This window comes from Girardinichthys multiradiatus, chromosome 8 (assembly GCF_021462225.1).
Source record: "Girardinichthys multiradiatus isolate DD_20200921_A chromosome 8, DD_fGirMul_XY1, whole genome shotgun sequence".
In the NCBI taxonomy this organism is placed as follows: domain Eukaryota; kingdom Metazoa; phylum Chordata; class Actinopteri; order Cyprinodontiformes; family Goodeidae; genus Girardinichthys; species Girardinichthys multiradiatus.
Window position 1 is genome coordinate 1,160,961 of NC_061801.1, and position 71,537 is coordinate 1,232,497.

At 40.9% G+C, this 71,537-nt stretch overlaps 1 protein-coding gene, 1 long non-coding RNA gene and 15 other non-coding genes across 17 annotated transcripts; all 17 read left to right on the forward strand.

Moving 5' to 3' along the window:
• Positions 1–13,988: 13,988 nt before the first annotated feature.
• Positions 13,989–14,070, forward strand: trnas-aga. Its single transcript has one exon. It is a non-coding gene; the product is annotated as a tRNA-Ser (tRNA).
• A 2,328-nt stretch (positions 14,071–16,398) lies between these two features.
• Positions 16,399–16,480, forward strand: trnas-aga. Its single transcript has one exon. It is a non-coding gene; the product is annotated as a tRNA-Ser (tRNA).
• A 970-nt stretch (positions 16,481–17,450) lies between these two features.
• trnas-uga lies at positions 17,451–17,532 on the forward strand. Its single transcript has one exon. It is a non-coding gene; the product is annotated as a tRNA-Ser (tRNA).
• Positions 17,533–19,860: 2,328 nt separating this feature from the next.
• On the forward strand, positions 19,861–19,942 carry trnas-aga. Its single transcript has one exon. It is a non-coding gene; the product is annotated as a tRNA-Ser (tRNA).
• An 812-nt stretch (positions 19,943–20,754) lies between these two features.
• Positions 20,755–20,836, forward strand: trnas-aga. The gene has a single exon. It is a non-coding gene; the product is annotated as a tRNA-Ser (tRNA).
• Positions 20,837–21,648: 812 nt separating this feature from the next.
• Positions 21,649–21,730, forward strand: trnas-aga. The gene has a single exon. It is a non-coding gene; the product is annotated as a tRNA-Ser (tRNA).
• A 2,328-nt stretch (positions 21,731–24,058) lies between these two features.
• trnas-aga lies at positions 24,059–24,140 on the forward strand. The gene has a single exon. It is a non-coding gene; the product is annotated as a tRNA-Ser (tRNA).
• Positions 24,141–24,952: 812 nt separating this feature from the next.
• Positions 24,953–25,034, forward strand: trnas-aga. Its single transcript has one exon. It is a non-coding gene; the product is annotated as a tRNA-Ser (tRNA).
• Positions 25,035–25,846: 812 nt separating this feature from the next.
• On the forward strand, positions 25,847–25,928 carry trnas-aga. The gene has a single exon. It is a non-coding gene; the product is annotated as a tRNA-Ser (tRNA).
• Positions 25,929–26,898: 970 nt separating this feature from the next.
• Positions 26,899–26,980, forward strand: trnas-uga. Its single transcript has one exon. It is a non-coding gene; the product is annotated as a tRNA-Ser (tRNA).
• Positions 26,981–27,950: 970 nt separating this feature from the next.
• On the forward strand, positions 27,951–28,032 carry trnas-uga. The gene has a single exon. It is a non-coding gene; the product is annotated as a tRNA-Ser (tRNA).
• A 970-nt stretch (positions 28,033–29,002) lies between these two features.
• trnas-uga lies at positions 29,003–29,084 on the forward strand. The gene has a single exon. It is a non-coding gene; the product is annotated as a tRNA-Ser (tRNA).
• An 812-nt stretch (positions 29,085–29,896) lies between these two features.
• On the forward strand, positions 29,897–29,978 carry trnas-aga. The gene has a single exon. It is a non-coding gene; the product is annotated as a tRNA-Ser (tRNA).
• Positions 29,979–30,948: 970 nt separating this feature from the next.
• On the forward strand, positions 30,949–31,030 carry trnas-uga. Its single transcript has one exon. It is a non-coding gene; the product is annotated as a tRNA-Ser (tRNA).
• An 812-nt stretch (positions 31,031–31,842) lies between these two features.
• trnas-aga lies at positions 31,843–31,924 on the forward strand. Its single transcript has one exon. It is a non-coding gene; the product is annotated as a tRNA-Ser (tRNA).
• A 254-nt stretch (positions 31,925–32,178) lies between these two features.
• Positions 32,179–34,384, forward strand: LOC124872785. Its single transcript, XR_007039356.1, has 5 exons — positions 32,179–32,313; positions 32,452–32,682; positions 32,943–33,686; positions 33,773–33,986; positions 34,239–34,384. It is a non-coding gene; the product is annotated as an uncharacterized LOC124872785 (long non-coding RNA).
• A 17-nt stretch (positions 34,385–34,401) lies between these two features.
• LOC124872982 lies at positions 34,402–38,722 on the forward strand. The gene is made up of 8 exons (XM_047373437.1): positions 34,402–34,808; positions 35,050–35,262; positions 35,361–35,626; positions 35,995–36,105; positions 36,476–36,538; positions 36,618–36,883; positions 37,108–37,365; positions 37,455–38,722. The coding sequence occupies exons 1-8, from the start codon at positions 34,574–34,576 to the stop codon at positions 38,245–38,247; spliced, it is 2,205 nt and encodes a 734-aa protein (XP_047229393.1). The 5' UTR covers positions 34,402–34,573; the 3' UTR covers positions 38,248–38,722.
• Positions 38,723–71,537: the final 32,815 nt, after the last annotated feature.

Genomic DNA, 71,537 nt, shown 5'->3' on the forward strand with positions numbered 1-71,537 from the left:
AGGAGTGAAAGGAGATGGACAGAGTTTAATGAGGCGTAGGATGGATGGAATAGCCTGCAAAAATATAGTGTGATGAATGTGCCTGCTAAGGCATGAGAATTATGAATTGATCCTGCCAAGGCATAATAAGGTTGAATTGTACCTGCTAAGGAATTGAAAATAAGTGCCTGCCAAGGCATTGAGGGAGATAAATTATGCCGCAAAGGCATGGAGAGGGATGAGTTGTGCCTGCCAAGGCACAGAGAGGGATGGAGAGGGTCGATACCTACTAAGATGAAGAGAGAGATGGCCTGAACCTGCTGAGGCTTAGGAAGACTTGAATATGCCTGCTACGGTGAGGTGAGGGATGAACGGTGCCTGCCAAGACTGCTAAGGAGTCTAGAAAAAGGAATTATGCCTGTTAAAGCGTAGAGAAGGATGGATTGAGCCTGCTGAGGTGTGTAAAGAGGGATGAACTGAGCCTGCCAAGGCGTTGAGAGGGGTCAGTACCTGCTAAGATGAAGAGAGAGAGGAATTTAGCCTTTTAAGGCATAGGAAGACTTGAATGTGCCTGCTACGGTGAGGAGAGGGATGAACGGTGCCTGCCAAGGCTGCTAAGGAGTCTAGAAAAATGAATTATGCCTGTTAAAGCATAGAAAAGGATGGATTGAGCTTGCTGAGGGGTGGAAAGAGGGATGATCTGTGCCTGACAAGGCGTAGAGAGAATGTGGCGTGTGCCTGACAAGGCATAGAGAGGAATGGTGTGTTGGAATAATTGTATATAGATTTATCTTAAATATTTCCTCTTTATTAACTTTACTATTTGAACTTTATAACCTTTCATGTTGTATGTGTAAGTAAACATGTGATGAGTTGTTTGGAGGCAAGGAGGAAAGGTGGAATCGGGATGATGCAGTCACAGTGGGGACTCTTCACAAAGACAACAGCTGATTGTGCTGAACAAAGATCGCACATACCTTAAGATTATGGAGACAATGCAAGCGTGTTTGTACAAGATAAACTGAAACACCTGTAATTTTACTGTGGGAGGTTTCATGTCTAAATTGGACCAGCCTGATAGCCAGTCTTCATTGATTGCACATGGCACCAGTAAGAGCAGAGTGTGAAGGTTCAATTAGCAGGGTAAGAGCACAGTTTGGCTCAAAATATTGAAATGCACACAACATTATGGGTGACATACCAGAGTTCAAAAGAGGACAAATTGTTGGTGCACGTCTTGCTGGCGCATTTGTGACCAAGACAGCAAGTCTTTGTGATGTATCAAGAGCCACGATATCCAGGGTAATGTCAGCATACCACCAAGAAGGACGAACCACATCCAACAGGATTAACTGTGGACGCAAGAGGAAGCTGTCTGAAAGGGATGTTCGGGTGCTAACCCGGATTGTATCCAGAAAACATAAAACCACGGCTGCCCAAATCACGGCAGAATTAAATGTGCACCTCAACTCTCCTGTTTCAACCAGAACTGTCTGTCGGAAGCTCCACAGGGTCAATATACACGGCCGGGCTGCTATAGCCAAACCTTTCGTTTGGCATTGGTCACTCATGCCAATGCCAGACGTCGGCTTCAATGGTGCAAGGAGCGCAAATCTTGGGCTGTGGACAATGTGAAACATGTATTGTTCTCTGATGAGTCCACCTTTACTGTTTTCCCCACATCCGGGAGAGTTACGGCATGGAGAAGCCCCAAAGAAGCGTACCACCCAGACTGTTGCATGCCCAGTGTGAAGCATGGGGGTGGATCAGTGATGGTTTGGGCTGCCATATCATGGCATTCCTTTGGCCCAATACTTGTGCTAGATGGGCGCATCACTGCCAAGGACTACCGAACCATTCTTGAGGACCATGTGCATCCCATGGTTCAAACATTGTATCCTGAAGGCGGTGCCGTGTATCAGGGTGACAATGCACCAATACACACAGCAAGACTGGTGAAAGATTGGTTTGATGAACATGAAAGTGAAGTTGAACATCTCCCATGGCCTGAACAGTCACCAGATCTGAGTATTATTGAGCCACTTTGGGGTGATTTGGAGGAACGAGTCAGGAAACGTTTTCCTCCACCAGTATCACGTAGTGACCTGGCCACTATCCTGCAAGAAGAATGGCTTAAAATCCCTCTGACCACTGTGCAGGACTTGTATATGTCATTCCCAAGACGAATTGACGCTGTATTGGCCGCAAAAGGAGGCCCTACGCCATACTAATAAATTATTGTGGTCTAAAACCAGGTGTTTCAGTTTCATTGTCCAACCCCTGTGTATATATATATATATATATGGTTTGCCAGAATTGCTTCAAGACCAACCGGTAGTCCTTCTCCATGGCCTCACCGAACTCCTCCCAGGCCCCAAGTCTTTGCCTCTGCCACAGCCCGGGCCGCGGCACACTTGGCCTCACGGTAGCTGCCTCAGGAGTCTAAAAAGCCAACCACAGCTGATAGGACTCCTTCTTCAGCTTGACAGCATCCCTTACTGCTGGTGGACAAACCGTGACCAGCACAGAAGTCCAATAAAGAAACACCACTCGAAATTAGATTGGGGAGGACGTTCCACCCAATTACGCCTCTCCAAGTCAACTCAAGTTTATTTATATAGCACTTTTCAGCAACAAGGCAATCAAGGCACAGTACATAAGGAAAAACATTACAATGATACAGAAAATCAAGCAACAGAGGTAATTAAAAAAAGAAAGAGAATAGAATGATGGATAAGAAAATGAAAGGAAAATTGGAATGAAAACTTAACTAATAATGTTTAGAGAACACATTCAAAGGCCGCTCTAAAGAAATACGTTTTTAATCTTGATTTAAAGCAATTTAGGATTTCAGCGCTTTTACGGTTTTCTGGGAGTTTATTCCAGATTAGTGCAGCATAGAACTATAGGCTGCTTCTCCATGTTTGGTTCTGGTTCTGGGTATGCAGAGTAGATTTGAGCCAGAAGACCTGAAAGGTCTGGGTGGTTGATACACAACAACAAGTCTGTAATGTATTTTGGTGCTAAGCCATTTAGTGATTTATAGACTAACATAAGTAGTTTAAAGTCTATTCTCTGAGCTACAGAGAGCGAGTGTAGGGACTTTAGAACCGGGGTGATGTGCTCCACTTTCTTAGTTTTAGTGAAGACGCAGGCAGCTGCGTTCTGGATCAACTGCAGCTGTCTAATCGACTTTTTAGGCAGACCTGTGAAGACACCATTGCAGTAATCAATTCTACTAAAGATGAACGCATGAATTAGTTTTTCAAGGTCCTGCTGAGACATTAGTCCTTTAACCCTGGAGATGTTCTTTAGGTGATAGAAGGCCGACCTTGTTACTGTCTTTATGTGCCTCTGAAGGTTCAGGTGTGAGTCCATCACTACACCCAGATTTCGAGCCTGATTGGTGGTTTGTACATGTATTAACTAAAGCTGTGTGCTAACTTTTAAACGCTCTTCCTTTGGTCCAAAAAAAATTATTACTTCAGTTTGTTTTGATTCAGCTGAAGAAAATTTTGGCACATCCATGCATTGATTTCTTTAAAGCATTTACCAGCGCTTGAATGGGTTCATAGTCACCTGGTGACATTGTAACGTATAGCTGTGTGTCGTCTGCATAGTTATGATAACTTATGTTGTTGTTTATTATAATCTCAGTTAGGGGGAGCATGTACATATTGAATAGGAGGGGCACTAAGATGGACCCTTGGGGAACGCCACATAGGATTTTTGTGGTCTCTGATGTAAAGTTACCTTCTGACACAAAAAAGTCCCTGTCCTTCAAGTAGGATTTAAACCAATTGAGTGCTGTACCAGAAAGGCCGACCCAGTTTTCCAGGTGCTCTAATAAAATGGAGTGATCAACAGTGTCGAATGCTGCACTAAGGTCCAATAATACCAGCACTGTGGTTCTTCCACAGTCTGCATTTATACGGATGTCATTGAACACCTTGACAAAGAGCAGTCTCTGTACTGTGGTGAGCAGGAAGCCTGACTGGAAGACATCGAAGCTGCTGGTCATTGTTAAGAAGTTGTTTAACTGTTGAAACGCAGCTTTTTCAATAATCTTACTGATGAAGGGGAGGTTTGATATAGGCCTGTAGTTCTGTAGTAGCAGCTTGTCCAAGTTGCTCTTTTTCAATAGAGGTTTGATAATTGCTGTTTTTAGGGCCTGGGGGAAAATACCTGACAAAAGGGACATGTTTATTATTTGTGTTAAATCAGATGTTATTACAGGCAAAGCTTTCTTAAGAAAAGCTTTGGGTAAAAGATCGAGACAGCAGGAAGAAGAGCTTAGTTGCTGTACGATTTCTTTTTTGTAGTTTATTTGGGAAATTTTGTCAAAATCAGTTCTAGTTGGAGACAACATTGGTACTGGAGTTGATGTGGATGTGCTGACTGCCCCTCTGATCTTTTGGGTTTTTTCAGTAAAGAATTTAGCAAATTCATTGCAGGCCCTGGTAGAGTGGAGTTCAGATGCTACAGTTACAGGAGGGTTTGTTAACCTGTCGACTGTGTCAAATAATGCACGAGCAATGTTAATGTTTTTACTGATGTCAGAAAAGAAAGATTCCCTTGCATTTTTCAGTTGTAGGTTATATCTGTATAGTCTCTCTTTATTGATAATATAGTGAACCTGGAGTCCAGTCTTTCTCCACCTGCGTTCAGCTTTTCGACACTTCTTTTTTTCACTTCTGACTGGTGGAGCACTTCTCCATGGAGACATTTTCTTCCCAGAAACGACTTTCACTTTAATTGGAGCAATTGAATCAATGATGTCCGAGATTTTAGAATGAAAGTTTTCTACCAGCTCATCTACAGTGTTACAGGGCAAAGTGGAGGTAGAAGAGTAAATCTGGTTAAAGGTTTCAGCAGCACCGTCCTTAAAGATGCGTTTTCTTATAATGTCTCTTTGGCTAACTGAGCCATTAGAGATGATGCTTTCAAAAATAACAGAAAAGTGATCAGATAGAGCAACATCAGTTACAGACACCTTGGAAATGTTTAGACCCTTAGTGATGATCAAGTCCAAAATATGTCCCTGTTTGTGCGTTTGCTGTTTAACATGTTGAGTCAAACCAACATTTCTAAGAGTGTCACATAGATCTATTGGACTTCTGTCTTCAGGATTGTCCATGTGAATATTAAAGTCTCTACACAATACTTAAACAGTCATAAGCCGGAGAAGGGGGAGAGGGAAGTCTGGATGTCTCAACTGAGTCTGCTGCCCCCGTGGCCCAGTTCCAAATAAAGCGGAAGGTGACAAGTACGAGCTTTGCAGCTTGTTATTAGAACAAATAGCTAATTTCTGACCAAAAATATCTTCATGCGAAATGGCTAGATATACTTTCTTAACATAAGATAATTTTATCGTGTGAAAATTGCTAGACAATATATTTTTAGATATTTATAAAACTGTTACTTGAAATGGGACTTTTTTACTTTCTCGATATGTAGTCTTTGCAGTGTATTAATACTATGCATGTTAGAACTAATTTAACTTTAGATTTTTGTTATGTAGTCATACTGTACATATACAATTTTCTTTTAATTTTGTTTTTATTGTGCGTGCCGGGTTGTTTGTTCTGTTTGTCTGTGATGAACTGACAACACATGTATCTGACTCTCGCAGAGTGACTGCTGGAGCACAGCCCCTCAGTGAAACTTCTCCAAATCTTCTTCCAAATTTCCTGACTTATTTATACTTTATCTTGTTCTTCATGATCCTGTTTGTTCACTAATATTCTCTAACAATCCTCTGAGTCCTTCACAAATCAGCAAGATTTATGCTGAGATTAAATTCCAAAAGGTGAATAGTTACACAAATTAGTTGACACCTGAAGGTTGTTGGCTGGCCTAGATTTTATTTCAGTGTATCAGAATAAATGGGGCTGAAAACAAATGCACAACACACAGACCATGACTGCTTTTCCTTCCACTTCACAATTGTACACTTCTTGGTGCTGGTTTGTCACATACAACCTCAACAAAAAATGTGTATTTGTTATGAAACAAAAATACATACAAAGTCCACTGCATATTAGCAGATGTTTCTATGAGAACCAAATGTGTGGTTCTATGAGGTTGTTAGTTATTATTTTCAGCTAGTCATTGATCAGAGCTGCAAGTGTTCACATGCAAAAGGAAAGGCATGCTTCACTGACTGCAATCATTATCCAAGGAAACAAGAATGTATGTGGTTCTCAGGTGCACAGAAGGCACCTATTGCTATTTCAATCCTGTAGAGACTCACAATAAGAAACACAAAAATGCGATTAGAGAAGTTACACAATGGATGTTTATTTCTTTGGTGCTCAGATGCCAGAGGAAGACATGAATGCTGAGAATGACATAAACTTAAATGAACGTCTTAGAATTAGAATTAGAGTTGTCTTCCCCCAGGATCTGATACTGGTGATGGAGAGGAAGCCTGACGATAAGGGAACTGGAGGAACTGAGAATCCAAATGGAGGCAATGGGGTGGAGGAGGGTCAAAGTTCAGCTGACAGCTGGGAGATCCATGGATGGGGGACTTTAAATGCAGAGCCTTGAAGCATTATTGGCTGAGGATTACTGCGGACTTGATGCTGATTGGTTGGAGCGGAGACGCATGGAGGGGCCATTGGATTAAGCCGGAGGTGCGAGTGAGTCTCTCAGATTGAATTTTCGTCATAACTCCATTAATTGCATGGATAAATATGTGGAGCAGCAACACACCTCTTTCACTTTTTCTTCCTTTGGTCTTTTTTTTCTTCATGGTTGCCTGCCCCATTTTTTCTCTTTTTTGTCTTTACACTTCAAGGCCAGGTTTAACACAATGCTGCCTTTGCTTAAGGACAGGCTTGTGTTGTTTAAAGGTGACATTTACTACAAAGGAAGAGAAAGGGGAAAAGGAAACATGTAAAATGTGTCATCTGTATAGAAGATTATTTTATGTTTGTTTGTGAAGGAATAATCAGTGGCTGCATGAGTCTTTTTTGTGTATTCAAAGCACAGGTTGTTGCGCTAAGACAGCTGTTATCTGTGGGAGAAGTTGCTGGGCTTAAAGGTGGCAATATCAGTTGAATCAGTTGTTCTGGAAGCAAGAATATGAGCGTCTTTCACACAAAGCACAGCTGGATAAGATCAGAACAAGGTGACGAAGAAGACAGGAGAGTGCAGTTATCTCATGAAACAGATGTTCCTGTCATCTCTTTTTGTAAGATCTGCTTCGTTTTCTTTTGAGCTTAGCTTAGCTGGGTTTCCAAACCTTTAACAGCACTATCCAATTCACTAGGCCCTGAGTTCTAACAATAATTTATATCTGTTTTATTATGTATGGCCTTTTGGACATTACACAATTTTTAAATAAAATCATAATAGAATGCAATCGGTAGACTATATGCTTTAAACAATCAACAGTGGCCCTTAAACATTTTGTTTTTTAAAGCTCAAACTGAACCTGAATAAATCAGTGCAGACGTCTTCCACATTTGATATCATAACTCAATTGTATAAATAAGTTTTTTAATCTGTTTGGGTAAAATGTAAAAAAAAAAAATGCCCTGGGTTCAAATCCTGTTCTTCAGTCAATCTGCATGGAGCTTGCATGACCTTCCCGTGCATGTGTGGGCTTCCTCCAGGTATGCCAGCTTCCTCTGAGTCAAAAAACATGCATGTTTTAGTTACTAAGGGCCTGATGTACTAAAGAGTGCTCAGCATTTCATACTAAATGTTGGTGGTAGGGTGAGATTCCAAAAGTTACAGTGCACAAAAAAATTCAAATGTACAAAATTGTGCATAGACATGTCACCGCAGACATAGCCTTCATACATCCATATTTGAGGTGGATTTGGCGTAGCTGCATGTGGCGCTTGGACCACCCGGTCCCTGCCCCTAAATTGACATGCAGAGTAGTATAAATAGCTGGTAGGCACCCACCACATGTCCAAATAACCATGGCAACATTGCTGTGGCCGTCACAGAGAGACTTTGTCTACACACCATGAGGGATATTTATAGTGGGCTACAGCAAACAAACTACTTCTTGAATAACATCAGAGACTCAAACCTGACTAAAACTAAAACGTCTGTCGGTTCAAACCCGTTTTGTTCTAGAATGTCTGCATCAAATCCAAATGGCGCCATCAAACTGCTGCATTGAGGTTAATTATAGCTCAGTACTGATCATTCTAATAATGTGAGTATGCCTCCTGTATTTTAATTAGGTAGACTCACCACACACACTATGTAAAGTACTTTAAATCTTTAAAACAACTCAGGACATCACATCAAAATTACCTTGGTTATAATTATTTTTATGGTATGACAGAATCGTGATTTAAGGAGGCCGATGTGCCATTGCATTAGTGAGACACATTTGTGCATCACAGAAAGGTTGCACATATATTGAATGAAAATGCTTTCTATTCACAAATTCATATTCTTACATATGAGGCCCTTATATCAATATGAGTGCAGTCGATAACTCGGATTGCGTTCAGAAATCAGCTTCTTCCTGCAAATGAGAGCCACAGTTTAGGGGAACATTTGATATCTGAGCAACATGGCACAGCTCAGGGATGACTGTTAAATACCGACCTGTCAGTCAGCTCCCTCTAAAAAGCTCCAGTTGAAATCACCAAAGCGTAGTGAGAACTGAAACTGGCACCGGCAATGCACGGTGCTTCCTGGCTTCCCTCTCTAACACTGAGGCCAGATTCGTGCAGAGCTCCAGAATAATTGCCCTGGGCAATCTAAACCGACTAAAAAGCTTTGCATCATGTGCCAGCACGTCATCATGATCTCTGAAAAATGCTCCCTCCGACTTTTTCCATCAGGGATGTCCTGCAGCTGTACAAGAGCTGTCATCGTTCCACAATTACATACAACTTTATGCAGCTATTTATGGACATGTGTGATTGTCTCCAGCTTGTCCAGTTTAGGAATCATTAAATCTGACTTGTTTGGGATTAATCTGCTGATCCAACACCATTTTCGTTTTAAGTGAAAATGAAAGTGCCCCTTAGATGATTCACATGTATTTTATGCTCCTCAGCGCACAGACCAATGAGGATTTCCATCTACATGTGTTGGGGTCATCCATTTTGGGGGAGTAGACCGACTGGGCTGCACAGTTTGACATGTGCAGCTCAACAGCCGTTGCACCTCCAGGATTATAAAACACCCGGGAAAATAAACGTTCACTGCCATTTCCAGCATGTCTCACGGGATGTGGCAACAGAGCGCATATCTGGAGAGACAAAAGCTTGCAGGCAAACTTTTCCTCCACATGGCCATTCCTGGAAGAGCTTGAAAGCTGGAATTCTGTCTGATACAAGAAGGTCAGAAGATTCATATACCGATCGATGAACCAGCAGACACTCCGGCACAGGTGGAAACCCACATAGGTTTTATTTCCAAGGAGACCCCTTGTTGGTGCAGTTGACTGTAACGGTTCTTCATATTTTACCCATTTTGGACAGTTGATAAGTTTACTGCTATTTTTATGATTTGATCTCGTGATTTTCCCCCCCTCGTTCTTCTTCCGACCATACCCATCCTCCTCAACCGGTGGAGAGAAGAAGAAATCAATGTCAAAGTAATTTTGTTCTTTTTTTACATTAAATTGGGTAGGTGCATTTAGAAGTCTGGGCAGGATGAGGCATAGTTAAGGTGATTTAGAATCACCAGTAGTGAACCCAAGGAATCAACTTGTTGCATGCAATACTGACTGAAGTTTTTTATGCTGAGCTGCTTTGATTTGCTGTGCAAGTGTGCTGAATCGTGCAGCGCGGATGCAATCAGCAAGGTACGATCCCAAATCAGTTACGAGTTACAAGTTGGACTTTAAAAGTTTTTCCACTCAAAGCAGCTGCGGTCTAGGCCTCGTGGCCTAACCACTCCTTTGTCCCAGTTTTATTACTGGAGTTTTTCCACTGAGTTCCCGCTTCAGAGTTTTATGACCCTTTGTTCGAGATTTGGGGCAATCAGCTGTTAGTGTCAGAGAGCACAGCCCACTAATTTTTGGCTAAGAAATTTAGGAGGAGTTAGGATTGTTTTATTATAATTTTATGATAAATATTCATTAATCAATAATCATAATCCTCACAAGGCTCAGTGTGAGGCGCCATCTGCCACGGCCGACGGGGTTGAGAGAACAGAGGAGAGACATAAAAAGAATACAGAAGCACTAATCCAGTAGTACTTTCTATAGGAAAGAAAAGTGAAACATTAATGGTTATAGCTCCTTTAGTGGCTTCATCTCGGAGGGAAAGACAGCTAAGCAGATGAACTCTGAGTTAGTTTCCAAGTCTAGAGTATGAAAGAGAGTACATACTGGTCCTTCTCAAAATATTAGCATATTGTGATAAAGTTAATTATTTTCCATAATGTCATGATGAAAATTTAACATTCATATATTTTAGATACATTGCACACTAACTGAAATATTTCAGGTCTTTTATTGTCTTAATACGGATGATTTTGGCATACAGCTCATGAAAACCCAAAATTCCTATCTCACAAAATTAGCATATCATTAAAAGGGTCTCTAAACGAGCTATGAACCTAATAATCTGAATCAACGAGTTAACTCTAAACACCTGCAAAAGATTCCTGGGGCCTTTAAAACTCCCATCCTGGTTCATCACTCAAAACCCCAATCATGGGTAAGACTGCCGACCTGACTGCTGTCCAGAAGGCCACTATTGACACCCTCAAGCAAGAGGGTAAGACACAGAAAGAAATTTCTGTACGAATAGGCTGTTCCCAGAGTGCTGTATCAAGGCACCTCAGTGGGAAGTCTGTGGGAAGGAAAAAGTGTGGCAGAAAACACTGCACAACGAGAAGAGGTGACCGAACCCTGAGGAAGATTGTGGAGAAGGGCCGATTCCAGACCTTGGGGGACCTGCGGAAGCAGTGGACTGAGTGTGGAGTAGAAACATCCAGAGCCACCGTGCACAGGCGTGCAGGAAATGGGCTACAGGTGCCGCATTCCCCAGACCTGGGCTACAGAGAAGCAGCACTGGACTGTTGCTCAGTGGTCCAAAGTACTTTTTTCGGATGAAAGCAAATTCTGCATGTCATTCAGAAATCAAGGTGCCAGAGTCTGGAGGAAGACTGGGGAGAAGGAAATGCCAAAATGCCAGAAGTCCAGTGTCAAGTACCCACAGTCAGTGATGGTCTGGGGTGCCGTGTCAGCTGCTGGTGTTGGTCCACTGTGTTTTATCAAGGGCAGGGTCAATGCAGCTAGCTATCAGGAGATTTTGGAGCACTTCATGCTTCCATCTGCTGAAAAGCTTTATGGAGATGAAGATTTCATTTTTCAGCACGACCTGGCACCTGCTCACAGTGCCAAAACCACTGGTAAATGGTTTACTGACCATGGTATCACTGTGCTCAATTGGCCTGCCAACTCTCCTGACCTGAACCCCATAGAGAATCTGTGGGATATTGTGAAGAGAACGTTGAGAGACTCAAGACCCAACACTCTGGATGAGCTAAAGGCCGCTATCGAAGCATCCTGGGCCTCCATAAGACCTCAGCAGTGCCACAGGCTGATTGCCTCCATGCCACGCCGCATTGAAGCAGTCATTTCTGCCAAAGGATTCCCGACCAAGTATTGAGTGCATAACTGTACATGATTATTTGAAGGTTGACGTTTTTTGTATTAAAAACACTTTTCTTTTATTGGTCGGATGAAATATGCTAATTTTGTGAGATAGGAATTTTGGGTTTTCCTGAGCTGTATGCCAAAATCATCCGTATTAAGACAATAAAAGACCTGAAATATTTCAGTTAGTGTGCAATGAATCTAAAATATATGAATGTTAAATTTTCATCATGACATTATGGAAAATAATTAACTTTATCACAATATGCTAATATTTTGAGAAGGACCTGTACATATAGTTAATCACAGTAGAAGCTCAGCTAGTAGCTATGTCTTGGAGAGACAGAGTTAAACACTGATAGACAGGGCCAGGGGTATCATCTGTATAAGGTGAGCATTAAGTTGTTGGCAGCAGCAGCGTAGCCGATGTCCCCCTCCAAGATGGTGTAACAGAGCCAGGTCAGATGTAGTTTCTAGAGTTAAAAGCTGAAATAACAGCAAATAATGCAACATTGGAGAGTAGTATGAGAATGTAGCAGAGAGAGTGAAAGTGGTCATTATGTGCTCCAGCAGTCTAAGCCTATAGCAGCATATCTACAGAGATAGCTCAGGATAACCTAAGGCACTCTAACTATAAGCTTCATCAGTGTCTGCCTCATGGACTAAAACTGGGAGCTGACTCTACAGGTGAGGTAGATCTAGCTCCACCCATCCTTACAGGGCTGTGATTGAGACAATCCTCAACTATTCGGAGGAAACTTTAAAAACACAATTGAGCCTGGTCTTTTTTATAAAGACACCTAATGCTCGATCAACTCTGTAGTGACTGTAAACTGATCAAATAGGAGGCTGAATCTGAGAGCTGCCTTCACCAGACAATCCAGGGAACTACATCTCTTTGGACTTCTTCACAGCGATATTTTTTCCAGTGAGAGACTTCTTTTGAACTCTGTGGATTTGAAAATTAAATTAACCAGAGTCAGCGATGACTTCTATCTTATGGAAGCACCTGAGTACACTTTTTGACCGAATATTGTAGGGCTTCTCTTTTTAAAAAATGTTTAAGTTTCCCTGGCCATATGAGTCATGCATCAGCTTTAATTCAATTCAATTCAATTCAAAGATACTTTATTGATCCCCGAGGGGAAATTTGAATTCCAGTACAACCCATCCAAACATACATCATGACACAAGACAAGGGGGGACGGGTCACCAAGGCTTTGCTGCCCACTCACAGGTGCTGCCCTTGTTAGATGAGAAAAGAGGCCACATTAGGTAAGTAGAGGGAAAAAAATAAAATAAAAATGAGAGGAAATGGTCTGTATCCCCTGTGACATGTAAATGCAAAACATACTCTATCCCAAAGAATTCCAGGATATGTACTCAGGAGACTTGTTTTCTAGGAGCCATTAAACATACTTTGTTCTAGGCATGGTGCATCACGAACCTGTCACGGGGGCAAGGAACCTTTTACTGTTCACTTCGAGGGGAGCCAGTTGAAGTGGCTCAGGCATCTATACCGGATGCCACCTGGACGCCTCTCTCGAGAGGTATTCCAGGCACACTCTACGGGGAGGAGGCCCAGGACACGGTGGAGGGACTATGTCTCTCGGCTGGCCTGAATGCCTTGGGCTCCTTCCGGAGGAGCTGAAGGAGGTGACCGAGGAGAGGGAAGTCTGGTTGTCTCTTCTGAGTTTGCTGCCCCTGCGACCTGGTCGCAAATGAAGCGGAAGACAATGAGTACGAGTCCAAGGAGCAGCTCTAAAATTCTTTTGTTTAGTAGCTATTGTGACACTTTTGAAATCGTTTCTTCTAGATGATGAAAAGACTACCTAACTGACGACCCTTGGATGACCAATAAAGAATAGACCTCTTTGTGGGGAGTAGATATGACAACGACCAGCAGTGCTCAGTGCTGCTAGCCAAGGATCATATCAATTTTTATGCCTAGCATCTTTAATATTGTAGTACCTTAGTTTAAAAAAGCAAATGTTTTTGAAATCAGAACTGACCTTGCTTTGAAAGAGGGGAGAGTAACGACATGGCTGGTAGAGGGGCATTGTTTGAAACGGATAAGTGAAAGTGACTTGAGCAACAACTTCTCTGGTAATAAGTTCCCTTAAATCAGGCTTCATGTCACAGTGAAGGTGTCCTAGAAAGTTCTATTTACTCTTGAATTGGAATGACAATGACCAGGAGATAATGAAGAGACTCACTAACTGGCCAACCTTGGATGACCAACAAAGCCAAACTGCAAATTGTATCTACCCTAACTGGCCAACCTTGGATGACCAACAAAGAATGGATCTCTTTGTGGGGAGTAGATATGACAATGTAAATATGTTGCCAACTCTATCAGATGTGACACTTTTTACCTGCTGTCGAAGAAAGTTACCTCAGTTATGACAGCATGGCAGTTGCTGTGGCCGAGTTGTTAAGGCGATGGACTAGAAATCCATTGGGTTGTCCCTGCACAAGTTCGAATCCTGTCAGCAACGACTGCTCTTTGAGCATACAAAGTGTTTACAATATACAAAAAATCTGAGCATAAAATGTTATTGTCAAATTTGGTGAGATATTTGACAAGTTATGTGCAGGTTTTGAATTATGCTAATAAACACACAGTCCAGCAATCTGCTCCTCTAAGATTCTATTACCTAAGTGGCTATTGGGACACTTGAAATCAGCTGAGTTTTTTTCTTCTTGATGTAAAACAAACCCACAACAGTTTGTTTTAACAAGTCTATCCTACCAACCTATGAAAAGCAATACGTTTTCTGGCATTGATCAATCAGGAGTGCTCAGTCCTGCTAGGACAGAAGCATATAATTTAGTGTGCCTAGCAACTTTAATATTGTAGTACCTTAGTTTGAAAAAGCAAATGTTTTTAAAATCAGAACTGACCTTGCTTTGAAAGAGGGGAGAGTAACGACATGGCTGGTAGAGGGGCATTGTTCGAAACGGATGAGTGAAAGTGACTTGAACAACAACTTCTCTGGTAATAAGTTCCTTTAAATCAGGCTTCATGTCACAGTGAAGGTGTCCTAGAAAGTTCCATTTACTCTTGAATTGGAATGACAATGACCAGGAGATAATGAAGAGACTCACTAACTGGCCAACCTTGGATGACCAACAAAGAATGGACCTCTTTGTGGGGAGTACAGGTCCTTCTCAAAATATTAGCATATTGTGATAAAGTTCATTATTTTCTATAATGTAATGATGAAAATTTAACATTCATATATTTTAGATTCATTGCACACTAACTGAAATATTTCAGGTCTTTTATTGTCTTAATACAGATGATTTTGGCATACAGCTCATGAAAACCCAAAATTCCTATCTCACAAAATTAGCATATTTCATCCGACCAATAAAAGAAAAGTGTTTTTAATACAAAAAACGTCAACCTTCAAATAATCATGTACAGTTATGCACTCAATACTTGGTCGGGAATCCTTTTGCAGAAATGACTGCTTCAATGCGGCGTGGCATGGAGGCAATCAGCCTGTGGCACTGCTGAGGTCTTATGGAGGCCCAGGATGCTTCGATAGCGGCCTTTAGCTCATCCAGAGTGTTGGGTCTTGAGTCTCTCAACGTTCTCTTCACAATATCCCACAGATTCTCTATGGGGTTCAGGTCAGGAGAGTTGGCAGGCCAATTGAGCACAGTGATACCATGGTCAGTAAACCATTTACCAGTGGTTTTGGCACTGTGAGCAGGTGCCAGGTGGTGCTGAAAAATGAAATCTTCATCTCCATAAAGCTTTTCAGCAGATGGAAGCATGAAGTGCTCCAAAATCTCCTGATAGCTAGCTGCATTGACCCTGCCCTTGATAAAACACAGTGGACCAACACCAGCAGCTGACACGGCACCCCAGACCATCACTGACTGTGGGTACTTGACACTGGACTTCTGGCATTTTGGCATTTCCTTCTCCCCAGTCTTCCTCCAGACTCTGGCACCTTGATTTCTGAATGACATGCAGAATTTGCTTTCATCCGAAAAAAGTACTTTGGACCACTGAGCAACAGTCCAGTGCTGCTTCTCTGTAGCCCAGGTCTGGGGAATGCGGCACCTATAGCCCATTTCCTGCACACGCCAGTGCACGGTGGCTCTGGATGTTTCTACTCCATACTCAGTCCACTGCTTCCGCAGGTCCCCCAAGGTCTGGAATTGGCCCTTCTCCACAATCTTCTTCAGGGTCCGGTCACCTCTTCTCGTTGTGCAGCGTTTTCTGCCACACTTTTTCCTTCCCACAGACTTCCCACTGAGGTGCCTTGATACAGCACTCTGGGAACAGCCTATTCGTTCAGAAATTTCTTTCTGTGTCTTACCCTCTTGCTTGAGGGTGTCAATAGTGGCCTTCTGGACAGCAGTCAGGTCGGCAGTCTTACCCATGATTGGGGTTTTGAGTGATAAACCAGGCTGGGAGTTTTAAAGGCCTCAGGAATCTTTTGCAGGTGTTTAGAGTTAACTCGTTGATTCAGATGATTAGGTTAATAGCTCGTTTAGAGACCCTTTTAATAATATGCTAATTTTGTGAGATAGGAATTTTGGGTTTTCATGAGCTGTATGCCAAAATCATCCGTATTAAGACAATAAAAGACCTGAAATATTTCAGTTAGTGTGCAATGAATCTAAAATATATGAATGTTAAATTTTCATCATGACATTATGGAAAATAATTAACTTTATCACAATATGCTAATTTTTTGAGAAGGACCTGTATATATGACAATGTAAATATGTTGCCAACTCTATCAGATGTGTGACACTTTTTACCTGCTGTCGAAGAAAGTTACCTCAGTTATGACAGCATGGCAGTTGCTGTGGCCGAGTGGTTAAGGCGATGGACTAGAAATCCATTGGGTTGTCCCCACACAGGTTCGAATCCTGTCAGCAACGACTGCTCTTTGAGCATACAAAGTGTTTACAATATAAAAAAAATCTAAGCATAAAATGTTATTGTCAAATTTGGTGAGATATTTGACAAGTTATGTGCAGGTTTTGAATTATGCTAATAAACACACAGTCCAGCAATCTGCTGCTCTAAGATTCTGTTACCTAAGTGGCTATTGGGACACTTGAAATCAGCTGAGTTATTTTCTTCTTGATGTAAAACAAACCCACAACAGTTTGTTTCAACAAGTCTATCCTACCAACCTATGAAAAGCAATACGTTTTCTGGCATTGATCAATCAGGAGTGCTCAGTGCTGCTAGGAAAGAAGCATATAATTTATTGTGCCTAGCTACTTTAATATTGTAGTACCTTAGTTTGAAAAAGCAAATGTTTTTAAAATCAGAACTGACCTTGCTTTGAAAGAGGGGAGATTAACGACATGGCTGGTAGAGGGGCATTGTTCGAAAAGGATGAGTGAAAGTGACTTGAGCAACAACTTCTCTGGTAATAAGTTCCTTTAAATCAGGCTTCATGTCACAGTGAAGGTGTCCTAGAAAGTTCCATTTACTCTTGAATTGGAATGACAATGACCAGGAGATAATGAAGAGACTCACTAACTGGCCAACCTTGGATGACCAACAAAGAATTGACCTCTTTGTGGGGAGTAGATATGACAATGTCAATTTGTTGCCAACTTTCTCAGATGTGTAACAATTGTTTTCCTATTGTCGACGAAACTAACCTCAGTTGTTTTTGCATAGTAGTTGTTGTGGCCGAGTGGTTGGAACAAACAAAGTGTTTACAGTAAATAAAGAAGCCAAGCTCGAACTGTTTTCGTCAAATGGGGTAAGATATTTGACATGTTATGTGCAGGTTTTGAATTATGCTAATAAACACACAGTCCAGCAATCCTGTGCTCTAACCCTTGTTTTCCTTCTGTCGCCGAAACTTACCTCGGATGTTTGTAGTTTGGAGTTGTTGTGGCCGAGTGGTTAAGGCGATGGACTTGAAATCCATTGGGTTGTCCCCGCACAGGTTCAAATCCTGTCAGCAACGACTGTTCTTTGAACATACAAAGTGTTTACAATATACAAAAAATTTGAGCATAAAATGATATTGTCAAATTTGGTGAGATATTTGACAAGTTATGTGCAGGTTTTGAATTATGCTAATAAACACACAGTCCAGCAATCTGCTGCTCTAAGATTCTGTTACCTAAGTGGCTATTGGGACACTTGAAATCAGCTGAGTTATTTTCTTCTTGATGTAAAACAAACCCACAACAGTTTGTTTCAACAAGTCTATCCTACCAACCTATGAAAAGCAATACGTTTTCTGGCATTGATCAATCAGGAGTGCTCAGTGCTGCTAGGAAAGAAGCATATAATTTATTGTGCCTAGCTACTTTAATATTGTAGTACCTTAGTTTGAAAAAGCAAATGTTTTTAAAATCAGAACTGACCTTGCTTTGAAAGAGGGGAGAGTAACGACATGGCTGGTAGAGGGGCATTGTTCGAAAAGGATGAGTGAAAGTGACTTGAGCAACAACTTCTCTGGTAATAAGTTCCTTTAAATCAGGCTTCATGTCACAGTGAAGGTGTCCTAGAAAGTTCCATTTACTCTTGAATTGGAATGACAATGACCAGGAGATAATGAAGAGACTCACTAACTGGCCAACCTTGGATGACCAACAAAGAATGGACCTCTTTGTGGGGAGTACAGGTCCGTCTCAAAATATTAGCATATTGTGATAAAGTTCATTATTTTCTATAATGTAATGATGAAAATTTAACATTCATATATTTTAGATTCATTGCACACTAACTGAAATATTTCAGGTCTTTTATTGTCTTAATACAGATGATTTTGACATACAGCTCATGAAAACCCAAAATTCCTATCTCACAAAATTAGCATATTTCATCCGACCAATAAAAGAAAAGTGTTTTTAATACAAAAAACGTCAACCTTCAAATAATCATGTACAGTTATGCACTCAATACTTGGTCGGGAATCCTTTTGCAGAAATGACTGCTTCAATGCGGCGTGGCATGGAGGCAATCAGCCTGTGGCACTGCTGAGGTCTTATGGAGGCCCAGGATGCTTCGATAGCGGCCTTTAGCTCATCCAGAGTGTTGGGTCTTGAGTCTCTCAACGTTCTCTTCACAATATCCCACAGATTCTCTATGGGGTTCAGGTCAGGAGAGTTGGCAGGCCAATTGAGCACAGTGATACCATGGTCAGTAAACCATTTACCAGTGGTTTTGGCACTGTGAGCAGGTGCCAGGTGGTGCTGAAAAATGAAATCTTCATCTCCATAAAGCTTTTCAGCAGATGGAAGCATGAAGTGCTCCAAAATCTCCTGATAGCTAGCTGCATTGACCCTGCCCTTGATAAAACACAGTGGACCAACACCAGCAGCTGACACGGCACCCCAGACCATCACTGACTGTGGGTACTTGACACTGGACTTCTGGCATTTTGGCATTTCCTTCTCCCCAGTCTTCCTCCAGACTCTGGCACCTTGATTTCTGAATGACATGCAGAATTTGCTTTCATCCGAAAAAAGTACTTTGGACCACTGAGCAACAGTCCAGTGCTGCTTCTCTGTAGCCCAGGTCTGGGGAATGCGGCACCTATAGCCCATTTCCTGCACACGCCAGTGCACGGTGGCTCTGGATGTTTCTACTCCATACTCAGTCCACTGCTTCCGCAGGTCCCCCAAGGTCTGGAATTGGCCCTTCTCCACAATCTTCTTCAGGGTCCGGTCACCTCTTCTCGTTGTGCAGCGTTTTCTGCCACACTTTTTCCTTCCCACAGACTTCCCACTGAGGTGCCTTGATACAGCACTCTGGGAACAGCCTATTCGTTCAGAAATTTCTTTCTGTGTCTTACCCTCTTGCTTGAGGGTGTCAATAGTGGCCTTCTGGACAGCAGTCAGGTCGGCAGTCTTACCCATGATTGGGGTTTTGAGTGATAAACCAGGCTGGGAGTTTTAAAGGCCTCAGGAATCTTTTGCAGGTGTTTAGAGTTAACTCGTTGATTCAGATGATTAGGTTAATAGCTCGTTTAGAGACCCTTTTAATAATATGCTAATTTTGTGAGATAGGAATTTTGGGTTTTCATGAGCTGTATGCCAAAATCATCCGTATTAAGACAATAAAAGACCTGAAATATTTCAGTTAGTGTGCAATGAATCTAAAATATATGAATGTTAAATTTTCATCATGACATTATGGAAAATAATTAACTTTATCACAATATGCTAATTTTTTGAGAAGGACCTGTATATATGACAATGTAAATATGTTGCCAACTCTATCAGATGTGTGACACTTTTTACCTGCTGTCGAAGAAAGTTACCTCAGTTATGACAGCATGGCAGTTGCTGTGGCCGAGTGGTTAAGGTGATGGACTAGAAATCCATTGGGTTGTCCCCACACAGGTTCAAATCCTGTCAGCAACGACTGCTCTTTGAGCATACGACGTGTTTACAATATAAAAAAAATCTAAGCATGAAATGTTATTGTCAAATTTGGTGAGATATTTGACAAGTTATGTGCAGGTTTTGAATTATGCTAATAAACACACAGTCCAGCAATCTACTGCTCTAAGATTCTGTTACCTAAGTGGCTATTGGGACACTTGAAATCAGCTGAGTTCTTTTCTTCTTGATGTAAAACAAACCCACAACAGTTTGTTTCAACAAGTCTATCCTACCAACCTATGAAAAGCAATACGTTTTCTGGCATTGATCAATCAGGAGTGCTCAGTGCTGCTAGGAAAGAAGCATATAATTTATTGTGCCTAGCTACTTTAATATTGTAGTACCTTAGTTTGAAAAAGCAAATGTTTTTAAAATCAGAACTGACCTTGCTTTGAAAGAGGGGAGAGTAACGACAGGGCTGGTAGAGGGGCATTGTTCGAAAAGGATGAGTGAAAGTGACTTGAGCAACAACTTCTCTGGTAATAAGTTCCCTTAAATCAGGCTTCATGTCACAGTGAAGGTGTCCTAGAAAGTTCCATTTACTCTTGAATTGGAATGACAATGACCAGGAGATAATGAAGCGACTCACTAACTGGCCAACCTTGGATGACCAACAAAGCCAAACCGCAAATTGTATCTACCCTAACTGGCCAACCTTGGATGACCAACAAAGAATGGACCTCTTTGTGGGGAGTAGATATGACAATGTAAATATGTTGCCAACTCTATCAGATGTGTGACACTTTTTACCTGCTGTCGAAGAAAGTTACCTCAGTTATGACAGCATGGCAGTTGCTGTGGCCGAGTGGTTAAGGCGATGGACTAGAAATCCATTGGGTTGTCCCCACACAGGTTCGAATCCTGTCAGCAACGACTGCTCTTTGAGCATACGAAGTGTTTACAATATAAAAAAAATCTAAGCATAAAATGTTATTGTCAAATTTGTTGAGATATTTGACAAGTTATGTGCAGGTTTTGAATTATGCTAATAAACACACAGTCCAGCAATCTGCTGCTCTAAGATTCTGTTACCTAAGTGGCTATTGGGACACTTGAAATCAGCTGAGTTCTTTTCTTCTTGATGTAAAACAAACCCACAACAGTTTGTTTCAACAAGTCTGTCCTACCAACCTATGAAAAGCAATACGTTTTCTGGCATTGATCAATCAGGAGTGCTCAGTGCTGCTAGGAAAGAAGCATATAATTTATTGTGCCTAGCTACTTTAATATTGTAGTACCTTAGTTTGAAAAACCAAATGTTTTTAAAATCAGAACTGACCTTGCTTTGAAAGAGGGGAGAGTAACGACATGGCTGGTAGAGGGGCATTGTTCGAAAAGGATGAGTGAAAGTGACTTGAGCAACAACTTCTCTGGTAATAAGTTCCTTTAAATCAGGCTTCATGTCACAGTGAAGGTGTCCTAGAAAGTTCCATTTACTCTTGAATTGGAATGACAATGACCAGGCGATAATGAAGAGACTCACTAACTGGCCAACCTTGGATGACCAACAAAGCCAAACCGCAAATTGTATCTACCCTAACTGGCCAACCTTGGATGACCAACAAAGAATGGACCTCTTTGTGGGGAGTAGATATGACAATGTAAATATGTTGCCAACTCTATCAGATGTGTGACACTTTTTACCTGCTGTCGAAGAAAGTTACCTCAGTTATGACAGCATGGCAGTTGTTGTGGCCGAGTGGTTAAGGCGATGGACTAGAAATCCATTGGGTTGTCCCCACACAGGTTCGAATCCTGTCAGCAACGACTGCTCTTTGAGCATACGAAGTTTTTACAATATAAAAAAAATCTAAGCATAAAATGTTATTGTCAAATTTGGTGAGATATTTGACAAGTTATGTGCAGGTTTTGAATTATGCTAATAAACACACAGTCCAGCAATCTGCTGCTCTAAGATTCTGTTACCTAAGTGGCTATTGGGACACTTGAAATCAGCTGAGTTATTTTCTTCTTGATGTAAAACAAACCCACAACAGTTTGTTTCAACAAGTCTATCCTACCAACCTATGAAAAGCAATACGTTTTCTGGCATTGATCAATCAGGAGTGCTCAGTGCTGCTAGGAAAGAAGCATATAATTTATTGTGCCTAGCTACTTTAATATTGTAGTACCTTAGTTTGAAAAAGCAAATGTTTTTAAAATCAGAACTGACCTTGCTTTGAAAGAGGGGAGAGTAACGACATGGCTGGTAGAGGGGCATTGTTCGAAAAGGATGAGTGAAAGTGACTTGAGCAACAACTTCTCTGGTAATAAGTTCCTTTAAATCAGGCTTCATGTCACAGTGAAGGTGTCCTAGAAAGTTCCATTTACTCTTGAATTGGAATGACAATGACCAGGAGATAATGAAGAGACTCACTAACTGGCCAACCTTGGATGACCAACAAAGAATGGACCTCTTTGTGGGGAGTACAGGTCCGTCTCAAAATATTAGCATATTGTGATAAAGTTCATTATTTTCTATAATGTAATGATGAAAATTTAACATTCATATATTTTAGATTCATTGCACACTAACTGAAATATTTCAGGTCTTTTATTGTCTTAATACAGATGATTTTGGCATACAGCTCATGAAAACCCAAAATTCCTATCTCACAAAATTAGCATATTTCATCCGACCAATAAAAGAAAAGTGTTTTTAATACAAAAAACGTCAACCTTCAAATAATCATGTACAGTTATGCACTCAATACTTGGTCGGGAATCCTTTTGCAGAAATGACTGCTTCAATGCGGCGTGGCATGGAGGCAATCAGCCTGTGGCACTGCTGAGGTCTTATGGAGGCCCAGGATGCTTCGATAGCGGCCTTTAGCTCATCCAGAGTGTTGGGTCTTGAGTCTCTCAACGTTCTCTTCACAATATCCCACAGATTCTCTATGGGGTTCAGGTCAGGAGAGTTGGCAGGCCAATTGAGCACAGTGATACCATGGTCAGTAAACCATTTACCAGTGGTTTTGGCACTGTGAGCAGGTGCCAGGTGGTGCTGAAAAATGAAATCTTCATCTCCATAAAGCTTTTCAGCAGATGGAAGCATGAAGTGCTCCAAAATCTCCTGATAGCTAGCTGCATTGACCCTGCCCTTGATAAAACACAGTGGACCAACACCAGCAGCTGACACGGCACCCCAGACCATCACTGACTGTGGGTACTTGACACTGGACTTCTGGCATTTTGGCATTTCCTTCTCCCCAGTCTTCCTCCAGACTCTGGCACCTTGATTTCTGAATGACATGCAGAATTTGCTTTCATCCGAAAAAAGTACTTTGGACCACTGAGCAACAGTCCAGTGCTGCTTCTCTGTAGCCCAGGTCTGGGGAATGCGGCACCTATAGCCCATTTCCTGCACACGCCAGTGCACGGTGGCTCTGGATGTTTCTACTCCATACTCAGTCCACTGCTTCCGCAGGTCCCCCAAGGTCTGGAATTGGCCCTTCTCCACAATCTTCTTCAGGGTCCGGTCACCTCTTCTCGTTGTGCAGCGTTTTCTGCCACACTTTTTCCTTCCCACAGACTTCCCACTGAGGTGCCTTGATACAGCACTCTGGGAACAGCCTATTCGTTCAGAAATTTCTTTCTGTGTCTTACCCTCTTGCTTGAGGGTGTCAATAGTGGCCTTCTGGACAGCAGTCAGGTCGGCAGTCTTACCCATGATTGGGGTTTTGAGTGATAAACCAGGCTGGGAGTTTTAAAGGCCTCAGGAATCTTTTGCAGGTGTTTAGAGTTAACTCGTTGATTCAGATGATTAGGTTAATAGCTCGTTTAGAGACCCTTTTAATAATATGCTAATTTTGTGAGATAGGAATTTTGGGTTTTCATGAGCTGTATGCCAAAATCATCCGTATTAAGACAATAAAAGACCTGAAATATTTCAGTTAGTGTGCAATGAATCTAAAATATATGAATGTTAAATTTTCATCATGACATTATGGAAAATAATTAACTTTATCACAATATGCTAATTTTTTGAGAAGGACCTGTATATATGACAATGTAAATATGTTGCCAACTCTATCAGATGTGTGACACTTTTTACCTGCTGTCGAAGAAAGTTACCTCAGTTATGACAGCATGGCAGTTGCTGTGGCCGAGTGGTTAAGGCGATGGACTAGAAATCCATTGGGTTGTCCCCACACAGGTTCAAATCCTGTCAGCAACGACTGCTCTTTGAGCATACGACGTGTTTACAATATAAAAAAAATCTAAGCATGAAATGTTATTGTCAAATTTGGTGAGATATTTGACAAGTAATGTGCAGGTTTTGAATTATGCTAATAAACACACAGTCCAGCAATCTACTGCTCTAAGATTCTGTTACCTAAGTGGCTATTGGGACACTTGAAATCAGCTGAGTTCTTTTCTTCTTGATGTAAAACAAACCCACAACAGTTTGTTTCAACAAGTCTATCCTACCAACCTATGAAAAGCAATACGTTTTCTGGCATTGATCAATCAGGAGTGCTCAGTGCTGCTAGGAAAGAAGCATATAATTTATTGTGCCTAGCTACTTTAATATTGTAGTACCTTAGTTTGAAAAAGCAAATGTTTTTAAAATCAGAACTGACCTTGCTTTGAAAGAGGGGAGAGTAACGACAGGGCTGGTAGAGGGGCATTGTTCGAAAAGGATGAGTGAAAGTGACTTGAGCAACAACTTCTCTGGTAATAAGTTCCCTTAAATCAGGCTTCATGTCACAGTGAAGGTGTCCTAGAAAGTTCCATTTACTCTTGAATTGGAATGACAATGACCAGGAGATAATGAAGCGACTCACTAACTGGCCAACCTTGGATGACCAACAAAGCCAAACCGCAAATTGTATCTACCCTAACTGGCCAACCTTGGATGACCAACAAAGAATGGACCTCTTTGTGGGGAGTAGATATGACAATGTAAATATGTTGCCAACTCTATCAGATGTGTGACACTTTTTACCTGCTGTCGAAGAAAGTTACCTCAGTTATGACAGCATGGCAGTTGCTGTGGCCGAGTGGTTAAGGCGATGGACTAGAAATCCATTGGGTTGTCCCCACACAGGTTCGAATCCTGTCAGCAACGACTGCTCTTTGAGCATACGAAGTGTTTACAATATAAAAAAAATCTAAGCATAAAATGTTATTGTCAAATTTGTTGAGATATTTGACAAGTTATGTGCAGGTTTTGAATTATGCTAATAAACACACAGTCCAGCAATCTGCTGCTCTAAGATTCTGTTACCTAAGTGGCTATTGGGACACTTGAAATCAGCTGAGTTCTTTTCTTCTTGATGTAAAACAAACCCACAACAGTTTGTTTCAACAAGTCTGTCCTACCAACCTATGAAAAGCAATACGTTTTCTGGCATTGATCAATCAGGAGTGCTCAGTGCTGCTAGGAAAGAAGCATATAATTTATTGTGCCTAGCTACTTTAATATTGTAGTACCTTAGTTTGAAAAACCAAATGTTTTTAAAATCAGAACTGACCTTGCTTTGAAAGAGGGGAGAGTAACGACATGGCTGGTAGAGGGGCATTGTTCGAAAAGGATGAGTGAAAGTGACTTGAGCAACAACTTCTCTGGTAATAAGTTCCTTTAAATCAGGCTTCATGTCACAGTGAAGGTGTCCTAGAAAGTTCCATTTACTCTTGAATTGGAATGACAATGACCAGGAGATAATGAAGAGACTCACTAACTGGCCAACCTTGGATGACCAACAAAGCCAAACCGCAAATTGTATCTACCCTAACTGGCCAACCTTGGATGACCAACAAAGAATGGACCTCTTTGTGGGGAGTAGATATGACAATGTAAATATGTTGCCAACTCTATCAGATGTGTGACACTTTTTACCTGCTGTCGAAGAAAGTTACCTCAGTTATGACAGCATGGCAGTTGCTGTGGCCGAGTGGTTAAGGCGATGGACTAGAAATCCATTGGGTTGTCCCCACACAGGTTCGAATCCTGTCAGCAACGACTGCTCTTTGAGCATACGAAGTTTTTACAATATAAAAAAAATCTAAGCATAAAATGTTATTGTCAAATTTGGTGAGATATTTGACAAGTTATGTGCAGGTTTTGAATTATGCTAATAAACACACAGTCCAGCAATCTGCTGCTCTAAGATTCTGTTACCTAAGTGGCTATTGGGACACTTGAAATCAGCTGAGTTCTTTTCTTCTTGATGTAAAACAAACCCACAACAGTTTGTTTCAACAAGTCTATCCTACCAACCTATGAAAAGCAATACGTTTTCTGGCATTGATCAATCAGGAGTGCTCAGTGCTGCTAGGAAAGAAGCATATAATTTATTGTGCCTAGCTACTTTAATATTGTAGTACCTTAGTTTGAAAAAGCAAATGTTTTTAAAATCAGAACTGACCTTGCTTTGAAAGAGGGGAGAGTAACGACATGGCTGGTAGAGGGGCATTGTTCGAAAAGGATGAGTGAAAGTGACTTGAGCAACAACTTCTCTGGTAATAAGTTCCCTTAAATCAGGCTTCATGTCACAGTGAAGGTGTCCTAGAAAGTTCCATTTACTCTTGAATTGGAATGACAATGACCAGGAGATAATGAAGAGACTCACTAACTGGCCAACCTTGGATGACCAAAAAAGAATGGACCTCTTTGTGGGGAGTAGATATGACAATGTCAATTTGTTGCCAACTTTCTCAGATGTGTAACAATTGTTTTCCTATTGTCGACGAAACTAACCTCAGTTGTTTTTGCATAGTATTTGTTGTGGCCGAGTGGTTGGAACATACAAAGTGTTTACAGTAAATAAAGAAGCCAAGCTCGAACTGTTTTCGTCAAATGGGGTAAGATATTTGACATGTTATGTGCAGGTTTTGAATTATGCTAATAAACACACAGTCCAGCAATCCTGTGCTCTAACCCTTGTTTTCCTTCTGTCGACGAAACTTACCTCAGATGTTTGTAGTTTGGAGTTGCTGTGGCCGAGTGGTTAAGGCGATGGACTTGAAATCCATTGGGTTGTCCCTGCACAGGTTCGAATCCTGTCAGCAACGACTGTTCTTTGAACATACAAAGTGTTTACAATATACAAAAAATCTGAGCATAAAATGGTATTGTCAAATTTGGTGAGATATTTGACAAGTTATGTGCAGGTTTTGAATTATGCTAATAAACACACAGTCCAGCAATCTGCTGCTCTAAGATTCTGTTACCTAAGTGGCTATTGGGACACTTGAAATCAGCTGAGTTCTTTTCTTCTTGATGTAAAACAAACCCACAACAGTTTGTTTCAACAAGTCTATCCTACCAACCTATGAAAAGCAATACGTTTTCTGGCATTGATCAATCAGGAGTGCTCAGTGCTGCTAGGAAAGAAGCATATAATTTATTGTGCCTAGCTACTTTAATATTGTAGTACCTTAGTTTGAAAAAGCAAATGTTTTTAAAATCAGAACTGACCTTGCTTTGAAAGAGGGGAGAGTAACAACATGGCTGGTAGAGGGGCATTGTTCGAAAAGGATGAGTGAAAGTGACTTGAGCAACAACTTCTCTGGTAATAAGTTCCTTTAAATCAGGCTTCATGTCACAGTGAAGGTGTCCGAGAAAGTTCCATTTACTCTTGAATTGGAATGACAATGACCAGGAGATAATGAAGAGACTCACTAACTGGCCAACCTTGGATGTCCAAAAAAGAATGGACCTCTTTGTGGGGAGTAGATATGACAATGTCAATTTGTTGCCAACTTTCTCAGATGTGTAACAATTGTTTTCCTATTGTCGACGAAACTAACCTCAGTTGTTTTTGCATAGTAGTTGTTGTGGCCGAGTGGTTGGAACATACAAAGTGTTTACAGTAAATAAAGAAGCCAAGCTCGAACTGTTTTCGTCAAATGGGGTAAGATATTTGACATGTTATGTGCAGGTTTTGAATTATGCTAATAAACACACAGTCCAGCAATCCTGTGCTCTAACCCTTGTTTTCCTTCTGTCGACGAAACTTACCTCAGATGTTTGTAGTTTGGAGTTGCTGTGGCCGAGTGGTTAAGGCGATGGACTTGAAATCCATTGGGTTGTCCCTGCACAGGTTCGAATCCTGTCAGCAACGACTGTTCTTTGAACATACAAAGTGTTTACAATATACAAAAAATCTGAGCATAAAATGGTATTGTCAAATTTGGTGAGATATTTGACAAGTTATGTGCAGGTTTTGAATTATGCTAATAAACACACAGTCCAGCAATCTGCTGCTCTAAGATTCTGTTACCTAAGTGGCTATTGGGACACTTGAAATCAGCTGAGTTCTTTTCTTCTTGATGTAAAACAAACCCACAACAGTTTGTTTCAACAAGTCTGTCCTACCAACCTATGAAAAGCAATACGTTTTCTGGCATTGATCAATCAGGAGTGCTCAGTGCTGCTAGGAAAGAAGCATATAATTTATTGTGCCTAGCTACTTTAATATTGTAGTACCTTAGTTTGAAAAACCAAATGTTTTTAAAATCAGAACAGACCTTGCTTTGAAAGAGGGGAGAGTAACGACATGGCTGGTAGAGGGGCATTGTTCGAAAAGGATGAGTGAAAGTGACTTGAGCAACAACTTCTCTGGTAATAAGTTCCTTTAAATCAGGCTTCATGTCACAGTGAAGGTGTCCTAGAAAGTTCCATTTACTCTTGAATTGGAATGACAATGACCAGGCGATAATGAAGAGACTCACTAACTGGCCAACCTTGGATGACCAAAAAAGAATGGACCTCTTTGTGGGGAGTAGATATGACAATGTCAATTTGTTGCCAACTTTCTCAGATGTGTAACAATTGTTTTCCTATTGTCGACGAAACTAACCTCAGTTGTTTTTGCATAGTAGTTGTTGTGGCCGAGTGGTTGGAACATACAAAGTGTTTACAGTAAATAAAGAAGCCAAGCTCGAACTGTTTTCGTCAAATGGGGTAAGATATTTGACATGTTATGTGCAGGTTTTGAATTATGCTAATAAACACACAGTCCAGCAATCCTGTGCTCTAACCCTTGTTTTCCTTCTGTCGACGAAACTTACCTCAGATGTTTGTAGTTTGGAGTTGCTGTGGCCGAGTGGTTAAGGCGATGGACTTGAAATCCATTGGGTTGTCCCTGCACAGGTTCGAATCCTGTCAGCAACGACTGTTCTTTGAACATACAAAGTGTTTACAATATACAAAAAATCTGAGCATAAAATGGTATTGTCAAATTTGGTGAGATATTTGACAAGTTATGTGCAGGTTTTGAATTATGCTAATAAACACACAGTCCAGCAATCTGCTGCTCTAAGATTCTGTTACCTAAGTGGCTATTGGGACACTTGAAATCAGCTGAGTTATTTTCTTCTTGATGTAAAACAAACCCACAACAGTTTGTTTCAACAAGTCTATCCTACCGACCTATGAAAAGCAATACGTTTTCTGGCATTGATCAATCAGGAGTGCTCAGTGCTGCTAGGAAAGAAGCATATAATTTATTGTGCCTAGCTACTTTAATATTGTAGTACCTTAGTTTGAAAAAGCAAATGTTTTTAAAATCAGAACTGACCTTGCTTTGAAAGAGGGGAGAGTAACGACAGGGCTGGTAGAGGGGCATTGTTCGAAAAGGATGAGTGAAAGTGACTTGAGCAACAACTTCTCTGGTAATAAGTTCCCTTAAATCAGGCTTCATGTCACAGTGAAGGTGTCCTAGAAAGTTCCATTTACTCTTGAATCGGAATGACAATGACCAGGAGATAATGAAGAGACTCACTAACTGGCCAACCTTGGATGACCAACAAAGCCAAACCGCAAATTGTATCTACCCTAACTGGCCAACCTTGGATGACCAACAAAGAATGGACCTCTTTGTGGGGAGTAGATATGACAATGTAAATATGTTGCCAACTCTATCAGATGTGTGACACTTTTTACCTGCTGTCGAAGAAAGTTACCTCAGTTATGACAGCATGGCAGTTGCTGTGGCCGAGTGGTTAAGGCGATGGACTAGAAATCCATTGGGTTGTCCCCACACAGGTTCGAATCCTGTCAGCAACGACTGCTCTTTGAGCATACGAAGTGTTTACAATATAAAAAAAATCTAAGCATAAAATGTTATTGTCAAATTTGGTGAGATATTTGACAAGTTATGTGCAGGTTTTGAATTATGCTAATAAACACACAGTCCAGCAATCTGCTGCTCTAAGATTCTGTTACCTAAGTGGCTATTGGGACACTTGAAATCAGCTGAGTTCTTTTCTTCTTGATGTAAAACAAACCCACAACAGTTTGTTTCAACAAGTCTATCCTACCAACCTATGAAAAGCAATACGTTTTCTGGCATTGATCAATCAGGAGTGCTCAGTGCTGCTAGGAAAGAAGCATATAATTTATTGTGCCTAGCTACTTTAATATTGTAGTACCTTAGTTTGAAAAAGCAAATGTTTTTAAAATCAGAACTGACCTTGCTTTGAAAGAGGGGAGAGTAACGACATGGCTGGTAGAGGGGCATTGTTCGAAAAGGATGAGTGAAAGTGACTTGAGCAACAACTTCTCTGGTAATAAGTTCCTTTAAATCAGGCTTCATGTCACAGTGAAGGTGTCCTAGAAAGTTCCATTTACTCTTGAATTGGAATGACAATGACCAGGCGATAATGAAGAGACTCACTAACTGGCCAACCTTGGATGACCAACAAAGAATGGACCTCTTTGTGGGGAGTAGATATGACAATGTCAATTTGTTGCCAACTTTCTCAGATGTGTAACAATTGTTTTCCTATTGTCGACGAAACTAACCTCAGTTGTTTTTGCATAGTATTTGTTGTGGCCGAGTGGTTGGAACATACAAAGTGTTTACAGTAAATAAAGAAGCCAAGCTCGAACTGTTTTCGTCAAATGGGGTAAGATATTTGACATGTTATGTGCAGGTTTTGAATTATGCTAATAAACACACAGTCCAGCAATCCTGTGCTCTAACCCTTGTTTTCCTTCTGTCGACGAAACTTACCTCAGATGTTTGTAGTTTGGAGTTGCTGTGGCCGAGTGGTTAAGGCGATGGACTTGAAATCCATTGGGTTGTCCCTGCACAGGTTCGAATCCTGTCAGCAACGACTGTTCTTTGAGCATACGAAGTGTTTACAATATACAAAAAATCTGAGCATAAAATGGTATTGTCAAATTTGGTGAGATATTTGACAAGTTATGTGCAGGTTTTGAATTATGCTAATAAACACACAGTCCAGCAATCTGCTGCTCTAAGATTCTGTTACCTAAGTAGCTATTGGGACACTTGAAATCAGCTGAGTTATTTTCTTCTTGATGTAAAACAAACCCACAACAGTTTGTTTCAACAAGTCTATCCTACCGACCTATGAAAAGCAATACGTTTTCTGGCATTGATCAATCAGGAGTGCTCAGTGCTGCTAGGAAAGAAGCATATAATTTATTGTGCCTAGCTACTTTAATATTGTAGTACCTTAGTTTGAAAAAGCAAATGTTTTTAAAATCAGAACTGACCTTGCTTTGAAAGAGGGGAGAGTAACGACATGGCTGGTAGAGGGGCATTGTTCGAAAAGGATGAGTGAAAGTGACTTGAGCAACAACTTCTCTGGTAATAAGTTCCCTTAAATCAGGCTTCATGTCACAGTGAAGGTGTCCTAGAAAGTTCAATTTACTCTTGAATCGGAATGACAATGACCAGGAGATAATGAAGAGACTCACTAACTGGCCAACCTTGGATGACCAACAAAGCCAAACCGCAAATTGTATCTACCCTAACTGGCCAACCTTGGATGACCAACAAAGAATGGACCTCTTTGTGGGGAGTAGATATGACAATGTAAATATGTTGCCAACTCTATCAGATGTGTGACACTTTTTACCTGCTGTCGAAGAAAGTTACCTCAGTTATGACAGCATGGCAGTTGCTGTGGCCGAGTGGTTAAGGCGATGGACTAGAAATCCATTGGGTTGTCCCCACACAGGTTCAAATCCTGTCAGCAACGACTGCTCTTTGAGCATACGACGTGTTTACAATATAAAAAAAATCTAAGCATGAAATGTTATTGTCAAATTTGGTGAGATATTTGACAAGTTATGTGCAGGTTTTGAATTATGCTAATAAACACACAGTCCAGCAATCTACTGCTCGCATGGCAGTTGCTGCTCTACCGACTGGCCGTCAAACTAGTTCCTAACAAATTCGTAACATGGTCCTAACATTCCTAACAAAGTCCTAACATATCCTAACAAAGTCCTGCCGATTCCTAACAACTCCTAAAATCTTACGTTTTACGTATCACGTAGGTCATGCGCAGTGGGCGGAAAACAACAAAAATTGATTCCCCCGTTCTCTTTTTGTTTTGGCTCCTTTTTTAAAGTCGTGAAAAAATTGGTATGTGTCTGCTACAAATAAAAATCTCACTTTACATTATTATTTTTTACGTATTTTTCATTGTATCATTCAGGTAAGGAGCGACTTTTGCTTGATGAAATATTATGATATATGTGGCATCTGCTGTGATTTTTAAAGGTTTTAGGGATGACGAAGACGGGAAAACCGGATGCCTATTGGGCTGGTGTTATGCAGCTGTATGCTCAGGGGAAGTTTAGGTTTACCACCGGTAAGAGACCTGGAGGCAGAAGATGGAAGGCTGTCATCCAGCAGATAGACGGATGTCCACTGACTCCTGTCTTCAATCAGAAAGCTCGAACATTTGATATATTTGGGGGAAAAATTCCCTGCAAATGTGGCTATCATAAGGTAAGTGAAAATGTTTCTATTATTTATTTACAGTAGTTGTATAAAGTAGATGTTTCACACAAGTGCCTTTCACAATAACTGGTTGTGTGTTGTGTGTTTTAAGGTGTAATTTCACAAAGATGTGTTTGTTACCTTCCTCTGTATATAACATTAAATATTGAGGTTTACAAAATTCAGTCTAAAGTGGAAAACATTAAATGTTTTATCACAAATAACCTTTTAAAAGCATAGACAACAAATTTATTGTTGTTTTCCCACAGTCAGCTGAGCAGGCAGGTTCAACAGGGATTCAAGCACAAAGCAAGTCAGGTGCAGGGACAGCATCAGCTGACCAAGCCATCCAGAGCAGCCAAAGTGTAAGTTTGGCCCCAGCAGATCCAGCCACACAGAGCAGTTCAAATGTAAAAAGAGCCTCAGTACATCTTGCCATGCCCAGGAGCTCAAGTCTAGATGGAGCTGCAGCAGATCCCGCCACACAGAGCAGTTCAAGTGTAGGCAAAGTTCCAGCCAACCCCACAAAGCAGAGGACCTCAAATGCAGGGAGCAGGCAGCCTCAAAGCTTGTCAATCAGTAAATGCATGATTCCTGTCTGTCCATGGAGCACCGAGGTCTTAAGCCAGTTAGATCCTGCCCACAGAAACAAGTTCCCAGCTATTCTCACAACACAGCTGGCTCTGGACAAAAGGTGTGTGACATTGCTGAAACCACGAACTGTTGGAAATAGCTCCAGTTATGTGCAGCAAGCATTAGAAGAGTTGCACAGCGAGGAGTGGGCAAAGCGCACCATTTAATATCTGTCTGACTGTGAGCTTCACAAAAAGAAAAGTGCCTTAACCAGGAGTGATGAAGTGGTCTACCAGAAACCTCCACCGTTTTGCCCCCTTCCTCTTGCACAGTGGTTTGAGACAGTGCATGCCAACGAAATACTCTGTCACTTGGATGAGATGAAGGGTGTCATTACCTCAACATATGGCAGGATTTTAAAGCTTGACTCTACCAAAAAGGTATAGTAAAATCCAAAAATATTTCTCAATCCAATTATTATTCACATTTTGATGTTGTTACTAAAAATTCTCTCTAAACTAAACAGATCACAAAAAAACTTGCTGGTGGAATTGCAGAGACGGCTACGTGGATGACAAACGTCACCAACGAGTATGGCCAAGTTCTGAACTGTGTGCTAACCACAGGTGAAGGAGCAGGTTTAGAGGAGCTATGCCAAGGCATTGTCTTGCGTTTTCAGAATGCTGGGGAGCCAGAGCCAGAAATCATTTATGTTGACAGAGACTGCTGTGGTGCATCAGGTGTGTGATCTTATGATTATTATTTTTTTTGCACTTAAATGTAGTGTTAAATGTCCAAATAATAAAAAAAACATGTTAGGATAATTAACACAATTTAAGAGAAATATATTTTGAACAGGTTTTTATGGCCTATGTAACAGTTATGTTTTATGTCACAATCTTAATAACATGAGCCCTGAGTCATCAGAAAAATAAATACTGCAGAATTTAATTATTTGAGTTGTATTTAGTTTTTTCTGTTTAAACCTCCAGTTCTTGAGTGGTTTCGACCATGGAAGACAAAAGTGAGACTGGACATTTTTCACTTCATGAGACGATTCACAGCAGGTCTTACCACAGAGCATCATCCTCTTTATGGCACTTTCTGCTCCAAGTTGTCCTGCTGCATTTATGAGTGGGATCAAGAGGATGTGAGTCACCTTAAAGAAGCCAAGAGGTCAGAGCTGAAGAAAAAGTATGCTGGTCATCTTCCCACAGAAGCACAAGTTTTGGCCAACATTAGCTCCAGTGAGCTTGCTAAACATTGCCGAAGAAGAACCAGAGGTGTAGAAGAAACCCGGAACCTCATCCAGGGATTATTAGACTCCATGTGGGGACTGACTGACACCTCAGGTTTACGCCTGATCAACCCTGAGAGCATGACACGTGTGTGGCAAGTGCAGCAGAAGCACCTACCTTGTATCCAAGATCCTCCTGGTGTTGAACTGTACACCAAACTGGGCTCAACACAAAAGGGAGACAAAGAAGTGCAAACCTTCAGATGTGGCAGAGGGTCTTCTTCAGTTGAAAGCTTTCATCGACATCAGTGTACCTTTATACCAGGTAAATAGTAACTAGGTATTTTTTAAGTAATTCATTATTGACACACCTGCCTGAGTTATTATTGTAAATTTAAAAATGTTCTTCGGATAATAATTTATGAAAACTAACTCTTCTTTGTATTTACTATTCAGAAATTATTATCTATAATTTCTGAAAAGAAATGCAAACAAAGAAGAGTTAGTTTTATCATTTCATAAATGCACCCAATCTTTGTAATGCCTTTTAAACATTGTTTTTTAAGGATGGAGAAGCAATGCTGTGCACACTCAAATGTATATACTTGAGGGTGGATTCAGATGGAACATGAAAAGAGCTCAAGATGCTTTACATATGAGTTGTAGATCACACACTAAACTCTATGATGTTCGTCTGATGTCCAACATCAACACCCTTAGCAACAGAGTGCTGGGTCATGCAGTCTTGCCAGAGTTCGTTCCTCCAGGCAGCCCCACTGGTACTGAACTTTTACCTATGAAATTATACAAAAATACTCTTTTGTGTACAGTAAATTTAAAGTACAATTGTAATTGTCATTTGTGATAATCTTTGTAGGGGAGCGCATTGCTGTGGAGTATCTTTTAGCTCAGTCAGACAGAGGAGACCTATTAGGTCCCAAGCAGGACAGCGAACTGGGAGTTGTTTTGCCAGAGATGCAAGCTGAAGTTCTGGAGGAGGAAAGTCCTGATGTCACCATCAGTGAGGTCACTGACATCTTCATCAACAGCCCTCTGAAGGTGCCACAGTATGATGACCAGTTGGAGATGTCACCCCCTAATACTCCTTTTCTCCAGGAAGGGTCATCTTCCACTTCATCTCAGGTAATGTGATCATTTCATTATAATGAGTTGATTTATTTTTAAAGACAAAGGTTCATTTGTATGTATTGTGACTAATTTGGGATTTTCATATTAACAGAACCAATTAAACTCATTTGTTGGATGCTTATACATGAATGTTTCCCCTTCCAATGTATTTGTCTAATTAACCAGATTATGATAATTGGATACGCTATCATCAGGCACTGAATATGGCTATTGATGGACAGTTTGATGATCTGAAACTTTTATGTTAGAAAGGCCTTGGCATCGGGGACTAAAACATAAATGGAGATCATGAATATGGAGGATAAGCTTCTTTCCTATCCAAGCATATGTAACCTCTGCTGTCTCTCCTGCACAATTCTCAGGAAACCAGTTTTGATGCAAGCCCTGTCTCTCACACTCATACCGTTGGTCCAGTCAGAGGTGCGCTTACTGATGACAACTCCTTTAGTGGACCAAGCAGTGCTTCATCCCAGGTAATATGTGACCCCTGTGGGTTTGGAGCGTGCACCACTTCGTAGCTGACTTATGTTGTATGCAAAATGTGGGGATGAGGTTTGTCTTGTTATGAAATCACATTTCCATCTTAGCCTCTGTTTTGGCTCTATCCACAGGTACAGTATTCTGCCTCTTTTATGTGCTGGGTTAGTGTTGGTTGGTTTGCTTACATTTCTCAATATATACCCCTGCATACTTCATTCATACACAGCATGAATAAATCAGAAACAGATTTCAGTGCCTGATGTTATGCTTTAATTTGGTTTATTAAGACTAAACAAGTTAATTCTTTATTTTTTTCCTGTGGTATGTGGGCATTTTTCCTTGGTACAAATGTGGATTATCCAGTCTGAGACCAGCGGGGAACTTACAGAAGATGACACCTCCAGCAGTCCAAGGAAAATGTTTCAGGTAACGTAAATAAATGCTTAATTTTATATGATTTAGTGTGTATGTATGTCTGTATATCAATTGTTTTTATTCTTTTAAGGATACTACCCGGTGTGATTCCAGAGGTTTTCCTGGATGGGAGGCTATTGACAATTTGGCGGAGTATCTTTTAAGCCTCAATCGTACGATAACTGCGCTGTCAACCACAGAGGTGGCAGAAATCATGCAACTGTATTCTGCTTTACATGCCATGGACAAGCGGCCCTCCAAATACACCCTAAAAAGTAAGAAGAGAACCTTGCCAGGACCATGGAGAGCTTCCCGGAAACGCAGTGGCTCTGCACCGGGTCAACAGGCAGCTGAAAGGTGACATGTTATTTGACACAATGCAAAATTTGCTTGCATATTAACTAAAGAAAGCCAAGTCACGTTTTGCAAATCCTATTTGTAATTTAAAGTTTTAAGACTAGAAGATTAAGCTGATCAAACTGAGGAGAGTAATTCAATTACATTTCATTACTGCTTCATTCAAATTACTGTTAATGAATTTGCAATTTTTCTGCAACTTTAATAACCTGTTTTCCACACAGGCTGTTCATGACCCATGGCCAGGCTGCCCAGAGACCTGACACCACTAGAATCACTGAGTGCATTTGCCTCAAGCTACTAAAAGAATACCAACAAGCGAGGAACCGACCAAAAGACTGCAAGGGAAAAGTTCTGCCCATTCCACAGTCAATTGTGCAAACCTACTGCCATGTTAAACAGCTGCTTGAAGACTGCCAGCCCATACAAGATAAGACCAACTTGTTGTTAGTCACCATCAACAACACCACAGTATGTGCCTGGTAAGATGACTTTTATTTCTAAGAAATATTGCCGTTTAGAGATGTGCTTGTCCTAAAAAGTCAACAATTTGTATTGTACTATTTTTCAGGCTACATGGGCGACAGAAAAGAACAGACCGAGACACTCTTCTGCAAGGAGTACAGCTTCCACAGAAGGTGTCTGTGGCTGAAAATTCCCAGCCAGATCCAAGACAGCTCCCCTCTATTCCTGTTGAACATGGACATAAATGCATGGAGTTTCAGAAACCTGAAAATCGTGAAGGCGAGGCAGTGATACGTCCACGCGTTGGTGGTAAAACTGGCTCTTCAAAGCATTGTCCTCCTTATTCTAAGACTGTTTTGTCATTATCATGCCAGCAAGGTCACTCTTCACCAGGCCCAGCTCCTACCTGCTTCTTGTATGCACAGAGTCAGCAGCCACAATCACCTGCTTGGCCTTATTATGAGCAGAATCAGATGCCAAAACCCCAATCTGCTTCCAGTTTCTGCTACAGTCCATCAGGCCCAGTGTGGACCTCATCTGGACAAGGACAGTTCCCACCGCTGGCTATTCCTCTATCTTCATTGCATCAGTGCTGTTCACCACCACTTCATGCATCAGCTCTGGCACCTGCTGCTGATGTAGCAGCATCTTCATCATCAAACATAAATCGTCACAGGAGATGGAGACAGAATAGGGCAGAACTAGAAGACCAGGAACGTCTGGCAAGGGGGGAACCTCCCAAAAAGCGGCAATGGAAACAGGACTACCACTATCAATGTTCAGTTTGTGGTCAGGCCAAAAACAAAACGACTGGTCATACACAGATTAGGGGAAAGTGGTACTGTCCAGCCTCTGGACAGACTATTTTGCAATGGAAGGAAACTTTCAGCAAGCAGTGAAAGCTAAGAAAGATTTTCTTTGTATAATGGTTAGTTTGTTACTCTGATGTTCTGATGCAAAATGTTTTGAGGCATTTGATTGACACTGTCTTTTGTTTAAACAATTTTATTTACGCTTGATGTGCTCAGTCTAGTACTGAAAATGTGTGAAATCTAGAATAATTTCACAGTTGGGCCTGTATGTTTTAGTCAGCCTTTGGACAGTGCTTAACACATGTCCATTTATAGTGACAGATCAGTGTACGTGGTTGTGTAAGAACAGGTTTAATACATGTCGCTGATCATAATTTGATTGTGTGTTGTGTGACCTAAATGATGTTGGACCTCAATAGTAGTAGTGACAGAAAACAACCAAAATAGAGATAATTCCAATGGTTTACCAGATAGAACAAAATCTTGAGGGTAAAAAATGTTGAACAGATAGTTTTAACAATAGTAGTTAGAAATTAAAAGTCTGATTATATTATATTATCATTTTTCCTTTCCCCCTTCTTTCCCCCTTCCCTCCCCCTTCTTCCCCCTCTTCTAGCAGTCCCTTTTGCCCCATTTTATTTTTGGCCGAGTGGTTAACGCGATGGACTTGAAATCCATTGGGTTGTCCCCACACAGGTTCGAATCCTGTCAGCAACGACTGCTCTTTGAACATACGAAGTGTTTACAATATACAAAAAATGGTGAGATATTTGACAAGTTATGTGCAGGTTTTGAATTATGCTAATAAACACACAGTCCAGCAATCTGCTGCTCTAAGATTCTGTTACCTAAGTGGCTATTGGGACACTTGAAATCAGCTGAGTTCTTTTCTTCTTGATGTAAAACAAACCCACAACAGTTTGTTTCAACAAGTCTATCCTACCAACCTATGAAAAGCAATACGTTTTCTGGCATTGATCAATCAGGAGTGCTCAGTGCTGCTAGGAAAGAAGCATATAATTTATTGTGCCTAGCTACTTTAATATTGTAGTACCTTAGTTTGAAAAAGCAAATGTTTTTAAAATCAGAACTGACCTTGCTTTGAAAGAGGGGAGAGTAACGACATGGCTGGTAGAGGGGCATTGTTCGAAAAGGATGAGTGAAAGTGACTTGAGCAACAACTTCTCTGGTAATAAGTTCCTTTAAATCAGGCTTCATGTCACAGTGAAGGTGTCCTAGAAAGTTCCATTTACTCTTGAATTGGAATGACAATGACCAGGAGATAATGAAGAGACTCACTAACTGGCCAACCTTGGATGACCAACAAAGAATGGACCTCTTTGTGGGGAGTAGATATGACAATGTCAATTTGTTGCCAACTTTCTCAGATGTGTAACAATTGTTTTCCTATTGTCGACGAAACTAACCTCAGTTGTTTTTGCATAGTAGTTGTTGTGGCCGAGTGGTTGGAACATACAAAGTGTTTACAGTAAATAAAGAAGCCAAGCTCGAACTGTTTTCGTCAAATGGGGTAAGATATTTGACATGTTATGTGCAGGTTTTGAATTATGCTAATAAACACACAGTCCAGCAATCCTGTGCTCTAACCCTTGTTTTCCTTCTGTCGACGAAACTTACCTCAGATGTTTGTAGTTTGGAGTTGTTATGGCCGAGGGGTTAACGCGATGGACTTGAAATCCATTGGGTTTTCCCCGTGCAGGTTCAAATCCTGTCAGCAATGGGACCTCTTGGAAGATGCATTGTATAGTGTTTACACTCACCAATTCAGCTATATGTTAAATTCGATCATCAAATGTGCTAAGTGTAGGGAATGGTTTCCTTTTTCTATGCAGCCATTGTCCAACCTTTGCAATCTATGATTTATGGCAATGACATGACATTAAAAGACGAAATCACATGGACTAAGGAGGGAGAAGCAGCATTCACAGAGCTAAGAAATCTGCTTCAAACAACAGTCACCTTAGCTCTGCCAGACTATAGTTAACCATTTACACTTTGTGTAGATTCCAGCCAGGGTTATATGAAAACAATATTAACCCATTCATTCGGATCCAAAGACAGGCCTTTGGCATTTTATTCTAAAAGTTGGATCCAGTTGCAGCTGGATTTCCAGTCTGTCTGCAGGCCTGCACAGCAACAGCAGAAGCTGTGAAACAAAGAGCTGAAATTGTGCTGTGCCACCCACTTAAACTGAAAGACTCACAACAATCTGCACCGGCTGCAGAAGTAAAACCTTGGCTCAGCAGAGGAGGCATTAAAAAGGATGATATTTATCATTAAGAAAATAAACCCATTTTATCAAAAAAATCTATCCAAAACAGCAGCCCATGTGACACATGGGGTTTGCCATGTGTCAAGAGGTGGGATGATACAACTAGTAAACTATCACTTCTACACGATAAATTTTTCTGACTATGCAAAAAACTTCTGTAGGTCATGCATCATCTGCTGTAAACACAATCCACAAGGGAACATGAGAACAAAAAGAGGCCAGTTTCCAGCAGCAGCACGCCCCTTTCAAACCATACTTATGGATTCCATAGAGTTATCATGGTCAGGGGGAAATAAATATTGCTTAGTGGTCATAGATGCCTTTTCAAAGTGGGTCGAAATATACCCTGCCAAACACTGTGATGCACTCACAGTAGCCAAAAGCCTAGTGACACATTTCTTCCCCACGTATGGTATCCCACAGTTTCTAAGGTCAGATAATGGAACTCATTTTGTAAATAGTGTAATAGAACTATGTTCTAAAGCATTAGGGTTTCAGTTAAAGAACCATTGCTCTTACCACCCACAAAGTGTGGGTCTGGTTGAGAAAACAAACGGAACAATAAAAAATAGATTAAGGAAAACAATGGAAGAAACAGAGAGGCCATGACTATCCCTGGTTAAATTATGGATGAGCATAACTCCACATCAAACTGGTCTTACTCCATTTGAAATAGTACATGGGAGGCCTTTTCTGCTGCCATCAGAAATAGATGACATAGGAAAAGCACAGCAGGAAACATCACTAGCTGAATGGATGAATAAAATGCTACAAGTAAAAGAAGCACAGTTATCCAGTAGTCTGCCAGTAAATTCTGCTCCTATTCCACAGAACAACCTGAGGCCTGGAGACCTGGTCCTGATTAAGACACTCCACAGAAAGGACTGGAGCACCCCTCGCTTGGAAGGACCATACCAAGTTCTCCTGACCACACCTACTGCTCTAAAAATTGCAGAAAGACCATCCTGGATCCACAAGAGCCACTGTAAGCCAATATTACCGTTACAGGAGCCAAACCAACCGACGGGGTAACAGGGAAAGATCGGCTACAAAGGGGCTGGTGACCCATAGGGTCTCAAACCGGTGAAGAAAACAACTGACCTGTGCCCAATTTAGCATGGCTTTTTGTAACTTGTGGACAGGACTGATAAGCCTGAACCTAATTCTGGTAGCAGGACTCTTTCTCTGTTTAAAGCAGGATCCACAGGATGCCACATCACACGAGAAGAGATGGACACCGGACGGCTCTCATCTCAGACCCCTAAAGGAAGGAGGAGGACATCTGTTTCTGCAGAACTATTGGTATCGTTAGGTGCACGAAACAGCTAAAGCACAAAATAAAACAGACTGTTATGTATGTTCTATCATGCCAGTTCATTCCCAAGGCCCTACAGTATATGTGAGAAAAATGAATTTCACAGAAGCAGCCTGTGCCTTCTCAGTAGGACTATGGGGTTATGCGAAACGTATACATTTTATTGTTCCCGGTCAAAGACCTGATGGAAGGAGAAGGCATCGAAGTGGTTGGTAAGGACAATGAAACGTACACATATTACAACATATGCAGCATTGATCCAAGTTGACACCACACTGGACCCAAAAACAGATGACTATGATGACACAGAAAAGGATTATTTTACCGAGCTACAAAATAAAGACCATTACTCCTATGATGACATGTTGTAAATGAAAATATCTTTGACGCCTGAATGTACTCATGATTGTGCTTCATAAAATGACTTTATAGCAGAAAATCAAAAGAAGTTTCTATTTAAGTGGAATGAGAAAAAGTACAATGATGACATGAACAAGGCTTGTTTTAATTCTGTTTAAGAGACAATAGAATCAAAAGGCTTGTAGTGATTGTTGCCTTAAAAACATGTTTTTTGTATAATAATTAAGGATGTAGCATGACTTTTAGATTTATGTGTTTTACTATTAAAGGTTTAATGAAATAGTTTAAACTAGTTTGAAGAATTAGTTTTGCATGTAGAATAATTGGTGATTTATTAGATTGAAAGTTTCCCTGGTACCATTAAGCTAACTGACAGTTCAAGATATGCCAAAAGTAAGGAATAATATATATTTTTTAAAGAATCAGAGTTATGATTTCATACTTGATAGGACTTATTTATTAGGTTAAATTTGTGGAGTGTATGCATCCAAATTACATTGGATTTCCATTAATATATATATTAATATTTATCTTCATACAAGACAAATCAGGATGATATGTGACTTATTTCTAAGTGAAATATTGATGAACTGTACAACGACTGAAGTTTGTGTTTTGTTGTTAATGGAACTGAATTGCAGTTAAAAACATCTGGATTTTATTTATGTAGTTTTTGTTAAATTCATAGAGACACATAATTATGTGAGAATTCATTTCTTTGGTTCTATGTAATGTGATCTTGGTTACTAGAACATTTTTGTACAAACGTTTTGCTGAATTGTTGCATGGGTTGGACCCTGCGCCAGAAGAGGGGAATGTCAGAATAAAGTAACATGGGGTTCCAAAGGTTTTAGCACTCATGGAAAAAGGGTAGCTCATACCTCCAGTGAGGACTTAGTGACAATGTGAGAGAGACGTTGTACTTTGTTTATATAAATGGTGCATAGCTCCCTAAGACCACATTCTGAAAACCTCTCTGAAATTATGGTGTTGATTCTTTTAGGTTTCATTTTGTTGGTGTTTTGGTAACACAGAACAATTTGTTTGTTTCTTGCACTGTTGAAGGCCATAGAATGGTTGTGATTCCTCTGTAGATTGGGGAGATACGTTTTTGGGCAACAAACACACTGTGCATATCACCCACAGAGTGATGGAGACATGTAGCATGAGAATGGGACTTAGAAATTACAATTAGCCAAGCGTTGTGAAGGCTCTGCCTATTGTTTTCACTTATATGAGATTGAGACAAAAGACACAGGCAAATCTCAGTCCTTTAGAGGTGCTGTGTGGCAGGTCTCCTAATTTGGACATGGGGATATTGCCAAGATCATTTTCTTCCACATCTTTGTGTGAAGATAGGATGTTGTTTTACTGTCAAAACCTGTCCACTGTGTTTTCTCAAGTTTCACAGATGGTGAAGGCTGCATTACCAGAAACAGCCACTTCCACCCTCCAGTCCTTTATTCCTGGCGACTCGATTCTGGTCAGAGAATCTAGGAGAAAACACAGGAAGTCCAGGCGCTGGAATGGCCCATATCAGATCCTACTAGACACCCAGGAAAGCTGCAGGAAAGCTCCAGCTCCTCCAGCTTCATCTGGCTTCCAGGACAAGTCATCTTCCAACTGGATCATCCACGGCCTGAAAGGTGTGAGGACAGCGGACCACCACAAGACAAAGAACTGTAAGCTGATCACTGGCGAGTGATTGAAGAGGTGGTTGAAGAACACTGTTCATACAAGGGCACAATTCCTTGGGCAGTGCAACGTTATTTCCGAATCTACTTAAGGCCATCGCATTGCCTGAAAGTTAGAAATCATAAGGTCATTTGCCTCACTGCACACACACACCACAGTGAGAGACACATAGGAAACATACAGGGAAGACCTCTACACATTTGCACATAACCTTTCTCTGGATGATGGAATGGTGACGTCTGCAACAGAGAGACAGTCAAACATGCGCCATGATGCTTATTCTCCTTAATTTCTTAACATTTGGTGGCTACTAGGCACTCCTTTGCCTGGACAGCAAGGGTCAACCAAATTCTTTTATCGCACTTGGACAGCAAAACTGACTCTGAGGAGGAAATCTCGGATGTTTTTATCTAACTTTCATGTTTATTGTTTGATATCTATCATTATGGTACAAATTTGAATGTGTTCATTTCCACCGTTGTTTAGTTGGATGATAGAACCCTAACTTCCAGCAGGTTAGAGTTCCTGTTTCTAAACATATTTCTAGAGGAGCTTCCTACGACCGCCCACCTGTACCAGACTGGTAACAGGGCAGCTTGAAGCCACTGAGGAGAGACAGCAGGATTTTTTTGTTTTGTTTATAATTTGTTTTCTTTGGGAAAAACTGTTTGCTTTCAGTACCAGAAGAAAGGACATTCCACTTCAATGTCACGATGCAGCTATATGGAAGATGGTCTGTTCTGATGCTAATGATTGGTATTGCAAGTATTTTTATTACTCTCGTGTTCATTTGGGGAAAGGTACAGCAAAGATAATTTGTGGCTAATCTGAGTAATTATGCCAATAACACTCATCAGCTGATTCGAAGAGAGATTCATCACTTTTTTGACTACTATGATCATGCTGATAATGTCTGGTGGCAACTGATGCATCAAATCGTGAGGAAGATAACAAAAGACAGTTGCTATGTTTGTTGTTTGATTCCACGTGTTATTAATGATCAACCATTTTTAGTACCTGTGCCTATTGATACTACTTTCTTTCCAGACAGGCAACATAACCAGCTGGTGGAGGTTATTTTTCCTTGGGTGAGGAATTATATTGTAAGGCAAAGCAGAAATGTTAGTAGATTTTCTAGTGAGACTAATTTAATATGCGCTACTACAGGAATTCTTTATAGATTTTGGGGTAATAGGAATCAATAAGATATCCACATATAGGTACAGATATTTGTATTGCACAGGAGGAAAACACACCTTATTTCTTTGGAAAGACAGAAGGTTGCAAAACTATTATATCATTATTCATCAAAATGTTTAACCTAATCAGTCAGCATCTTTTTGAGAGAAGCCCGCTAATATATTTGTTCTCTCTGTTTCCAAGCATGCTCCTAAGGAGCCGGCAGGGATCTCATTTTTTCATCATATCTCAGTCATTCTTTCAATTCACACACACACACACTTTTACATGCTCTGGCCAATCAGGCAGTACAGCACCATTTCCTGGTCCAAATGAGAGCTTATTTCTTTATCTGTCAGACACCAAAGCTTATTCACAGTAGAGTTTATTGAAAGAGCTAGTGTCCGTTAGCTTAGCATCTACCAGTCAAGGTCCGTCAGTTTAACATATCCACCATATGCTACTTCTGCTAGCTCACTGTTATTTACTCACACACATGTACACTGGCCAGTGGATGTTACACTTTTACATTCTCATAGTTTTTCACTCACAAGGAAGTCAGTGCAAAACTTTTCTGCTTCTAAATTCAGACGAGACAGAAGTCTTTGGACCGGAATATTGAAAAAGAAACTGCTTAGTCAGTCAATGCCTTGATAGCATTAAATTGACCTCTGGTAATAAAGTAAAATATCTTGGTGTTATTTTTGACCAGGACATGTCATTTGATTTCTATAACTGGTAACAGCTATTGGCCATCAGCTAACCATCATTAGCAAACAGATGAGTGCACATCGTGATTGATTTTTATGTTATAATTGCAAGAGACTTCAGTCAAGCATATCTAAAGACTGTCCTCCCAAAATTTAGTCAGCATTTACAGTGCCCCACAGTGAGGGTGCAGACACTTGAGCATGTCTTTAGCAACATTACACGCTGCAGACAGTGAGGAGGGGCCCCCACCATTCCTCCACCTTGTTATTCAGCAAAGAGGGTCCACAAGGCTGTGTGCTGAGCCCCATCTTCTACTCCTGTACTCCTGGTGTAGACAGACATTACCAAGTTAGTTGGCTACTTGATCAAGGAAAATCTGGGAATGAAGAATATGTTTTCCTGATTAAATAAAAGTTAACTGAAGAATTGTTTCAAACATGTTTTTCTTAAGTGTATGGTGAACCTCATACAACCTGTGATCTCTATTATGTAACCTTCCGATAATGAAAACTGCCTTAAAGTTAAGCATTAAATACAGCATGAGGATTTCTGCTTCTAGCATTTGTTTGCTATATTTTTCCCTTTTTTGACAAACAAATTTAATTTTCAGTTTGTCATTCACATATTTTTTGTAAAATGTTAATATGTCATTCTGTCTCGGCAGGGGAAGCATATGCCACTGGAAACCCACCCACAGAGGCTACCATTGATGGCAAGTACATTGCTATAAGGCATGGTAGAGCAAATCATTAAAACTATTGGTCCTGCATGTTTTGGTTAGTCCACCCCCTAAGCAATTCAAATAACTAGCTTTTAATGAAGGATCATGTTACGGCTGGTGGCCTTATGTACGTACGTGTGTATGTGTTTGTTTTGTTTTGTACCCTCATCAGCAGCCTGACCGGCCAATGTCACTGCAAAGCACCGTTTTTCTCCGTGCTGTTTCTGATGGGATCGGATTTCTTCTTCCTTCCCTCCTACTGACCTCCCCGAGTTACTCTCTTCTTCATTGCATACACTCTTCTTCGCTGTTCCTGACGGACTCTGACCTGGGTGTCTTTAAACATTAACTTGCTTTGCTTGCGTGCTTACCTGCTTGTTTGTTAACTTGCTTGTTCTGTGTATGCTTACATGTTTGCTGGTCAGCTTCAGAATCAGAATCAGCTTTATTGCCAAGTTCGTGCATACAAACAAGGAATTTGACTCCGGTACACTTTGCTCTTTTGTTCTGTTTTTGCATTACAGAATATACAAATTTACAATTTACAATGTACAATATACACATATCTAACAAAAAAGGTGCATTTGCAACATCTGTATGCTGTTGTTCTGTACTCTATTGAATATTCATCAGAGAAACAGCCTGGGGGAAGAAACTGTCTCTGTGGCAGCTGGTTTTAGTAAACAGTGCTCTGTAGCGGCGGCCTGAAGGTAAAACTCTAAACAGTTTATGTGCAGGGTGTGTGGGGTCAGCAGAGATTTTAGCAGCTCTTTTCCTGACCCTAGACCTGTATAAGTCCTGGATGGAGGGAAGGTCAGCCCTGATTATTCTCTCTGCAGTCCTGATTATTTGTTGCAGTCTGGACCTGTCCTGTTTTGTGGATGAGCCAAACCACACTGAGATGGATGAAGACAGGACAGACTGAATGATGGCAGTGTAGAAGATGACCAACAGCTCTTGTGGAAGGTTGAACTTCTTGAGTTGCCTCAGGAAGTACAGTCTCTGCTGGGCCTTCTTTCGAACAGTGTCTATGTGTGAAAACCATCTCAGGTCCTCAGAGATGGTGGTTCCTAAGAACCTGAAGTGGTCCATGGCCGATAGTGTTGTTGAGGATGGTGAGGGGGGTCTATGGGGGTGGTGTTCTCTGAAAGTCCACCACCATTTCCACAGTCTTGAGTGGGCTGAGTTCAAGGTAGTTCTGACAGCACCAGTGTACCAGCCGATCCACCTGCTGTCTGTATGCAGACTCATCACCGTCCTGGATCAGTCCAATGACAGTGGTGTCGTCTGCAAACTTAAGGAGTTTCACGGACGAGTCCGATGAGGTGCAGTCATTTGTGTACAGAGAGAAGAGGAGTGGGGATAGAACACACCCCTGGGGGGCACCAGTACTTATTGATCTGGATTGGGAGAAGATGTTCCCCAGTCTCACCTGCTGCTGTCGGTCCATCAGGAAGCTGTTGATCCACTGACAGGTGGAGGCTGGGACGTTGAGCTGGGTGAGCTTCTGGTGGAGGATGTCTGGTATGATGGTGTTGAAGGCCGAGCTGAAGTCTACAAACAGGATCCTGGCGTACGTCCCTGGTTGGTCGAGGTGTTGCAGGATGAAGTGTAGACTTAAGTTAACAGCATCATCTGCCGACCTGTTTGCTCGGTAAGCAAATTGCAGGGGGTCCAGCAGGGGGCCTGTGATGTCTTTCAGGTGCTTCAACACCAGCCGCTCAAAGGACTTCATGATCACAGATGTCAGGGCTACAGGCCTGTAGTCATTTAATCCTACGATGGTGGGTTTCTTGGGCACCGGGATGATGGTGGATCGTTTGAGGCATGAGGGGACCTCACTTTTCTCCAGTGACTTGTTGAAGATCCTTGTGAAGATCGGAGCAAGTTGATTTGCACAGGCTTTCAGGCATGATGGGGAGACGTTATCAGGTCCTCCAGCTTTCTTTGTTTTCATGCGCTGAAAGAGCCTGTTTACCTCTTCCTCGGAGATCTTTAGTGCAGGCAGAGGATCTGATGGTGGGGGGTTGGTTGCTTTATGGGAGGAATTTGTTCCTGAATGGGATGTAGAGGGGATGATTTGAGGTGTGAATGGCTTCTTGTCATGTCTGCAGTAGAAGCCATTCAGACGGTTGGCCAGGAGACGACTCTGTTCAGGATGGGTGGAGGGGCTCTTGTAGGCAGTCAGGTTTCTTAGACCGGTCCATACAGCCGAAGTGTCACCAGTAGAAAGGCTGTTCTTAAGCTTCTCACTGTAGCTTCTCTTAGCTGCTTTCATCTCCTTTGTTAGTATGTTCCTGGCCTGCCTGTACCGCGCCCAATCTCCACTGCTGTGAGCTTCTTCCTTTTCCCTGCACAGGTTCCTGAGGTGTGGAGTAAACCATGGCTTATTGTTCCCAAAGGTGCAGAAGGTCTTGGTTTGCACACACATGTCCTCACAGAAACTGATGTATAATGTCACCACATCAGTTAGTTGGTTTAAGTCAGTGGCTGAAGTTTCAAAAACCGTCCAGTCTGTGCATTCAAAGCAGGCCTGTAGCATCTGCTTTGATTCCTCAGTCCACTTCTTAACAGTGTGAACCTTGGGTTTGGAAGCTCTTAGTCTCTGTCTGTAGGTTGGGATGAGGTGGATTAGATAATGATCTGAAAAACCCAGAGCAGCCCTGGTAACAGCATGATATGAGTCCTTTAAAGCTGTGTAACAATGGTCCAGTGTGTTTTTGTCTCTGGTGGGACACTTAATAAGCTGTCTGTATTTGGGGAGTTCATTTGAGAGGTTTTCTCTGTTAAAATCTCCCAGTATTATGATGAAAGAGTCCGTGTATTTTTCTCCACGTCTGTAATCAGCTCATCAAGATGTTTTTCCGTGGCAGAAGTGCAGCCATGCAGTGGAAAATATGAGCCGATTATTATAAACGAGGAAAACTCTCGGTGAATAAAACGGCTTACAGATTATGGAAAATGACTCCAGATCCAGACTACGTGTTTTTCCTGGCACTTTTACGTCTCTGCACCAACCTTCATTTATATAAAAGCAGATTCTGCCTCCTCGCCTCTTCCCCAATAGCTCCGCGCTGCGATCCGCTTTGAGCAGCTGGAAGTCCGGCATCAGCAGTGCGCGGTCCGGAATGTTTTCACTCAGCCATGTCTCGGTGAAGCAGAGAACCGCTGATCCACGGATCAGTGCTTCTCCTCACCGTGTTTTTACCGGTGAGGAGAAGCAGCTTGTCGATCTTGTTGTTTAGAGAGCGGACATTTGCCAGGTGGATTGAAGGCAGTGGTCTGCGACGTCCTCTTTTGCGGAGCTTTACCAGCGCACCAGCACGCTTTCCCCTTCTACGCTTTCGGCGCAGTATCCCGTAGAGCGCCGCAGCTCCACTTGCCAAGAGCTCAGTGAACCTCGGATCGATGAAAGATGGTGAAAAAATCCCAAGAGAGTACTCTCTGATGTTGAGAAGTTCCTCTCTACTGAATGAGACCACAGGATTGTGGCCCGACACCACAGAACTGTGGCTCGAAAAACATAAAAACACACAAAATACAAAAACAAAGAGAGAGCGAAGCTCCGAGGCTGCCATCGTCGGCGCCATCTTGTTGTTTGCTTTGTTTGGAATACCTTTCCTTGACTCTGAGGAGTTTGTTTAAAGTTTGTTAAGCTTTATCTTGGATTGATTGTTTGTTGGTTTGCTTGTTGTTAGCTAGGACCCTTTGCTTTAAGAAATGGTTGCGTTAGCTTGTCCCTCCTTTTGAGGGATTATTTTGTGTTAAACTACTGGTTGTTGTATATTTTGTTAAATTCATGGTTATTATGTATTTTGGATTTTACTCCCTTTAAATGGTTTGTACTTCCTAAGTACCCTCCTTTTATTTGTATTTTGTTAAAACTAAGAGAACCTGAAGTGAAAAGCAATAAAATACTCTTTCTTTCACAAAACCAATAACACCTGGTTCAAATGTTTACTTCCCCCTACCCCTAGACCGAGTGGGGTCGTAACAGATCAGATTTGAGAGAACCCTTGACAGAGCATATGTCACTTGGTAATTGTTTGTCATTCTATATCAGTAGCAACAGCAATCGCACCTAGTCCTGGAATCCCACCTACAGAGGACACTAAGTATGTTGCCATAAAGAATAGTATATCAAATTATAAGAACCTATTCAAGTACGTTCCAGTATGGTTTCAAATAGTTACTTCCAAGGCCAAACTCTCAGAAAAAACTGTTCAGATGTCAAACATGTAACATCACGGAGCTGCTGCTTGGAAATGGATAATCAAAGATTCATGTTTGGATTGCACAACCAGACCCAGAGAAAGCAGCCCAACCTTTTACACAGGCAAGTCTTGTAAACAAACAACATATGGAGCCCCTCACATTCACCCCGAGTCTCATGGACTCTAAAGAAGAGATTCACAGAGCGATCATCTCATTAAACATAAGGCCCAGGGGGAGTGGGCAAGACCTCCAGCATGCAGATTAATTGTTGAAAATTTTCATTATTCCTCAAAATACACAGATGTGTGATTTTATTGTTAGGTATGTGCAGCTAAGACTTAGGCAATGTAGTTTTTACAAAAACAGTGTAGTGTAACTAATAATAAAAGCACATTTTTGACTTGCAATAGGGAAGCTATTGGTGAAGGCGTAAAACGGAATGTGTTGTCCACCGTCCAGAGTGGTTTCCTTCTGGATGAAAAAAAGCAGCTGAAATGAGCTTCCTCCGTAAGGTGGCCAGGCACTCTCTTAGAGATAGGGTGAGGAGCTCGGCCATCCGGGAGGGGCTCGGAGTGGAACCGCTGCTCCTCCACATCAAGAAGAGCCTGTCGAGGTGGTTCGGGCATCTATACCGGATGCTTCCTGGACGCCTTCCTCTGGAGGTGTTCCAGGCACGTCCCACCGGGAGGAGGCCCAGGGGACGGCCCAGGACACGCTGGAGGGACTATGTCTCTCGGCTGGCCTGGGAACGCCTTGGGCTCCCCGGAGTAGCTGGAGGAGGTGTCTGGGGAGAAGGACGTCTGGGTGTCTCTATTGAGTCTTCTGCCCCCGCGACCTGTTCCCGGATGAAGCGGTAGACGATGAGAACAAGAATACACAAACACATGATAATATTCAAATTTCTCTATGGGCAGAAACTTGTGCCATCAGAAACTGAATTCGAATTGTTTAGACTGAATCTGTGTTTGTGTAATTTGAAATTAAATGCCTTGGTTTGAAAATTATTTAACCAAACTGAAGCTGAATTTAATGGTTTGAAACTGAATTAATTTGCTTTTAAAATGTATTTCATTGTGTTAAAAATAAATTTTTACTACTTTCACTTTCAGATCTAAAATTCAGTTTTTTATTTCCAACATCTGGGCCCTTGAGGATAGCCACAGATTCATCAAACACAGATTCATCGATTTACGTTTAACATTAGTTTAAACTTCCTTTACGGCATTTTGAGCTGGAGCAGTGATACAGGAGCTTGGCGGATATCAATCATCAAATCAAATGACCATCTATAAGAAGCGTCATGTAAATAAATGATGGTCAAACAGTAACACTTATGCAACCTGTAGCTATTAGCTAAACATGCCAAATTAGTATAGTGTGCCGCCGATGTTATGTCAGTTTGTGTTATCTCTGCCCTTACCTCAGCGTAACTTATGTTGCAACCGTGTTTGCATGAAGCACAGAGCTGTGAACCAAACAAGTGGAGCCTGAAGGTTAATACCGCTTTCTCCACTGTAAATAACTACCAGGTTTTTATTTACTCTTTTACATATTGCTGACAGCTTATAAACCCATTTGTTTAAAATGTTCTTGTTTTATGATCTAGTTCATTATTCAGCCATTTAAAATGTAAAAAAATTTTTTTTTTACATTTTATGGAGGGCTTGACCCTGGATGCATCCCAGGATGACCCGGGATGTAGGGCCGGATGCGTCGTGATACGTCATAAAAAATACATTGATGAAATACCAGTTTCAATACGTCAGCGCACTTGTGCAATTAAGTGATATCTTGATAAACCGATCAAATATTTCAGGTTCAAACGATTACATTCAGTTCCAGGTGGCACAAGTTTCTTCCCTTAGTTCTCAACATATTATGAATCATTTAGAACAGAATAAGAAGCAGCCCTTTTCTCAACTCTGAAAAAGCCCTTGACTCAGTCAATTGGGTTTTCTTATACTAAGTCCTTGATCGATTTGGTTTGCACTCAATGTTTTCTAATGTCATCCAAACTCAATATAGCAGACCATCAGCAAAAATGAAAAATAAATGGTTCTCTCTCAAACACTATTATTATTATTATACGTGACAAATTTCAGCTTAATTGGAACCAACCGTCTTTGAAATATTTGGGTATACACTACCTAAACGACATCTCACAGCTCACAGTAAAAAATTATGACCCCTTTAAAAAAATCTAAGGAAGATCTTTTTATTGCTTTAAAGAAGAGGTGGAAGAGACTAAAATACACCCTTTAATCAAACTTTTGACAGGTGAACTTTTGACCTTAATCATGGGTGATGGGGAGGTCATGGGGTCAACAGGGGTGTGTCCGAGGGGCGTAACCGTGCATGCTGATTGGTTGTCGTCATTAGGGGCGAAACCTTAAATGAACCAATTATAATACAGGGGTGTGTTTGTTATAAATAGAACAAGACAAATATGGTATTATCAGAAACTGTATGGCATCAGCACCAATTAAAAATGGAGGGGTTTGTTTGTAAGTCTTGTTAAACCTTGAATAACCCAATGAAAACAATAGGGCGTGCTTTAGTGTTTACTTTAAATACAGAGATAAAACTCTGCACTTTACATGCAGCATTCGTTGGAAAAGAACACCCGTTCAACAATGGCTAGAGTTAAGAGAGTCTATCGTCAAGCGAAACGCAACGCGTGCCAAGATGATGAACAAGCATCATCTATATAATCTACTTCTCCATCTGAGATATCTCTGTACTGTATTGCACCGACTACGCCAAAACAAATTCCTTGTATGTCCAAAAACGTACTTGGCAATAAAGCTTTTCTGATTCTGATTCTATCGGAATTCCCGTCATAACATACTCTACCGATGATGAGGATCCAACATCAACTTCAACAACCACGGTTGAAAATCAGACCTCGGGTCGGCCAAGAGGTACGTCTGTTCTGTGCAAAACCCCAGTAACCGTCTACCAGCATTCATCCCGTGAATTGAATGCTCCTAAGAAATCAACATTCTACATCTGCAGGGTACAAAGACCCCCGTTCGACACTCTGCAGGAAGAATGGTCTTTGGAGCCATTTGGCCTGAGTGGCAGCTGGGGTTATATTTTCATGTATGAAATAGGAGAGCTTTGCCTGTATCAATTGGATCAAGACGAGGTATTTAATGGATCATTGGCTCTGTGTACACTCACCCACAGCGACTGGGCTGTGTTAAAGCTTTCAATCCCGCACCTTAATGATAGCCCTGAAACAGTCTCAATGCAGGAGAGGGAGGAAGAAGAAGAAGAAGAAAATGAACTGTCTCCTCGACCTGCAAAACGGGCGAGAATGTTTCATATACCATCCGATGTTGAAATAGCTGAGAGAGAACCTCTCTTTAGCGCAGTGTGGGGGTCAAAAACCACAGAAAATGGTCGCTGGTCTTTTCGGGCAAGCAGACGCAGGAACAACCGGACGAACCCCTCAGATCTGTTGTGCTGGAGGCTTTCAATCAGGACTGCGGCATATTCAAGACAATGCTGGCTCTGCCGTTTGAAGCTTGTGCAGAGAAGATAAGTGAAATTGGACAGCGTCTTTCCAACCTTTCCCACAACTCACTGTTGGGGGTTATGATTAGTCAGTCAGTCAGTCATTTTCTACCGCTTATTCCATAGTGGGTCGCGGGGGAGCTGGTGCCTATTTCCAGCAGTCTATGGGCGAGAGGCAGGGGGTTATGATTATTGATTGATTAATCTTGATCAATGATTATAATTAAAAATCATAACCTGACAAAACCAACTTCTTAACCAAAATCCCTCATTTATGAATCGAGACCAGAGATGTTTCAGGTGTTGTAATTGTGGCTCAATGCCTTTGACAATTACAACTGTTAAATACTCCGTCATAATTAATAACTATTGCCAGAGATGTCACTGTTTAATCGACCGTTTCTGTCAAAACGTGTGGAACTTTTAACCTTATCTTGACTGACGAATCACTTTTGCACACAATGAACACAAAACGCTCTCTTTTTATCTATGTGAATATTTATTAATCTTCAACTACTCAACATGCAAAATTCTACATAACAAGGGTAACACATCTAACTAAGAAAAAATAAAGCAAACAGCAGTGGGTGTGTATTGAATCAACCAGCAGTTATGGCAAAAAGAAGGAATGAGAATATGGAAAAGGGGTGTGGTGGTGAGTGGAGAGTGGGGTGCGCAGCTCCAACTGTAACTCAGTTATTCTGACTCATAAAACTTCCCCTAACTCCTGAGCAGACAAAGCGTTATAAAACCTTTGGCGGCAGCTAGCCAGCAGTGAGTTTGGAGACAAAGAAAAATGGGGAATTTCGCCATGAGGTTATTTCAGCAGTCCAGTCTCACAGCGCACCTGTGCTTGCTCTCAGGTGGTAAAACGCGCACAGAGACCGCAGCAGCTTCAGACATCAGCACAGCACATCAAAGTTCAATAAGCAAGGTTCCATGCACATATCATTCAGAACACATTACATTCTAACTAGCGATTCTCATCGCACTACAACCTCTGACCCTGCCCAGGCCTTCTCATAAAGAAATAAAAATAAAGGATGGGTTTTACTTAGTGAAGTTTCCTTCTGGGGCAGCAAGTGAGAGGGAAAAGGGGGGTTGAAGCATTGCTGCGCGTCCACAGTTAAACTCCAAGAAAGCGGTCAGTCCTCGTCCTTTGGCCTTCTTGGCGAAAAGGAAAAATACGATCTGACCATCAAAGTCGACTTGGGATGAAACACGGTGGCGGTTCGTTTCCTCGAACTCCGTGTTTTTAGTTACGTGTTAAACTCGCGTCTTCGATCGGAAAGTGAAATTTCTGGCCTTCCTAGTCCAGAAACCTCAGTTATGAATTGTTCGTTGGCCAACGAGAGAGAATAAATGAAATCCACTCAGGACTCTTCTCCAGGTGATGCTTCAGATGTTGGTGATCGGCTCACAATCTCCAGGTGAAGGTGGGGTGTTCAAAACGGAGGCCTTCCTATATAGCGTCTTGTGACGTCAGACTTGGGACGCTCGTCATATCAGTCGCAGTGCTCCACGGGATATGTAGTAGCGGGCTGTCCTGGATACAAAATGGCCGATGCCATTGGAGAAGCACAGTGACGTCCAACAACGTGCAGGTAGTCCAATACTCAGCAAACAAGTGGTCCAACATTACACAGTTGGATCGATGTCATGTTAGTGAAAAAAACGCTGACGTTTCCTGTTTTACGTCTAAAACAAACCCTCTTCTGAGGACCCGCCCTCTTCCTATGATATATATACGGGGGGATAACAGCAAGCTCACAGACACTGAGAACCAAATCCTGAGAATGAGTGAGGCAACACCATACAGGGATCTCTACAACCACCGAGCAGAGATCCACTTCTCTCCTGAGCACGATGAAAGCTTCAACATTGGACCATATTATCCATCTTCCCCTGACCTCTTCTCACCATCCACCTCAACGTCCTCATTCTCAGAGACCCACTTCAGTTCTGCATCACCTACAGGATACAACATGAAAATGTATCAACTGCTTTCTCCAGACCTCTACTCACCATCGCCGCTATTCATGGCTGAGTCTGTAGACGCGAATGTCCTGCCTGAAGACATGAAGGTGGTCGTGGAGGATGAGGTAGCTACCAGCTACTCTCCCTCTACCGAAGCCCCTACACAAACCCTGGAACCGATGCAGGACCCTCAGCCTTCAGCAGAGGATGAGAGTAACCAGGGGGACGAAATTGACAGTTAGTTTTCAACCACCCTCATCAATACGGTGAAAACAGCGATACTTCATTTATTCAACATAACCTCTTTGAACTATCTCAGAGAAACTTGCTACGGGTGCATAACGAATCACCCAAGCCAGCGTCAGCACCAATGCCTGGAGGTATTGGGGGAAGATTATTACCAAGTCAACTTTCAATGCATCGTGCGACGACTAGTAACCCCCAAACTCGTTCCTGCTATTCAGAATCTTCTGATACTTCGACGCGCACAAGTGGATGACTTCAGAGTGAAAACGATTGCAGAAACGGTTTTATATGAACTGAAATCGGTACAAGGCATCCACAGTGCAATAGCGCACGTTTATGATCGCATGGTTGATGAGAAACATCTCAAACAACTTAACTCTGTTTCAGAGTGCTACGGACTGACAAACTGATCTCACGTTTGATGACTTGTTAGTTTTTTAGTATTCCAGTACTTTAATTAATTTGCATTATATGATTTTTCTTCTTTTATTTTCTTTTTACTATTAAATACATTTAAAGTGGGAACATATCAACCTTTCCCGAAAGTGTTGTTTAAAAGCTAGTAGTGTTTGAATTCATCTGCATTAATTTGCATTTTATTTTATTTATTTATTTATTTTTTACTATTAAATACAAAATAAAAAAGGGATAAATCTACCCTCTGGTGTGTTTTTTTCTCATTATTTAACAAGTAATCGGCAGAGTGAGCATAAGGCAGAGATGGCAGGAAGACGGCTGATGAAGAAAGTATATTATAGCCCTTCAAATCCGGGAGGTTTTGGGGTGTAGATAGGCTGAGGAGGGTTATGCAAGATGAAATGGGAAAGAAGGTTGTGGTTGAAAAAGTTAAAGATTTTTTATCAGAAGATACCTATACTCTACATAAACCTGCAAGAATAAAGTTCCCGAGAAACAAGAGTTTTTGTCACCAGACCATTGAGGCAGTTCCAGGCTGATCTCTGTGACATGCAAGCTCTGGCCATGGAAAATGATGGTTATAATTATTTATTAACAGTCATTGACATCTTTTCAAAAAGGGCGTATGTACGAGTTTTGAAGAGGAAAACAGCCGCTGAGGTGGTAAAGGCATTTGAATCAGTTTTTAAAGAAAGTCAGATCCCCAAAAAACTTCAGACTGATGCCGGTAAAGAATTTTTAACAAGAAATGTAAGGTTTTAATGGAGAAACATGGTATTGAACATTTCGCGACAGCGAGTGAAGCAAAAGCTTCAGTGGTCGAGAGATTTAACCGCACATTAAAAACAAGGATGTGGAGATATTTTACAGCTAACAATACCCGGCGGTACGTCGATGTACTGCAAAACCTAGCTAGAAGCTACAACCATTCCTACCACTCCAGCATTAAAATGAGCCCTATGGAAGTGACCCCAGAAAATGCCTTTCAAGTGTTTCAGAATCTATTATGTCCAGTCCAACAGATATTGCAAGGACTCAGTGACAACGTTTAAACAAGGGGATCTTCTCAGAATATCCAAGGTCCGTGGAGTGTTTGACAAAAAATACGAACAGAGTTTTACAGATGAAGTGTTTACAGTGTATGAGCGGATACCCCGTTCTCCTCCTGTATACAAACTCAAAGATTTGGATGGAGAACCTATCGAGGGTTCCTTTTACGCTGAGGAACTTCAAAAAGTAAAAATATTTAACGACAAGATGTATCAAGTGGAAAAAATATTAAAACGACGTACGGTCAAGGGAGTCAAACAGGTTTTTGTAAGCTGGAAAAACTGGCCTGAGAAATTCAACAGTTGGATCAAGTTTGATGAACTTCGAAACGTATAAAAAAGGTTTGCACTAAACCTCACAGTTGACACAGCATCATGAACCGTCAGGTAGAGGATGATGGCTTTTACGTTACTCCATCTAATGCTAGCATGGAAGTGTTTAAAAATAATACCAGTTCAAGTTTCCGTGTAAATTTAGCTCAACATATTGATTTAGAAGGTGTGGAGATATATTATGTGTGTGCATCATTATTATTATGTTCATAACCAGTGTGGGAAATAAAATTTATAACATGTGTTAGTATAAGACATTGTGCAATTGTTATTGCACAAACTTGGCCTTGAGTGTGATGAAGTAGAAAAATACTGAGAGATGAAGGAGTGTGTGAAAAGTAGAGACTGGCTTATATCAGTAGATACGAGTGCAGGTGCTGGAACAATGACTGTCTAAATATGGTAAAGCCGGAAAAAGTGTGTACGTGACTACATGTGAGAAAATATTGTAATCAAGGACGCTGCCCATTTTCATGTGTGTTTTAATAAAAGCAATGTGCCCAGTGAGAAGCTCTGAAGTCGTCTCGGTGTGTGGCCTGATCACATGAGAGCTTCCCCTGGTCTGGGTATTTTGAATTGCATACAGCTGTCTCCGTGTGATTTATTCTAAATGTGTTGTGAATTCCTCCAGGTTATGGTGAATAAATGAATGCGCAGAAGGCCTCTTTAAAGAGGTTCTTCAACAATTTGGTGACCCCCGACTGGACAACAAGAGAGTGTGACAGATGGAATCTTCTGATGCCGGGCGATCATAATTAAAACCAGGTAGGTAGAGCCTATTGTATTAAATTCTGCCAATTGAATTTATGTATAGGCTAAATTAACCAGGTGTCAGTTGATTCTGAATGTCATTTTACTCTGCAAAACTATAAAAGAGTGTGCGTTAACTGGGCGTGTTAAAATGGAGTCAGATGAGATTTGCTGAAACAATTGGCAAAAATAGCCAGCTTTAAAGTTTATTTAAAGCTGATAAAATATTAAAGGCCTTCAAGGTTAAAGTCCTAATTGCTGGGCGTGGCGTCCTCACTTATTAATTGGCGAATTAATAAAGATAAGCTAGGTTGAAGTTCTGTGTTCTGGCAAAACACAAATAATTAGAAGTTATAATTAGAAGTCATTCAGAAATGTATGAAGGGTTAGAGTCACATCTAATGGTCACACAGAGGAATTACACAACTGACTGGGAGTGCAGTCGAATTTAAATCTTTGAACACACATTCTGACTTAAAAATGCGGTTGGATTTTTGATTATTTGAAGGAAAATGAAATGCATTATTGAATATAGGGTGAAGTGGCTTGTAATGGATTGTTTCTGCATATTTGTGCATATTTCCTGTGTGCGAGTGTCTGTCAAAGACTGTTGTGTTGAATTGAGACAATACGAGCTGGAAAATGTATGTACGACAGACGCTGGATGATAATTTGGGGTAAAATAAAAAGACAAAGTACTAGATATAACTACCTGTGGTGCGGATTATAGAAGAAATGTGAATGTTAAGTGTTTTTGTTGATGACCATCAGCACCGGTTCCCCCCAAGGCTGTGTTCTCTCTCCTCTGCTCTTCTCCCTGTACACCAACAGCTGCACCTCCAGTCACCAGTCTGTCAAGCTTCTGAAGTTTGCGGACGACACCACCCTGATCGGACTCATCTCTGATGGTGACGAGTCTGCGTACAGATGGGAGGTGGACCATCTGTTGGACTGGTGCAGCCAGAACAGCCTTGAGCTCAACGCTCTAAAGACAGTAGAGATGGTTGTGGACTTCAGGCAGAACCCAGCACCACCTGCCCCCATCACCCTCTGTGACTCCACAATTGACACTGTGGAATCTTTCCGCTTCCTGGGAACCATCATCTCCCAGGATCTCAAGTGGGAGCCAAACATCAGCTCCCTCATCAAGAAAGCCCAGCAGAGGATGTTCTTCCTGCGGCAGCTGAAGAAATTCAACCTGCCAAAGACTATGATGGTGCACTTCTACACAGCCATCATTGAGTCCATCCTCACCTCCTCCATCACCATCTGGTACGCCGCTGCTACAGCCAAGGATAAGGGCAGGCTGCAGCGTGTCATTCGGTCTGCTGAGAAGGTGATTGGCTGCAGTCTACTGTCGCTCCAGGTAACTGTACACCTCCAGGACCCTGAAGCGGGCCGGGAAGATTCTGGCTGATCCCTCCCACCCTGGTCACAGACTCTTTGAGACTCTCCCCTCTGGCAGGAGGCTGCGGTCCATCCGGACCAAAACCTCACGCCACAGGAACAGTTTTTTCCTATTTGCCACCAGCCTGGTTAACAAAGCCCGGAAACCACCCTGACACTCTCCCTTTCCCCCACACCCCCCCTTTTTTTGCTGACAGGACACCTGTAACTTGTAACTCTATGAGTTACATTAACGCTCAGCTTGGACTCCTGCTTTACTTGCACAATGATCACCTGCACTGTTGTATTGCTCTTGCATCTTATACTGCTCTATATTTACTCTCACTCACTTAAAACTGTGCACATATATTTATATTATATTGTAGATATGTTTATACTGTTTAATTTGTACTGTATTGCACCGACTACGCCAAAACAAATTCCTTGTATGTCCAAAAACGTACTTGGCAATAAAGCTTTTCTGATTCTGATTCTGATTCTGATTCTGATTCTGATATTAAGCGGGATTGACTGTGAGGAACGCTGACTGACTGACTGTGTGTGTGTATGTCTGGGTGGCAGCCAGGCCCACCATTGCGGATTGAATAAAAGCACTGTGTTGTTAACAAAGGACAATACAGTGATAAGTGGATTTTATATGCATATTGTGAACCGTTATTTGAACATTTATTTCACAGGATTTTAAACAACATGGAAGGTAAATTTCCAGACACAACAGCATGGATGGATTTAGAAACATAATTAAATTACATACAAGCACTGGTTCTCCAAACCAGAGGTAAAGACGAAGCTGATAAGATTAAAAATAACATCGGAAAAAAGGTAAGACAAACAATGAAGGCGGATGGAATTAATTTGACGGACAAGTGGAATTTAGGTGATTGGTTTAGAAAGAAACTGAACACAGCAAAGAAAAACAAACAGGACGCACAAGGTAAGTTGAATGACGCTTCTGTCTGGTCCAAAGGTAAGCACAACACAAACATACATAAATATGAAAAAGACGAGCGATTTTGGGGGATATTCTTTTGATTTACCAAGGAGCAATTCACATAATGCAGCGCAAAAAAACCGGAAAAGGAGACAAGAAGGAGGGGTCAAAATCAGCTCAGGGGATGGGCATAGAAACACCTCCCCCATATACAGACCCCTCCCCATGCAGCTCCCTCACTGGTGTGCCCACACCGCCCCCTGGTGGATTGTACCCCATATTGGAAGTAGAAAATGGAACACTTGTAGTGCAGGGCTTGGACATTCCAGCTGATAAAGGTGGATCTTTCAGCGGATGTTCCAGCTCATCCATGTCAGCAGCTCCAGGTTCCTTCTATGATGCAGAAAAGAGAGCATTTCAGGACAGAGAGGTAAGAGAAAGACAAGAACAGCAACAACGAGGCATGAGTAAAACAAACCCCTTCTACTCGCCTCCACAGCCATCCTCCCAGCCGGCCTCTCTACTTTCAGAGGCTGGGGCACGGGAACCATTCCGGGCACCCAACCCAGGCTCTGGCTTACAAGGAGCAGGGACTGATCCGGAAGGTTCAGTGGCTTTAATGCTATCTGGATCCTGGAGGCCAGATAGGGTTTTGTGTCCCAATTATTTTCTCACACCCACACCTTGTTACACCTCTACCCCAGTTGTAGAGGTGCAGGTAAGCAGGCACAGCATGCCACAGGAAAATGAAGAAGACAGAGCAGATCCGCAGCAAAACCATCCTGAGGACGGATCCCCAATACGCAGTCAGACAGTTGGACAGTTAAGGGAACATTTAACCCGCTAAGCTGCAGCTAAACCAGAAGGCTTTAGTTATGCCCCAAAGACCAATTATCCCCTTTTACAGCAACAAGGCTCTGGAGCCCCCTGTAGGTATAAACCTTTTTCTCTGGGCGACATTACGGCTCTCTGTGACAAACTGCCCCCCATAACTGAAGGAGCAGCAGTGTGGCTCCAGACTTTAGACACCCTGACGGCAGGCACCACGCTAGCATTGGGAGATTATAGAGCAGTGGCAGGACGGTGCATGCCACACCACACATGTAGAGAGATTGAGACTGCTGCTTACACCTCAGGAGCCCCGGATTCTGACCTCTTCACCCAGCATGTCCACTGGCTAGGTGATGCATTGAGAACAGTTTGAATGGGACCCTAAAATTAACCCCAGGGAATACCTGGACCAGTGCAAATCCATGTGGCAAACTCAGACAGGAACTAACCCAGCTAATTTCTAAACTGGCCCGTCTGCTCCTTTGTCCCTAAACAATAAAAACAAAAACAAAAAAACATCTTGCTTAATATCAGTATAAAACAAGACTTTTTATTTTTATTTTACATTTGTCTTAATTTGCAGAACATATTAAAATATTTCTATGCAAATGCCTAAAAGAAGTTCTTTCAAACTTTTCACTCCTTTACTGAGATTTGCTTGCATTTGAAAGTGTATTTCTCTTCAGCTGTACCTGGAATCACGAATTATAATGCTAGCTGAATTATAAATATACTTTTAAAAATACATATAGCACATTTCTTCTTCAAAAATGAATATTTAAAAGCTTATTTATTCTCAATCACACTCTCCAGCGATACGGTAGGATTACTTAAAATCATCCATTTATTCAGGTTAACTTTAATATCACCTGTAATGTTAAATCGACTTACATGAACAAATGTGTCAGGTTTAACCAACCTAACAATATTTATAACAACACAAAAAGAAAAGAGAGACAAAGTATTAGTTCCTTTTACTCGCTTTGCGAGGAGAAACAGTCAAGATTTGCTCAGTTACAGATCTCGCACCGCTCTGAAGCCTATCCGACCGCTTCCTCTTTTTATTGTCTTTCGGGGGTCCCTAGTTTACAAAAACATTGTTCTCTAAAGGATGGGGGAAAACAACAGCTGCATCGTAAACAGGTCATAAACAGCTTTATACATTAACAACACATTTCCCACAGTCTCCTCCAACTTGTAGGGTCAGCTGTGACTTTTGTTGAGTGTAATCAGCCTTCATCTTTATGACCTCCTCAACTGGACTGCTTCCTTCTCTGCTAGTTCAGCTCCATTTATGATCTTTGCCTGCAGACAAACTCACACATCCTTTCTCACACATACATCATGAAAGGTTATATAATCAAATAGTCAAGTTAATAAATAGGAGAAACTATAAGACAAATCTTTATTCAATTATTCCAACATTTCCCCCCCGTTTGTCTTATATGTGCTCATATTCTCATATCACTTAACAGCCACTTCTGTCAGATTTTTTAACTGTAAGTTTATCTTCATGAGTACAAAGACAAGAGGTACTTACTGACATTTAAATCACAGAATCATATAGAAATGGATCTGCATACAGGTCAGAAAAGTGGTCAGTACCATCCTCGTCATCTTCATCATCCTGATGTTTAAATAACGGATAGAGTTGGGTAACTCTGCTTTCCATAGGAGAAATAGCTGTGGTAATGAGACGATTAAACAGAGAACAGAGACAGGGAATACAACAATATCCACACAATGTCAAAATTGCAGCAAACACTGCAAAGGAAATTATTACTGATGATACTAAAATTTTATACTTCCCAAACACATTCAGCCAGGAGTCCCACATCGAGGTGTCTACTCCAGAATGCTCCTTCATTTTGCCATTTAGAGATCTCAAACCTTCTATGGCTTTCATTTGGCTGCCATCAGCCAGCAGCAGTGTTATTAGGTATGAATGTGCAACATTTTTCTCCAAAAATAGCACACACTCCTCCTTTTTCAGCTAACAACATGTCCAAAGCAATTCTATTCTGGAATGACATCAGGGAAGTTGAAGCCAATCGGTCATGGACAGTTTCAAATCCGCTTTGTGTCCAATTTCCTAGTTTTTGTACATTGTAGTGAATATAGTTGATCCTGTCTACGTTTTTGTTCATCGTACATCACCAACAGATACTTGATTCAAATCTTGCAGCTACTTGATCAGTTAATTTATATTCATCTATAGCATCTATGTATGTAGAGTCTCCCTCAATCTGCCAAGCTGCTTCTCTGCACTTCCTATCACACCAATCATGTGGATTTAACACTAAATAGTCCATCTGTTACTTCATCTACTAACATAGGATATAACCATAAAGTAATTAAGCACAGAGTCCTGTTACTTTTGAAGGTAATCAATCAAACAACCACCACCAAATGTCTCCTCTAGAGACTAGTTTAAAACACTTATTTACTTTTACAATTATAATACACCATACTGCAATGAGATTTCCCAATTTATTACCTCTCTCTGTCATATTTATACATGTATAGTGTCCAGTGGTGACTCGCTTATGGAAAACTGATTTATCCTTATCTGCTCTAATTACAGGAAAAACAGAATCCTAGTGCTGACACATTTCATTAGGATTAGTTTGATTCATTACTTCTATCACACAGAGTTGTGGTATCACAGCTGGAATTATTTGTAATAAACCCCTGGGACCCAAACATACAACACAATCTCTTTTAGTCATGTTAGCCGCTTCCTCTACCATCAATAATCAGTTATTATTTGTTCCTGATACTCCTGTAATAACCTGGAACTTAGTCATCTGTGGTTAACTTTCCTAACATAATTTTTACTCTCTTCGCTTTGTAACCTGGATTACATTATCAGCTTTATGGAGCTTAAACAACTTCTTTTAATAACTAGCATAAGCAGTGGTGCACCACTCTGGTGTCCAATTATTTCCTTCATCAGCTACCATCATGGACCATGAGGTGTCTCTTCTATCATTAGTTAAGTACCATTTATAACTTCTATAATCCTGCCCTTTCCTTCCTTGTTTAGTCAAGCTAATGAGTGGATCAGCACCACAGCTATGGTATTAGATTTCACGCACACTTGAATGCCATAAGTATAAGAAGTTTGTTTAGTACACATAGTTAGGTTATCATACCTTCCTTGATTTAGCGCTACTTGTTTCATATAACTCATAACAGATGTTGTTTTATTCTAATTCATCTTGACTGGTTCCCAGAAGTACCAGAAAAATAAAAATCAATATAAGAAAAAATATATATATATATATTACCACCCAGCATCGGAAAGCATTGCTCATTCATCTAGAAATCATTTTGGCTGAAATTTTCACTCCTCTAAATGGTTCCAGTGTCTTAATTGTCTTCACTGACTTTCGGATCTCTCCAGCCTCTAAATGTCTGGGTCCACCCTATTATCAGTCTATAAATCACTTCCCCTGACGGAGCTTTCAACCAAAATGACCTTTTTACAATGTGTAAGGTGAATCCAGGTTGATCTCTCAGTTATTTTACTGCCCTTGCAGTGGTTAATAATAACTAATATGGATCCTCCCACTTAGGTGAAATACCAATGCTTCTTCTTTACACTCCTTATTAACACCCAGTCTCCTGGTTTCACTAGTTAGGTTTCCTGCTGGGAAATAGAACATTCCTCATTAGTTTAAATTTATTTCTGTTGTTTTCTAACATACTCCTCATATAATCAACTAGGTTAGCTTCTTCATCTAACTCCCACTTATTTTTTAACTGTGGTAATCTGTATGGTCTTCCACATAACATTTCATAGGGTGTTAGCCCTGAGGTGCTTGTAATGTTTAGTTGGAAATAGTTCTATCCATTTAGAAAATGCATCTATAATGACTAAACAAAACTTTTTCCCTTCACTGTGGTTTAACTTAATAAAATCCATATGAATTGTTTGAAAAGGGTATCTTAGTTTTGCAAATTGTCCCCTTTGTTGTCTTAAATTCCCTTGTGGATTATGTTTTACACATGCTAAACATGTTTTACAAAAAATTTTTTTTATAAGAATTTTAGAATTTAATCAATATGTTATATAATATTAATATATCTGTCCTACTATTCCCCCCTGTTGAGACATTATGAAAACACGATGGCTCAAATATTGCTTCCATTTATAGGTTCTTTAGTAGGACAGGTTTATTATCTGGTCAAATATAGTTTTCATCTTTTAATGCAGCTCCATGTTTTTTCCACATTTCTATCTCCTGTAGTGAGCTTTGTTGTTGCATCTTTTCTAACACTATATCCATTGTCACCAATGAATATCCTGTTTGTGTCTTCTCCCTCTCATCTTTTTAGAGAAATCATTCACATAAACTATTTCGTGATCCTGCAAATCACTTCTAATTTTTTTTTTTTTTTTTTTTTTTCCTAATTCTGCAGTATTAATGCTGAAATTGCATGGGAAACTCTTAAGGTTAAAAGGTTAAACAACACTATTGTAGCACTGCAACTGTCATTTTAGACTGCAATTACAGCTCTCACATAATATGGTTGCACACACGCAACACTGTCTAGTTTTGAAAAGAAATAGGCTATTATTTTCATTTTATCTCCATGTTGTTGAACCAGAACTGAAGTCATAAAATGTCCCTTGCAATCTACCATTTGAACAAACGGTTTACTATAATCTGGTAATGCTAAAGCAGTACTGGAAACTAGAACTTGTTTTATGTTGGTAAATGCTTCTTCAGCTTCTAGACTCCATTTCAGTTCAGACGTCATTTTCAGCTCTTCCTCATACATTAGTTTGTTTAATGGAGCTACTATTTCTGCATAATTTGGCACCCAGTTTCTACAATAATTAGTTAGTCCAAGGAAGGACATTATTTGCTTTTTTTTTACTGGTTTTAGAACTTGTAATATTACAGTCTTTCTTTCTTCTACAATTGTGCGTCCCCCTGCGCTAAGATTATGACCTAAGTATTTAACCTCATTTTTACACAACTGAAGTTTCTTTTTACTGACTTTGTGTCCTTCTTCTGCTAAATATTTTAATAATGCTATTGTGTCATTTTTATAGGTCTCCTCATCAGGAGAGGCTAATAGCACATCATCAACATATAGTAAAACCTGACTACCTCCTGGAGGGTCAAACTTGGCCATACTTGCACTCATTTCCTGAAAGTATTTAGTTGGACTTTCACAGTAGGCTTGAGGTAGTCTGGTATAAGTATATCTTTGTCCCTCAAAGGTAAATGCAAACCAGAACTGCCTCTCTTTCCTGTTGATGGAGCTTGTTTTTTAACTGGAAAAATGGGGGTGTTACCTGGTGAATCCTCACATTTTATTATCAACCCTGCAGTTATTAAATCCTTTATTACTGGTTTTATTCCTTCATCCAGAACATCCAGTTAATAGTGGTAATAAGGTGGTCCTACTCCTTTTTTAACATCAACACCCTGATGTGTATTGTCTGTAATCTCCTCTGCTCACTCCTCTCTGACCCCTGCGGTTTTTGTCCTCTGCCTCTAAATTTTTCTCTTCCTCTGTTGTTTAAATAAATCTGCTCTTCTTCTTCTTGCTGAAAAAAAAGTGTTGCCTATTTATTTATTTATGTATTTATTTATTTTTCCTTCATAACTTTTTCTGCATGGAGGGCATGATTTACATAGTCTTCTAGATTTGCTGTGGGGAACCCTATAAAATGTCTCCTTACCCAGGTATTAATTGCATCCCTGGAACCAGCATGTAGTGCATTTTTTAACTGCTGTTAATAAGCTCCTTGCTTGTCGTCTTGTAGACCACTATGTATTTTAAACACTTTTGTCAGTCTAATCCTATATTCTTCAAAAGCTTCTTCATCTTTTTGTTTCACTCTGGCTATTAAAAAGAGTAAAATATTTTCTAAGGTTACACAGAAAAAAAACCATGTCATGCCATAAACCTCCATGACACGCTGTATCAACAGCCTTCAGCATCTCAAAACAATAATAATAAAAACAACACAAATAAAACATACATGAGGTACAGCCATGGTGGGGATGGATTTATTCACCAAAGGGACTCATTTTAGCCCATCTTATCCTGTCAAACCTCATCAGATCTTTGGTACAAAACAAAAACTTTCCACCTGCTCTTTACTCCCTTTCTTCTGTCCTGCTATTCCACTTTGCAAGTCCATCAAAAATTACTTCTTAGCCCTCTGACCTATTCTGCTTTCCACAAAAACGTCCATTCTTGTCTCCTGCATCACATCTCTCTCTTTTTAGTTATTTTTAAGCAATAATCTACATCCTCATTACTGCTTCTTAAATCACGTTTACTTTTAATGTACTTTTAATTATTGCATCCCATAGATCACCTAATTTTTTTTTTTTTAGAGTTTAAACGATGATCATAATGATATTTGGTTATCCATTTATCTAAATATTTTAATTTTAATATTTTAATTTGATCATGTGCTTCCATAAATTTCCAATCTTTACATTATTATTAATTTTAGTGTATTTAAATCACCCTTTTCCCATGTTTTGATTTAAATTTGGTCCAGCATATAAATACCTAGGGTATTCTAAATACTGGATTTTTCTCTTCAGTAGGGTGACAGAAAAATCTCCTTTTGTGGTAATTCTCACTTCAACTCTTTCGAGTGGAGAATTCTTGCCTTTGCTTCCACAAAAGTTAGTCACTAACAATCCTACTGTTTTTGGTATGAGGTAAAACCTAGTGGTTTAAATCCTCCATTTATTTCTCACATACACACATTTAAACGCAGATTTTACTTAGTATTTGTTTTTGTTTTTGTTGTTTAAAATACTTAAACGCAGACTCCGCCGTTCTGGAAACACGGAATTGTAGTATTACCTTCTTAATACTTAAGAGGACTCTGTCGTCCCCTATAACCTCAGAATTTTCAGTATTTTTACTAATACTTTAAGCAGAACTCCGGCGCACTGCTGTTACCTGTCAGTGCCTAGGTTCACAGGGTTTCACTTCACGCAATGACCCCCAGTCATTCGTCACACTTTTGTTTTAAATCCAGATTCACTCACCACTTTGTCCTCTCTTCTCTCTCTCAGAGTTCCGTCAGCCGTCAGACTCCAGCGGGCGGGCCGAAATCCAGTCCCGGAAAGGGTCTGTGTGTCTTCCTGATGAAAACAGCCGTGCGCACGGTCTTTTCCTGGAGTCTACCGACCCGCTGGAACCATCAGGTGTAGTTGGAATCCGGCTCTCGAAGGACCAAATTAATGTCAGGTTTAACCAACCTAACAATATTTATAACAACACAAAAAGAAAAGAGAGACAAAGTATTAGTTCCTTTTACTCGCTTTGCGAGGAGAAACGGTCAAGATTTGCTCAGTTACAGATCTCGCACCGCTCTGAAGCCTATCCGACCGCTTCCTCTTTTTATTGTCTTTCGGGGGTCCCTAGTTTACAAAAACATTGTTCTCTAAAGGATGGGGGAAACAACAACTGCATCGTAAACAGGTCATAAACAGCTTTATACATCAACAACACATTTCCCACAGTCTCCTCCAACTGGTAGGGTCAGCTGTGACTTTTGTTGAGTGTAATCAGCCTTCATCTTTATGACCTCCTCAACTGGACTGCTTCCTTCTCTGCTAGTTCAGCTCCATTTATGATCTTTGCCTGCAGACAAACTCACACATCCTTTCTCACACATATATCATGAAAAGTTATATAATCAAATAGTCAAGTTAATAAATAGGAGAAACTATAAGACAAATCTTTATTCAATTATTCCAACAAAATGACACAATATATTAAAATAATACTAACATAAACTGTTAGAAATCACTTGTGTTTAACGTTCACTGTGATGACTGGCAGCAGGAGCTCAGTACCGATAGTCCGGTCAGATCTCTACCGGGTCTAGCTCGCTCCACCGCAAAGGATACTCACAAGTCATCCTTCAAATCGGGCAAAAGGACACAGTTGTCGGCAGCATTTGACAGACCTTACGCGTCGCGCTGTGACGTAATCAGCCCACAAGTACGGACTTGGAAGGATCCAGCCCCTGAATTGGGAAACACCCTCGGCCTGCACATGGATCCTCCTCCTTCCTGTATATTGACCAATAGGAGAGGAGCTGGAGAGAAGAAGGCAGCCCTCCTCATTTGCATAATGAAGCAGAAATGTATACGGTAAAGAAAAAAGAGAGACGAGGAAATGTCAAAAGAGAAAAGGCATGTGTAAGGAAAAGGAAAAAGAAAACATTTACATTTCTGCTTTTCTTTTTAATTTTGTCAGGATCGGTCCTCCATACATTTCGACCCTCCTGTTGGATTATTAACTACCTGAAGAACAAATTCCAGGTTATTATCTACAGGTACATCTGCATTCGATTGTACTAAATCGTCTAGAAATGTCTCAAAAGCAGGCAGGATCATATTTCCATCATCTGTAACAGTAAATGTGACGTGACGATTGAGATTTTCACCCACTAATTCCAGCTGCCCAACATCGTTACGTCTGGTTAAAGATCTTGCGGCGTCGGCTAATTCAATGAGAATACGCATGATGTTTGTATAGAATACAGCTAAATCTGGAACATTCCCTGGACAGGGCGGCTGGATGGTAAAATGTCTCCTTATTTCACGGTTATTAAAACGTTCACGTTCAACAACCGCTGGAGGATCTCGCCCTATTTGGTCAGAGCTCACCGCTACCTCCTGATTGAAATTACCCCCATGCTGATCAGCATTGTGTGATGTTGAAGGATTTTGATTACTGTCAGGTGGAGACGGTGTATTTACATTTTCAAGAATCTGGTCTAATAAGTTTAAATTTTGGTCAGGTGGAGACGGCCTATTTAAATCTTCAATAGCCTGATCGATTAAGTTTAAAAAGTCACCATGCTGATCTTCATTGTTGTTGTTAACAAGAGATGCTTCATCCTCTAAAACATGTGCAGCTATAGGGATTTCGTTAAGCTCAGTTACTAAATTTTTGATTTCATCCAGGGCAAGTCTGATTCGGTTATTCATTTATATGAGCATAAGAAAAATCAGACAAACCAACAGAAAAAAAAACAAACAAAAAAAAACAGTGATCAGTTCAGTTTAAAATCACCTTGATGTCACCAAACTGCTTCTGTAACAGAATCTAACATGCTGCCAAAAGCGTTAGGGATGACGTTTTATTTCGTCCCGTGCAGCTTGCGAGGCCTTCTTGCTGCGACGTTGCTGTCCGGGTCTGGATCGAATCTGCCCTACCATCAACATTACCTCTGTAAAAGAGAATGAACAACAAAAAATATATATTGAAATAAACAAATTAAAGCTGAAAAAAAACAGGGGAATTCAAATTAATTCAGTAGGTAAGAATGAAACGTACCGCTCATTAAGGCTCTCACAAGCATTGCTCTGGTATGCAGAGCAGAGAGCCGCTGTCTTTTGGCTGGTGTTAAATATTCTGTAAAA

Coding starts and splice junctions, on each gene's coding strand:
- LOC124872982 (XM_047373437.1), top strand. CDS start 34,574: ATGTGGGGACTGACTGACACCTCAGGTTTACGCCTGATCAACCCTGAG. Junction 35,627..35,994: donor CATCTTCCACTTCATCTCAG/GTAATGTGATCA, acceptor CACAATTCTCAG/GAAACCAGTTTTGATGCAAG. Junction 37,366..37,454: donor AACACCACAGTATGTGCCTG/GTAAGATGACTT, acceptor ACTATTTTTCAG/GCTACATGGGCGACAGAAAA.